This window comes from Lutra lutra, chromosome 5 (genome assembly GCF_902655055.1).
Source record: "Lutra lutra chromosome 5, mLutLut1.2, whole genome shotgun sequence".
Lineage (NCBI taxonomy): Eukaryota > Metazoa > Chordata > Mammalia > Carnivora > Mustelidae > Lutra > Lutra lutra.
The window spans coordinates 65607815-65676785 of NC_062282.1; the positions used below are offsets into that span (position 1 = coordinate 65607815).

At 53.3% G+C, this 68971-nt stretch overlaps 3 protein-coding genes across 4 annotated transcripts; 2 read left to right on the forward strand and 1 right to left on the reverse strand.

Annotated features, from left to right (window-relative positions):
* Positions 1–2247: 2247 nt before the first annotated feature.
* On the reverse strand, positions 2248–11088 carry SNCB (synuclein beta). 2 transcript variants are annotated; one of them, XM_047731680.1, is made up of 6 exons: positions 10792–11088; positions 10020–10149; positions 7201–7242; positions 6861–6979; positions 3267–3356; positions 2248–2896 (listed from the first exon to the last, which is right to left on the reverse strand). In XM_047731680.1, exons 2-6 carry the CDS (start codon positions 10138–10140, stop codon positions 2864–2866), a joined length of 405 nt encoding a protein of 134 aa, XP_047587636.1. In that variant the 5' UTR covers positions 10141–10149; positions 10792–11088; the 3' UTR covers positions 2248–2863. The 2 variants fall into 2 exon arrangements, with proteins under 2 accessions (XP_047587636.1, XP_047587635.1); XM_047731679.1 differs by having other exon boundaries at positions 3267–3359.
* A 7705-nt stretch (positions 11089–18793) lies between these two features.
* Positions 18794–22932, forward strand: EIF4E1B (eukaryotic translation initiation factor 4E family member 1B). Its single transcript, XM_047731302.1, has 7 exons — positions 18794–18815; positions 19866–20055; positions 20393–20488; positions 21229–21292; positions 22075–22188; positions 22339–22478; positions 22818–22932. The coding sequence occupies exons 1-7, from the start codon at positions 18794–18796 to the stop codon at positions 22930–22932; spliced, it is 741 nt and encodes a 246-aa protein (XP_047587258.1).
* A 1703-nt stretch (positions 22933–24635) lies between these two features.
* TSPAN17 (tetraspanin 17) lies at positions 24636–33545 on the forward strand. The gene is made up of 9 exons (XM_047730819.1): positions 24636–24889; positions 27762–27812; positions 27904–28050; positions 28866–29036; positions 29655–29780; positions 30402–30449; positions 31092–31208; positions 31289–31350; positions 31901–33545. The coding sequence occupies exons 1-9, from the start codon at positions 24803–24805 to the stop codon at positions 31935–31937; spliced, it is 846 nt and encodes a 281-aa protein (XP_047586775.1). The 5' UTR covers positions 24636–24802; the 3' UTR covers positions 31938–33545.
* Positions 33546–68971: the final 35426 nt, after the last annotated feature.

Genomic DNA, 68971 nt, shown 5'->3' on the forward strand with positions numbered 1-68971 from the left:
CTGCAACCGCTTCCAAGTTTCCCTATGGTAGGTGTTCTTTGTCTTTCTCAGAGCAAGTCCGTTTTGGAAAATTCCGAAGGAGGTGAGCTTCAGACTCAGAGATGCGGCTGAAATGTGGTCTTTGCCACTTCCCCAACAATGTGACCCAGAGCAGGCAACTTCGCTCCTCTGGCCTCCATTTTCTCCTCCATAAATTGGGGAGTTAGAATAACAAGGAATCCTTGAGGATGGTTTCAAATAAAATTAATGGAGTCAAGTGTTGGATGCTGGGGACCTACTGGGCACTTGAGAAATAATTCATCCTTTCATAAGAGAGGAACCCATGAGCTGTGTCTTCTCACACGTGTACCCAGAGTCAGGAGTGCCCTGTGACACAGGGCTGGCATCTTCCGAGGATGCGTCTGGGCCTGTGCCTGGAATGCATTTAAAGTGACCCTGGCAGATGAGAACATTGGTCTCTGAGCAGGAAACCAGGTGCGTGGCTTGGCACCCAGGAAGGAAGAATAAACCTCCCCACAAGCCAGATGGTGAACCTGGTTTCAGCATCCAAAAATGGAAATCAGGTGCTGGTAGCGGGAGGGGAGGTGGCAAACTCAAATTCTTTACCAGCCAGGTAGTACATAAAAATGAGGAAAGTGGATGAGATGAAGACGAGAGGGAGGGAAAGGGGCTGTCGCTAACTGGAATCAAATGAGAAAAATTTAAACTTTGGGCTAGCACAAACATCCCTACAGGCCAAATTTAACACGAGGGCCACGACTTTGCAATCCCCGCGATGAGTGGGTTTGTAAATAGGGTCTTAATTCAGTCAAAAGGGATCTGAGATCCCGGCACCTGCATGCTGAATCAGAGGATCTGAGCCCACCGGTTTGTTCTCTACACGCACGTCTGCCAGCTGCCTCCTACTTCCGGAAATAATGGCTTGCACACTGCAGGCCAAGGTGACCCGAGTGGACCGGCCTCCTGCAGGGTTCAAGGCCTACCCAGGCCTGGCACCATCTCTCGCTCCCAACGACTCAGGAAAGGACGAAGCGCTAACACCTGGGGGTTGATTAAATGGAGCAAGCTCCTTCCGGCCCTGGGGCTGAAGGGCGAAACAGGGCTAAAGTCGGAAAGGAGGTCGCACCCGGGAAAAAAAGGGTGACGTCTTGCACAGACTTGGTGGGGGCCCTTGCGGCAAAGCAGAGCGGGGCTTCCGCATGAGCGGGGGTGGGGCCTCGTACAAGCCTGGTTAGAGAGCCGCTGCGGCAAATGAGGCCAGAGCGCCGCACCGATGGGGGCGGGGCTTGTCACTAGCGGGGGCGGAGCTTCGGCGTGGGGCGCCTCAAAGCTGAGCAGAGTAGAGCCTTCGCCTTGCGGGAGGCGGGGCCTTTGCGCCTCACCGCGGCGTCTCCGCCCCCTTCTTCCCCACACCTTGGCGGTGTTGGGGGCCCTCTAGTGCCGATCCTTATCTGCTCAGGGCTTCGGACCGGCTTCCCAGCTTTCTGAGGACCCTTGCCCACCTTTGCGGAGGCCTCAAACCTCCGAGCGCTTTTCCGAGAGGGATGGAGCGCCGGTTGCCCGCGCTCTGCCTCCTTCTGGGGCAACTGTCCATTCCCCTTGTCCCTGGACGCGTCTTTCTGCGTTGGTCAGTTGTGCGCAGGGCTGAGCGCCTGTAAACGTTCTGCCTGAGCGTAAAAGGCTCTTTCAGTGCCCGCGCTGCTGGTTTCCGAGGGCTCCTGGGCGGCGCGCATAACTAAGTGCGCGCGCGAGTCCGCACGTGCGGGTCAGCAGGCGTGCATGCGTATCTGCACGTGTGCCCCTGCCAGGGTGCGTACACTCGGGCGGGCGCGCCAGGACCATTGTACGCGCACACATGTCTGCATGTGCATTGTCATCCGCGACCCTGCTTTGCGTGTACAGAGAGGTGAGCCCGTCCACCCTGCGCTGCGGTGGCGAGGGGCTTCCTTTCGCCTTGCACCCCCAGCGGGAGCTTTACAGTCCAGCAGGTGGCGCCCGAGGCCACCTTCACGCCTCCCAGCGAACCGCGATTCCCAGTCTGGGTAGACCCTCTCCCCTGCGTCATCCCGGGCGGGGTGGGGGTGGGGGAGGATAGGAGATGGAGAAACTGAGGCCCGAGGTGGTCAGTCTTGTACCTGGGCTGAAGGTGCCAGGCACCAGAGAGCGCAGTGGAGTAGTCTGGGGCGTGGAAGCCCGCCGGCCGCCCCCACCCACCGCCCAACCCTGCCTTGCCCGAGCGGCGGCGGCTACAGACAGATTGGCTTTATTCGTGGACACGCGGAGCGGGGAGGCACCCGGGCCCGCCCACCCAGGACACGCTCACACGGGGGTTGGGGAACTCTCCATGCCACAATCATGACACACGACGCCCGCGTTCGGACTGGGCTGGCTGAGGGAGGGGGCATGGCACAGCCTGGCTCCTGGTTTGGCTAAAAAAAAAAAGGTTCTTGGGGTCGTTGTGGGAGTGGGGTGGGAGGCTCTGGGGCTGCCCGGGGGACCCTCAGAGAGCCTCTGTTGGGAGTGTGTGGGGGGAGCCGTCGCTTTCTGATCTTCTTTTAAAAATACATAGAACATGCTACATCCGCGCAGACATTGGACGGGGTAGGGTGGGGAGGAGGCAACGTAGGTGGGGCGAAGCTACCAGCCACGGCCGCAGCCCCGGCCCTGTCCAGGCCCCAGGGATCCACGCGGGCGGGTAGGACAGACAGATGGACAGACACCAACACAGGCTCCAAGGGGCCCCCTTGGAGTAAAGGAAGATCTTGTGTTTGGGGGGAAGGGGTAGAAGGACAGCCCTGGTTCTGGGGAAGGGGCAGGGGACAGGGAAGGGATTGTGCTGCTGGTGGGGGGCCGTCCTGGGCCCTTACGCCTCTGGCTCATACTCCTGATACTCCTCCTGCATCAGAGGGATGGGGGTGGAGTGGGGAAGAGCAAAAGAGGAAGGGGTTGGAAACCAAGTGGCCATGTTCTGGCCCCGAGACTCCTCCCCCTCAAGGAGGAACAGTGCATGCCCCTCTCCCTGGGCAGGGGAAGAACCTGGAAGTTGGGGATAGCTGGGACTTCCCTGGGCAGGGGTGCCTGGGCCCCAGTACTTGGCCCCATCTGTCCTCCCTCTCTGCTGCCACCTCCTAGGGCCTGGGTTCTAGAAAAGGGGGTGTGAAGTTTCCTGGCCCAACCCTATCCTCTCAGGGACTTCCCACCCCAGCTGGGAATGGTGGCAATCTTCTGGGATGCCCAAAGCCCCACCCAGCCCTGCCACCACTCACCTGGGGCGGTTCCTCGTAACTCTCGCCTTCTGGCTCCATCAGGGGCTCGATCAGCGGCTCCTCAGCAGCTTCCTGGGCCACTTCCTCTGGCTGTCGGCAGAGAAGGGACAGGGCCATGAGGGCAGCTGGGAGATGCTCCCCCAAATTCCCACCCTGGGAAGCCTTTTTGGCTGATTGGGGGAAGGCTAGGCTTTGTTGGCTGTACAACCAGAAATTTTAATTCAATTGCCTTGGAATCCAATTGCCTTGGAAGTGGACTAAGGCATGAGGGGTGAAATCCCCCTAGATCACCATGAAGCTGGGAGTGGTAAGATGAGGGGCTCTCCATACCCCTCTCCCCAGTGCCTCGTAGCCTACTGCTCTTCCATCATTTGGACTGGATGGGATGGGGAGATAGACAGTATACTCCATCACTGACTTATCCTTACCTGCCTTGTGTTAGGCTCTGCTGAGCATCAGGACCCCAGAGAGAACCCTGGAGGCTCCTCTGGGCTGGAGGGAGATGGAAGCTCTGAGACAGGGCCAGGCAGGAGCTTGGAGCCATTCCCCTGCCACCTTCCACCCATCCCTCCCCCAGGGTCCTGTGTGGCCTGGTTTCTTCAGCTGTTGCTATTTTAAGATAAGCTGGAAGCAACAGCTCATGGTGTTGCTTGGATGTGTGAGCTAAGACTCTCCCTTCCCCCCTGCATCTGCTGCCCTAACGGGTGCAGACCAGCAGGCACACAAGCAGGGAGGCTGCCAGACACATGGCCAGCCACCTGTGTGTGAGCACACGTGTATGCACACATACGAGACAGAGCTGGCTGCACGTGCCCACCCACAATCACCTGGGGTCCATGCACGGCTGCACACGGCCACATGTGGGTGGCACGCTCCTGGACCCCCGGAGGGGGGAACCTGTAGGTAGGAGGTTATACGACCTCCCCATTCCCCACATATAACCACTGTCCCTCCCTATTGGGCAGAGATAAGAATCCTGGGAGCCTGGAGGGCTGGCCTAGAGAAGGCTTGCCTGACCCCCATCCAGGTAGCCTCAGTTCCTTCACGTGGCCAGTGGAGGCGGGCCCCGTGGGCACCCGAGTTTACAGCTACTGCCCTGGCTCATTTTCCCCAGTGTACAGATGGGTATATCAAGGCCTAGGAGGTGGGTAAATTGGAAGTTTGCCCCAGGTCACCCAGTATTAAAAATTCCAGCTGGAACTCATTGCTTGGCAACAACCCACACGTCCAGCAGCAGCAGAACGGAGGTGGGCAGTATGGCCCATCAGGGGTGGATGGCGCACAGCGAGAGGGGAGAAGGGCCGCACCTGCCATGCGCAGCCGAATTGCCGCACAGTTGAGCACAAGCAGCCAGGAGAAGAGCGTGTGCTTTGTGGTAACATGGAAATGGGGTTAAAAATACCCAACTCATCTGTGCTGACAGAAGTCAAGGAGCAATGACCCTTGGTGAGGGAGGCAGCGCCAGGACCAAGGGAAGGTGAATAAGGCACTTAGGGTACACATTTAAGAAGGCCCCCACTCTTAGGGCCATGCATATGAGACCCCAGAGTGGGTGTTCCCCCTCAAATTTTGGGTCCCAGTATCCTCCCTCATCTTACCCTTGTCTTGGTCCCGGGGGTCAGGGACTGGAAGAAGGCCTAAGGCAGGCTTCTGAGGGGCTGATGTCCTGTGTCTTAATATGAGTGCTGGTTACACGTGGGGGCTCGCTCTGTGAAAACTTATTGGGGCTGTGTGCTTTTTGTATGTATGTTGTACTTTAATAAAAAGTTTACTTTAAAAACATCCCAGCCCGGCCACTCACTAGCTCAGGTCAGTCACTTCACCTCTGGAGTCAGCTGCCTTAGATGGGAAATGCGATGGTGCTGTCTGCTCTGTAGGGGGACAGGGAGGGTTGCATGGTAAGGCACCGAAGCAGAATGGGAGGTGGGGACACTCGGAAATGTGCACCCTGGGCTTGTGCGGGTTCCGCATGCCTCATAGCCCCAAAGGGCTGCTGTTTAAATAGTAAGTCCATGATCCTGAGCTCCCTTGTGAGCAGAGGCTTGGGGTGTCAGAAGTGGTGGTAGGAAGGAGGAGGCCTAAGAGTAATGGTTCTGGGCAAAGGCACCTCGAGGCTGAGAGCTCAGGCTCAGATCTGGCTTTCTCTGCACCCCAGCTCCCAGCACGGACCCTGGCCCTGGGGTGGCTACCAGCAACTTCACTGCTGTAAACCTGAGCTTCTCCTCCCAAGTACCTTCTTAGAGAGGCAGGCAAGTCACTTCACCTCTCTGGGCCTTGGCTCCTTCATCTGTAAAATGGACATGCTGTAGTGCCTTCTTCCCAGAGAATATAAAGATTCAGTGAGTTACTCCAGGTACTGAGTCTAGAACCCTGCCTGCCCACATAAGAGATCAGTGAACAGGAGGGATCCTTGGAACAATAATACATGGGGAGTCACACAGCTGATAAAACGCATACACGGGACCTAAGCCAGAACTTCCAAGTCAAGCCCCAGACCAGTGACAGGCAAAAGGGTCAATGTGTAAAGGCCTGTGATGAAGGGTGGTCCTTGGACCCGCAGTACCAGCATCACTCTGGCATCTGTTTGAAATGCAAACTCTCAGGTCCCACCTCAGACCTACTAAATCAGAAATTCTAGGGAGGCGGCAGACAGTCTGTATTTTAACCTGGCCTCCTGCTGATTTGGATGCACACAGAAGTTTTGAGAACCTCTGATAAATACCTAATGTGTGTAAAAGCCCTCTTGCATTCATCTTCTGTCTTATAGGCAAAGAAGCCCGCTCAGAGAGGTGATGGACTCTGCCCAGGGTCATGGAGTCAGTAGTGGAGGTGGCACTTGAATCCAACTCTGGTGTTTCAGAGTTCACAGGTCTTATGCTATAGTGGGTCCCAAGGAAGGTATCTTCCTTCATGCACGTGGGGGTACTATTGTCCTGTCTGCACAAGTATGCAATGGACAACACAGCCCTCCCCCGTGGTCCACACTCGCTCATGCCTGCCTCAGGGCCTTTGCCAATGCTGTTCTACTGCCTGAGATACAATTCTCACAAGGCTCACCTCATCCCTTGGGGGTCAGCTCAAATGTCACCTCAACAGAGAAGCCCTCCCAACTACAGCAGTCCCTTTACACCTCGACTCTCTACCATATCACCTTTGTCTTTTCTTCACAGCACTTAGCCCCGTCTAAAACCATCTCATTCATTGGTTATCTATCTTCTTCCACTATAGCATCTGCTCCCTGAACATAGGAACTTATTCGCCATGGCAACTTCTAGAATAATTCCTCTCTGGCATGGATACTTGTTGAAGACAAGAAAGAACAAACAACCCGTGACATGCGGACGTGGCCCACAGTGGCCCGGGTCACACTCAGAAGCAGGATACATGTATACAGCCAGAACTGGGGGCACAGTCACAGGGACTACCGCACCCCTGCCCACCCTGCGAACTCACGCTGAGCCGAGTCTAGCAGAGCTCCGTAGAACGTGAGGCCAGGTGTGCCTCCAGCTGGCTGAGGCGTGTTTATGGTGTGCCTGGCATGTGTGTGCATACACGCGTGGGTGTGTGCGTGTGCATGGCGAGAGGACAGCTCACCTTCAGGTCAGCGGAGAATTCCTCCTTCTTCACCAGGCCCGTGGCCGCGGCGATGTTGCCGGCCCCGGAGAACACGGCTCCTCCCAGGTGGGACGCCTGCTCCTTGGTTTTCTCAGCCACTGGAGCAGGGAGGCGATTGGGGAAGGGGGTGGGGGCCCAGGGAAAGCAGAAAGAAATGCGTCTCTCTCCCACACGGTGTTCCAGCCGGCCTCCCTCATGGAGCACACTCTCAGGAATCCTTGGGGGTGCCCTCTTCCACCGCCGCCACCCCCCTCCAGATCCCGGCCAGATCCCAGGCCCGAGGTGAGGGAAGGGCGCTGTGCCAGGGCTGGGCTGGTACCTGAAGCCACTCCTTGCACCACCCCCTCTCGGGTCTTGCTTCCTGCAGGGACAAAAAGGAGCACACATCAGGGCTCTGAGCTGAGGGAACAGAGCCTCCGGCAAGCGTGGTGGTTATGGAGTGGGCCGAGGGACCCAGTCGGCAGTGGGCATCCTGGCCCCAGCACAAATCCCGCAGATGCCCCCCCCACCCCATCACAGCACTGAGCCCTCCACACCTACTTCCTGAGGAGTTCTCCCCCCACCGCCGGCCCCTCCTCCACCTGAAAAGATCTCCATGCCTACTGGGGGGATGCTGCCTGGGAGCCAACACTGCTCAAAGCGCATTCCTTTATGTCTCAGCCCAGGGGTGAGCAGGTGAGGGTGGGAGTGGGGGTGTATTTGGAAAGGTTCCTCTGGTGCCCTTGATGCCTGACTGCCCACATCCCACCTATGGACCCTCACACCCACCAGCCCCCACTCCATTTCTTCTAAAGTCTCTTCTAACTGGGGTGTGAGTTCCTTCTTCTGGCCAGGGTGAGGAGCTTCTCAAGTATGTGATGGGTCCGAGGGTGCCTGACACCCATGGCACTGGCTGGGTCTTCTCAGGAGGGTAACTGCTGGGAGAGGCAAGATGGTCTGATCCGAGGTGGGCGGGGAGGGGGCAGGAGGCTTCAGGGTAGTGGGGAGTCTCCTATTCTGGGAATGTAGCAATACAGACAACAGCTGGTAGACCCTGAAATGGGTAATGGGTGTCTGGGAGGGCTGAGGCTAGTGGAAGCAGAGGACAGCATGGGAAGGCAGGAAGGCCCCAGGCTCTGGCCAGCCAGACAGAGACAGTGGGGGGTGGTGGTGTGCTGTATTGCATCCCGTCATTCCTCCCACAAACATTTGTTGGCACCTGCTCTGTGCCAGGTCCTAGGCCAAAGGCTCACCATCAGATGGGGTAAGAGAAGAGCAGATTTGGTGCCCTGGACCTCAAGTAGTGGGGCAAGGACTTCCATCCAGCCTCCAAGGGGTACATGGTAGGGGAGGGGCACTGCCTGGGCCTTGGCAAATGGGGAGCAGGGAGATATGCAGAAAGGAGACTGGGGAGGGTATCTCAGGCACAGGAAACCACCCAGATAGGGCACAGAGAGGTGTCCTTTCCGGGCCTGCACAGAGCCCAGCAGTGCTATCTGTGCGCCTGGAGAGATGGACACATGGACTGAGGCAGGATGGAGAATGGCATTGAGTTACAGGCTGCAGGAAACTGAGGCTTTAATGTGTAGGAACTGGGGGCCATTGGGGGTTCCTGGGCAGGCGGAAGAGCAGCAGGTGCCAAACTAAGGGGAAGGGGGTGCTTCGAGTCTGTTAGCAGGGAGACCGAGCTGGGTGCCAGGGATACATAGGAGCGAAAGGGCGGCCAGATACATAGGAGGAGGGCGGCCAGAGCTGGGGCCTGACAGGTGTAGGCTCAAGCCTCCAACTTATCTCCATCACCTGTGCCCTAGTTCCAGCCACCCTCATCTGCTGGCTACACTACCCTCCACCAGGCCTCCCTGCATTTGGTCTCTCCACAGAGACCCAAGGAAACTTTCTACGATGAAGTCAGATCATGTCAGTCCCTAGCTTACAATCTCTCCTGGCAGGTAGGTCATAATGATCCTTTGGCCTGGGCATCAAGGCCCCCTTGTGAGCTGCCACTCACCGGTTTTTCTGATCTCAACCCCAACCATTGCTGCCTGCCCTCTGCTCTCTGGCCCTGTCCTCATCAGCCCTTTTCTGCTTCCTCCAACTCCCCTCCTCCAGCCAGCTTCTTATTCTTTGGGGTTCAGCTCAAATGCTAGCCTCTATGATTACGCTACTGCAGTGGTCCCCATCCCAGCCGCTGGATGTCAGATCCCACGACTGGAGTGCTCTGTATCACTATCAGGAGAGTCGGCACCTACTAGCGTGTAGTAAGAAGTCGGTATTTTTCAAATTGCCACAATCCCAAATCTGCCACAACCACGGGCAAATTAACCAGCCCTCTTCCGCCCACACAAAGGATCATTCTGCCTACTACACACCGGTAAGCCCTGAATCACCACAGAAATTCGGTAATCAGTCAGTGTGGGGCCTTACATCCCCTTATGCAAATGACCCTGTGGGCTCCTTCTCCTCTCACACTTAGGATGAGAGATTTTAATCACTCAGCCTTTCTCTTCACACAGCTGGAAGCGGCAAGGAGGAGGGACCCAGAGGCAATGATGGAGCTCCTGGCATCAGGAGGCAGGAAGACCCTAACAGCGGCTCTGAGGTGGACCTTGCAGGAGAGGAGGGCTAAGGGGCAGTCCCAATAACACAGGGGCTCTGGAGTTGATAAGTCTTGGCTCCAACTCCAGCTTCAGGTTTCAACAGCTGTGTGACCTTGAGCACTGTAGTTAAACCTCTGGGAACCCCACTTTTCTTGGTCTGTGGAATGGGCGAGGGGCATGACGTGAGGTAATGGATGTTATGGCATTTCCCAGGGTACTCCGCAGAGAGTAAGGGCTAAACACCAGGAACTAGTAATCATGTGAGTAAGAACAAGGCTGTCTGCTTTGACCCATGCATCTGTCCCCGGCCTTTCAGCTGAACCCCACCCTCCCCAACTCTTCCCTCCATTTTCCTCTCCCCATAGGTCTCAACACTGACCCAGGCTTCCTTCTGCTGGCTGCGTCCCCAGTGACCCCTACTGACCCCGCCCCATCTGCTGACTCATATTCTCCCGCCTAGACCCCTCCGTGGACAACTCCCTCCCTCCAATGACCCTGGCCCCACTCCCTCGAAGGACCCCCAAACCCCGCAGAGCCCCGGAAGCCTTGCCCCCTTGCCCACCGACGTAGAGGACGCCCTCCTTGGTCTTCTCCGCGGCCTCGGTGACCCCCTGCTTGGTTTTCTCCGCGGCGGCCACGACGCCCTCCTTGGCCATGGACAGGCCCTTCATGAACACGTCCATCCTGGCGGCCTGGGGAGGGCGAACACACCGGCACGGGTGCGCTGGCCCCGCACCCTCACCCCATTCCTTCCCCTGGGACGCTGGTTAACCCCCCCCTTCGCTCCTGAGACCCCGGCACCCTTCCAGGCCGGGCCCCCTCCTGTCACACCCCCTGCCCAGCGGGAGGCCACAGGGCCGCGACAAGTCCCGGCGTCCTTGAAACCCGGGGACGCGGGAGGAGCCACTGCCTCGGTTATTCGGGGCATTGCAACCTGCAGCCCCGCGCAATCGGGGTGCTGGGCTCGGCGCGAAGTCCGGGGACCTGCCTGTATACACGACAGAGTCACACGACCATACACACAAACATTCTTCACCGACACGCTCACGTGCACATACAGGACACGCAGACGTTCAAACGCGCACGGACACCCTGACACACAGGAACACACGGGCCTGGAAGCACGACCACACGGCCACCCAGCCAGTTGCGGGCACAGGCAGCAGTCACACAAACACCCCAGGGCGCGCACCGACACGCACCTACCGGAACCCTCTCTGCGTTCTCGCGCGGGTTCCCCGTCTCCGCTCCCAGCCGCTTCCCCATCCCGCCCAGTCCCCTCTCCTTCCCCAGCCCCTTCCCGGACCCCGGCGTCCGGAGCGCGGCCGCCTCACCTGGAAGCTGGGCCGGGGCTGGGGATGGAGGAGCGGCTGCGGCTGCGGCGCGCGGACGCAGGGGATCGGCTAGGCCGGGCTGGGGTGGGCTTGGGGCGGATGGGGGTCGGGGCCTCGCCAAGTGCCCAGGTCGGTCGGCAGCAGGCGGGGCGCGGGCCCTGAGCCGGGGCGCAGCGATGCCCGGGCCTTCGGTGCGTCGCCAGCAGCGGATCGCGCCTTGCGCCCTGCGGGACCGCACGCTCCGGCTCCGGTTCCGTCTCCGGCTCCCGCTCCGGCGCTGCGGCAGCTCTGAGCTCAGCGCCCCCTCTGGCGGCCGCACCGCCCCCTCAGCCTGACTGACAGGGGGCGGGGAGGGTGACATCTCCGCGGAGCCCGCTAGCCTCCCGGGGCCGGTCCCCGACGCGCCACTGGGGACCTCTGAGCGTCAGACCCGCATCCAGCCCCCGAGAGCCTAATCGGGTGGGGGAGACAATGCAGAGCGCCAAGAGTAGGGAAGACATACTGTCTGCAGTTGGCTTTGGGGTTCAAATGGGTTTGAATCTCAGGGGTGCTTCTTATTAACTGTGGGACCTTGGGCTACTCAGTCTTCCTATCTGAACGCCAGTTTCTTTTCCGGCAAAATAATAGATGACTCGCTCAACGAATGTTGATTGAACGTTTAGACAGACGCTAGGCAGGGTTGAGGCTGGGGACAGTGGAAAAGGAAACCAAGGTCCCTGCCCTTGGGGAGTTTACAATGATGTGTTTGTGTGTATGCAGAAATGGGAAAACAAACGTGTCAGCACTTAAACCTAACAAGGTTGTTTCAGCTTGTGAGCAATGTTATGAAGATAATGGAATGGTGATGTAACAGAATGACTAGAGGAGGGTGCTTGAGACAGAGTGGCCAGGGAAGGCCAGTGGGAGCAGAGACCCCAAAGAGGCATCCGGGCCAATGTGGGAAAGATCCATAGGGAGGCAGCTGCACATGCAAAGGTCCTGAGACAGAACTGTGCTTAGGAACAGATAAAAGGAAGTACAGCTGGATAGCCAGGCGTGAATGAGGATTAGACAAGACCATTTGTTGGTGTGTGGTTATGGTGGGGATTGTCAAATGGCCATAGAATGCCAGGCACACATAGGTCCTCAGTTGGAGCAATGACAGAATTATGCCCAAGAAATTATGGGATCCCAGAGGAAGAGGACTGCAGCTGATCAGGGGAATCAGGAAAGTCTGAACAGAGGAGGTGACCTCTGTGCTAGGTTTCATGGGAGAAATAAGTTTTTACCTGGAAGACAGGCTGGAATGGCATTTTAGGCTATGGGTATAGCATGGGCAAAGGCACTGTGGCTGGAAATGCAGGGTGGGTAAATGACAGGGGATGAGGTGAGGAGGCAGCCAGACAGTGCAAGGGCCTGGGAGGGAAAGTGTTCATAGGCCACTGATAGAGCTGCAAATTGGTGCATGGTTTTTGGAAGGCAGTCTGCCAGTGTTTACCAAAAACATAAATGCATGCTCCTTTTGAGCCAACAGTTCCCCTTCCAGGAATTCATTCCTTGGATTGGCTCACACAAGCGCACAAAGCCATTTGTACAAGGATGTTCACTACAGCACTGAAAATAATGCAAATGTCCATCTGTAGGGGACTGGCTAGTTAATTGTGGGACATCTGTCCAGTGAAAGGATGAGCAGGACCCATGTGTACTGATATGGGAGTGTATGGAGAAATGGTGTGAAGTGAGAGAGGGAGGTACTAAACTGTAATGTGGGGAACTAGTCAGTTTTGATACATAGACACACACAGTTACATAAGACGCCTTATACACACATATATACATACTTACATCTAGATATGCAAAGATCATGCCAGCAAGGACTTCCAAAATAGGGTTATAGCAGTTGCCCCTGGCAAATGGGGCTGAGAGCACTCAAGGAGGGAAGGTTTTTACATTTTTTCACCTTCCTTCTTATGCTGTTTGGTTATTTTACTTTGAAAAGTATTTTATTTTTATTTTTATTTTTATTTATTTTTAAAGATTTTATTTATTTATTTGACAGAGATCACAAGTAGGCAGAGAGGCAGGCAGAGGGGGGGGAGCAGGCTAAAGGCTAGCATGGGTGATATCTGTCATTATTTTTGGCCTCTCAGCATTGGAACTTTCCCCTTCTTATGTTTGGGGGATCCCGCACATTCTGAGGCAGGGCCCACCTCCCGCTCTGGGAGCCGACAGTGCTTTCCTAGCCTTCCTTGAAGCCCAGACATGTGACCTCAGCCCCAGACACCTTAGCCCCAGCCTTGAACCTGAATTAGCAGGGAAGGAGGGCTCTTAGCTCTGGCGAGGACTGGTGGTGGTGGTGGTGGCAGGTCCTACTAGGGACCATGGACAGCAGTGACACTGCTTCTGGGTGCATCCAGCACCAACAGCGCAACCACGTTGTCCATGACCAGCTGTAGCATCGAGAGAACCTTCTAGAGTCTGCTTGGCAGTGTGATTTGGAGCATTAATCCAGGATGCTCTGTCTTCAAGGGGGACTCTCTGGCCTTCCTGGAGAGTTTCTGAGCTGCCCAGTATTGGATAATAAAATCCTTATCTGCTTAAATTAGCCAGAAACGATTTTTGTGACTCTCGACTAAGAACCCCAGAATGCCAAAATAGATGATGAAGAAACAAAGAGGAGGGAGGGGGGAAGAGAGAAAGACCACACGAAGGGTGTTGTATTTCTGTCATAGGAACTGGGAGGTCACTAAGGATTTTAAGCACCAGGGAGACTGAAATGAGATTTGCATTTTGTGGAACCACATGGAGGTGAACGGTTGGAGGGTCTGGGACACAGCAAGATCATGAGAAAGCTGGGGCAGAATCCATCAGGACTGATGGTGGAGCCTGAACCAGAAAAGCCTCAGTGAGACTGGAACAGGTTTGGAGGGACAGTTGGGTGTTGTTTAGGAGGTAACCTATTATGTGTTGGGGAAGAGGCAGAGGGATGAGTTGAGGGAAGATTCCCAGGTTTCTGGCTAGGACAGCAGGTGAGAGATGCTGTTGCAAAATGAATTAGGCATTGAGGTGGCTCAAGACCTGGGTGGCTCAGTCGGTTAAGTGTTTGCCTTCAGCTCAGGTCATGATCCCAGGGTCCTGGGATCTCAGCCCTGCATCGGGCTCCCTGCTTGGCAGGAAGCCTGCTTCTCCCTCTCCCTCTGCCTGCTGTTCCCCATGCTTGTGTTCTCCTCTGTCAAATAAATAAATAAAATCTGAAAGAAAGAAAGAAAGAAGAAACAACATAGAGGAGATGAGGCAGCTTCCAGGATTGGGTGGGGGTGGTGGTGATGGAGAGCTTGTTTGAGGCCTAATAGAGCTGATTGTGCAGTGCCTGATAGACAAACTGAAGGAGGTATCCAGCAGATGGACATCGAGCTGGAGCTCAGGGCATCACTTGGAGCTGGCTGCAGGTATCTATTTGGGCCACTGTGTACTTGGAATTCTTTAACGTGTGGCTTTCTTAAGCAGAGAGATACCTTGATTTGTAGAAGTTGCCCACATCCATGGTGTGAATTCTCTCTTTGTGATTGATTTCACTGTCAGTGTGATGTCACAGAGCGAGAACTGGGAAGAGATGGGCCACAGTATGGCCTTTTACAGTATTTTCACCATACAGATAAATTTAATAAGAACAATCTTAAAAGCATTGATAATAATAAAATAACTAGGAAGCTATGTTTTGAGCATTTATCATCTGTTTTAAACATAATCTATATAACCGTAAGCTTATATAATTTAATTTTTGATAATGACCTTAACACCTAGCTCACAAACTCCTGAAACTGTAATAATTGCTCTCATGAGCTGGTCTAAGGCAGCCCAGTATCCTACCGGATTTGGAGTCATTAGCATGCAGGTGGTGGCTAGAGCCATGGGGGATGCGGTTGCCCAGGAGAACATGGAGAGTGACAAGGAGAGGGTCCAGAAGAGAATCCTGAGGCACTGCAAACTTCACATGTGGCCAGGGGCAGAGGACCTGGCTAAGAGACTGAGAAGGAACAGCACAGGGAAGAGGAGAAGCTGGAAAGATTGGTAGCCGGGAAACCAAGGGGATGAGAGGACAGCTGGTTAAATGCTACAGAGGGGCCAAAAGCAACGAGGAGTGATGAGCCCTCAGATTCACAGCAAGGGGGCCGTCAGGGACATTAACAGTAGCACAGGGGTTATGGGAGCCCAGGAGGGAAGGGGCACCTCCAGAAAGCCTCCAGGAGAAAGTGATATTCAGGCTGGGTTTTGAAAGATGAGAAGGACCTCACAAGTGATGGTGAACATTCTTGGCAGAAGATTCAACAGGTGAAAAAGTCCAGGGTGCAAACGGAGCAGAAGACAGGGTTACATTGTGAATCAGGCAGGCAGTTCATCTGGCTGCTAATACAGAAGCTTAGGCAAAGCAGGTTTTTATTCCTTCACTTAAAGAAGCCCAGTGGTAGGCAGGCCACAGCTGGTTTGACAACTGCACATTCCTCAGGAATCTAGACTCCTACCTTCCTGTGCCACCATTCTTTTTTTTTTTTTAAGATTTTATTTATTTATTTGACAGAATCACAAGTAGGCAGAGAGGCAGGCAGAGAGAGAGGGAGGAGGAAGAGCCCGATGCGGATGCAGGGCCTGTGCCACCATTCTTAGTACACGAATTCTACCTTCAAGGTCATCTCATGGTCCAAAACAGCTGCGGCAGCTCCAGCCATCATATCTATGCAGAAGGCAGGAGGAGAGGAAGTAGGGTAAAAGGGCAGCTGCCAGTTGTCGGTCTCTTTCCCAAGGAGTTTTCAGAAACTAACAACTTCTGCATGCCTCCAGGCTATGCCTTGCTTTAGGGAGGCTGGAAATGTGTGGCAATCTAACTTGGGCCTATGACGTCCCAGAATCAAAGTATGAGAGGGGGAGCATGGGTACTGAGAAGGCTACTAGCATCGCTGCCGCTATTTCTTTTTGCACCCAGCTTTTTTATTTTGAAAAATTTCAAACCTAGAGAAAATTTGCGAGGAGCACACTACAGCAAATAAAATCTCCAGAAGAGTTGCAATATTAATGTAACGGATATCAAAATATTCTCCAGCTAGATTCACCAGGTGTTAACATCTGCTACATATTTCTTTGACTCTCTATGTACTGTCCTCTCTCTATGTACTGTCTCCAGAAAGAAGGCGGCGTGGCCACTGGGCCGCCACTTTGCAGCACAAGGGATTCTTCACCCTGTGTCACACTGCGGCCCACCTCCTCCCGCTCTCCCCTTTAGGGTACAGGATGGCAGAGCCCAGGCCCCTCTGGGCCTCCTTCTGACCAGGCCCCGATCCTGTGAATTCTCTGGGACCTCTCCTCGGTTCCATTTTCTCTCCCCCAGGAAAATGGGTCTCTCCATTCCTCTCTTCCCTTTCCTCTTCCTAAGAACATACTGAGAATGGTTGCGGGAGCTTGGGGGAGGGAAAGGTGGGAGAATGTGGGGAGGGGTTGGGAGAAAATCCCCAGCCAGCGGAGCAAGCTGGAGGGGCTGGAGCAGCTGGGGCGGCTGGAGCAGCTGGGGCGGCTGGAGCGGCCGGCATTCTCTTAAGAGGATCACGGAGATCCTGGTGATCCCAGCCCTGCCTGGGTTTTTTGAAAATCCAGCTGGGTCTTTGTAACTCTGTGTGTGGTGCCTGACCGCGTGATTAAACATTTATCAACATTCGGGCTGTCCGGAGGCCTCAGGTTGGGGAGGAAGGCCGGCAGGCGGGGTGGGAGCTGAAAACCGAGAGAGGAGTGAATGATGCTCATCGCACGCCTACCACATCGCAGGCCTGGCCTCCATTGTATCATTAATCCCTGAAATCAATCCTGGAAAACAGGCATTTTCAGTCCCCTCTCCTGCTTACAGATGAGGGAGCCAACACCCAAAGAGGGGAAGTCATATAACCCGCCGTTGGCATCTATTCTTTCCAGTCAGTTTCTCCCTGAGTGCCCACCAGGAGCCAGACCCTGTTCTGGTACCAGAGATACAGCAGAAAACAAGACCATGAAGTCCTTGCTCTTCTAACCCCGAAATTCTAGTAGGAAGCAATCGACAGCCCATGAGCGAGTGGCCGGATGAGAGGTTTTAGATGGTGCTGCTCATGTCCAAATCAGTGATCTCCCTCCTCGCTTAGCCCTCCGAGTCCTTGCTAAGAGCTACAGGTACTAGAGAGCACAGCTGTGAATGGTTCTTCTGTTCTAGTAGAGGAAGGCAGATGAGTAAAATAAATAAGGAAAATACATGGTGTGTTAGGAGGGGCTACACTGGGAGGCCCTCTTTGAGAAGGCAACATTGGAGCCCAGCCCAGAAGGACAAGAAGTCAGTCCCGCAAAGAGTTGGAGAGCAAATGGCAAGTGCAAAGGCCCTGAGGCCACAGCCAGTCTGGCCTGTTGGAGGCTCGGTGTGCTTGGAGCACTGTGAGGCTGGATCATGCAGAAACCTGCAGGCCCACAACCTGGACTTTGGGTCACAATCTGGGTGTCCTGGAGGGTTTTAAACAGAGGACTTAAGTGGTCAGATTAATGTTTTAAACGAGCTCTCTGAGGCAAGTGGAGAATGTTTTGTAAGGAGGAGGAAGTAGAAGTAAGGAGAGCGTTAGGAGAGACTTGGGCTGTGGCCCAGGCCAGAGATGGCAGGCTTCCCTAGAGTGGGGGCAGTGGGGAATAAGAGGAATGGGCAGATTCAAGATATTTTCGGAATAGTATGGTAGGATTGGGGTGCAGGAGCCCACTGTGCAGAAGTCCTCCATAGATAGACTCGGGAGGGCTTTGAGTAGGGACCAGGACCCCATAGGTCAGAAGTTTATTCCTAGGGTCTTTCCTTAGTGATCTAACTCCAGAATCTACACGCTGTCCCATGCAGGAAGATGTGGAAGAAGGTGGGAAGGGGCACTGCGGCTGGCAGGGGCGTTCCATGCCAGGCTCTGGGCCAGGACTCTAAGGCAGCTAAGACCAAGCCTGGCACTCAGGGAAGGTCCTTTTTTCTTTTTCCTCCATCGAATATAGATTCATGATCTCTCCCCAACCCTGGCCCTCCTCCAGCACTTCCTCGGTCCAAAATTCTTGGACACTTTTCCATTCAGGAGGTGGGATTATGTCCCCGTCTTTGAATGTGGGCCCTGGGACACTAATAGAATACAGCGGACACAACGCCGTGCCAGGTTTTGGGCCCAGGCCTTAAGAAGCTGGCAGTTCTTGTTTCCCGTCTCTTGGTTGCTGCTTCTGGGAACCTAGCCACCAGGCCGCGAGGAGGCCAAGCAGCCACATGGAGAGGTACATAGAGCTGTCCCAGCCAACACTCCCAGCTGAGGGTCCAGCTGACTGCTGGCATCAACTGTCCCAGGGAGGGACCGGATGATTCTAGCCCCAGCCCGTAAGCCACTCTGACTGACAGCACTTTGGAGCAGAGCTGAGCTGTCCCTAGTGAGCACAACCTGAACTGTAGATTGGTGAGCAAAACAGAGGACTGTTGCTGTTTTAAGCCATTAAGTTTGGGGTGGCTTGTGATGTGGCAACAGGTAGTTGGGACACTGTGGCCCACCTCTCCAGAGCCAATCCATCACCAGAGGCTAAACAGTCTTCCTTCCAAACACTTCTGACATCCGTCATGTTCTCCTCACCTTCCCTGTCACCAGATCTGCCACCTGGACAACTATATTAGCAACCAAATAGATCTCCTCCTCTCGCTACCAGAGTCTGTTTCCTGCAGAGAAGCCCAAAGAACTTGCTGGAAAGCCCATCTGATTACCTCCCCAGCCCATCTGTATCCACTTGAAGTCCTCAGTGGCTCTCCATTTTCCTAAGATCAAGACCTACCAGCCTTTCCTCCTTTGGGCATCAGCCACAACCGGTGTTTCTTTTTTTCCTCCAGTGCCCCATGTTCCCTTTGCCCCTGGGCCTTTGCACATGCTGCTCCCAGTCCCTGAGATGCCCTTTTCCACCCACCTAGTTAACTCTTATTCATTCCTTAGGTATCAGAGCAAACATCACCTCGTCCATGATCTGCCTCCAAGCTAGTGGTTCTCAAAATGGGCTTCTTGACCAGCATCCTCAGGGAGCTTGTTAGAAATGCCATTTTTATCAGATTCTGAGGGCAGGACCCAGCAGCCTGTTTAACAAGGCCTGCAGGTGGTTCTGATCCGTGTACTGGAGAACTGCCACTTGAAAGCCCCCAGTTCAGGTCATGGACTTATCTTTCTCCATCTTCCCTTCCTTCCTTCCCTCCCTTCCTTCCGAGGTCTGAATCTGTGACTACACGGGTGTTTGTGAGAGTCCCTGCTCTCTGGCTCCCCCTGATAGAGCAGAGCAGATAGATAGGGGTCAGTTTTGACCCCTCAGTGCCTCCCCGCACCCAGCCCCATGCCTGGCCGGTACCTGGAGCTTAGGGCATGTGGGTTGGAGACAGATTGACTGTCAGCCTCCAGGTGGTCAAGGGCTTCCCTGGGTGTAGGGGGAGGAGACTAGTCTTTTTATAGATCTCAGACCCTAGAAGTAGCCAAGAGGAGGGTGAGAAATTTGGGGAGCCCTCAGCTCCTGCAGAAAAGAGTGTTGTTGAGAAGGAAGGGGAAGGGTAGCCAGAACCAGAGCTTTTCCTTCTTCCGCCCCACCCCCTCCCTACTGCGCCCATTCTAGGCCCATCCTCCAGGGGATGTGATTGCACAAAGGGCAGATCCCTAATATTGACCCTTACCTTCTGACCCAGCCAGCCCATGGCCATGTGTGTGGTGGCTGGGTTTGTCTGGTCACACCTGTCCCCCTCCCACCTGCCTGCATGCAAAGGTGCTCACTAAATGCTTGCTGATGAGACGCATAGTGCAAGCCCTTTCCCCTCTGAGCGCCAGCCACACTACTCCGGCTCCTCCCCATCCCGTGCTCTGGGGGAGGGGGTGGGGCAGCGCTGGTGGGTTAAAAGCTGGCAGCTGGGGGCCAACTGGGATGAAGCTCAGGTTGCTTTATGGCCGCCATCAGCCCTGTAGGTCCAGCTCCCTGCCCCTCGTGCAGCAAGGGACAGGGCTGGGGGGGACGGGGCTTGCTGCTCACCCTGATTCCTTTCTTCGGTCAGGCCAGAGAGGCTGAGGGTGGAATCCGAAAGTTGGGGGAGAAGGAGGAGAAAAAGGAAGAGAAAGAGGGGGCAGCAGGGCCGGTCTTGATGGCAGAGGGGGCTCTGAATCCCCCCGGGGCCCTGCTGTCCCAGAGGAGGAAGGCCCAGGATGGGGCCCCCCAGGGGGTCAAGTTGGAGTTACACCCGCTGCTGAACAGGTAAGGCAGGTTTTGTGGCCTTGAACTAGACCTTCCTCTCTCAGCCCGGGTTCCTCATCCAAGAAAGGTCAGAGCAGGCATAAGGCTTGGGCCCTATTGGCCCTTTTGGCCTTAACCCAACTGAGAGTCTGTGTTAAATTCCCCCATCCTGCCCAGCCTTTCAGGATAACTAACCCCAGTCACTGTGGCAGGGTTGGGGGGGGTGGGTGTCCTGTGCCCAAATCCCATCTCATCATTTGTCCCTGAAGGAGCATGACTTCCCCACCAGCACAGGTGCTGCTGGTGATGGGCCCAAGAGGGCCGGCTCTCTGCTTCCTCCTGGCCTCCCCTCCCCCAGGTGGGCGCTGTGGTTCTTCAAGAATGACCGCAGCCGTGCCTGGCAGGACAACCTGCATCTGGTCACCAAGTTTGACACTGTGGAGGACTTCTGGGCGTGAGTGTCTGCTCCTGGCTGGGGAGGCCGGAGCCAGGGGACTGTGAGCTGGCGATCCTTCCCAGGCCCCAACCCTCCATGGAGCTCTTTCCTCCCAGCTCTCCCTGGGACCTCTCAGCATTTGCTGAGGGCTGGGGCTTGGTGGGTTCTGCTTGGGGGTGGGAACCCTGGGGCCTGGGACATGGCCCCCCCAAACCTTCTCGGGGCTTCGGGAGAGAGGCTACAAGGTGGGAGAAGCCAGGAGTTGCCCCAGACTCAGCAGCTCCAAGGCTTTGTGGCTCTGGGGAGGTTCTTTTCCCTCTCTGAGCTCGTCTCAGCTACAAAGGAAGGATTAGGCTGCCTGGTTGCTTCTGACCATCTGGTCTGACCGTGAGTGATCAAGGGAAGGAATCTGAAAGGTGTGACACAAAGCCTAGGGGCGGGTGAGAGTCTGGGGCTCAGCTGGGGAGGGGTGCCTGGACCCCCTCTCCCACCCAGCCCTGGGGGCTCTAAAAGCCTCCCCAGGGGGTTGGATGATTAGGGAAGGTTCCAGGGAGAAGGTGGCATTTGAGGGTTTGGGTAAGTAGAGATGGGATTCCAGGCAGGGGGTGGGAGGGTATGAGCAAAGTCTTGGAGGCCTGAAGAGTGGGTGGAAAGTAGTGGAGTCTGGTGAGAAGTTGGGGGTGGGGGACAAGGCAAGTTGGAACCAGGCCATAAAAAGTCTGGACTTTCAGCCTGGGGGGGGGGGGGGTTCTCTCCAGAATGTACAGTCACATCCAGCTGGCCAGTAAGCTCTCTTCCGGCTGTGACTACGCCCTATTCAAGGTAAGCTCTGCCTCCCCCTAACCCACTTGGGGACCCTTCAGGCCCCAAGAGGGCTGATCCTTCTCAGCTTCTGCTGCCTTCCTCTCTCATGGAGGGTTTGGGGATGGGGGTGGCCACAGACAGCCTTCCTCAGCTGAGATGTGACTTCCAGTCCAAGGAAATGCTAAACAGAAGCTTGGACAGTGTGTCAGGCTGGAGCTGTGCCTTGTAGGACCTTAAAGAGTCCGAAAGGGGATGGGGGATAAGGGGGAATTTGGAAGAAGCCCAGGTTTCTGGCCCGGCTCCTTAACTAGGGCCATGCCTCAGAATTGTCCGGGAACACTCCGCATCAATATCCATGCCCTCATCAGTGTTTATCTCTGGAGGTCTTGACCCAGCAGGTGTGTGCGGTGGGACCCTCCCCTCCGTGTTTAAAGACCTCCCCAGATGACTTATGTACATATTATGGTGGCCCCTGAGGCTTCCTTAATACCCCCGCCCCCGGCATTTGAACCCTGGCTTCAAGGAACTCAGTTCAGTAAAGGAGACACACATACATGTATATCTACAAGGTTGTAAAAGGTGACAAGTGTCGAGGATCAGTGGCCTGGGGAGCCCATGGGAGGGTCTGGGGGGCTGAGTGGCTGGTGGTAGAACCTGCTTGTTCACAGGGGTTGGAGGCAAGAGGGACCCTGGCCTATGGAGGCTGATTTAGGGGCCGGAGCAGGGTCTGGGAAGGTGGTTGGGCCCACCTTTCCCTTTGAACAAAGGGAAGCTATTGATTGATTTATCCCACCTCTTAGGATGGCATTGAGCCCATGTGGGAAGACAGCAGGAATAAGAGGGGTGGCCGCTGGCTGGTCAGTCTTGCCAAGCAGCAGCGCCACAGCGAGCTGGACCGCTTGTGGCTGGAGACTGTGAGTGGCCATTGGAGAGAGGAGGGAGGGCTGGGGAGGGTCCCCCACTAGAAGAGGTTGGGCTAATGTGGTGTCAGTGGTCTCCAGGATAGTGGGAGCACTCCCTGTGACTCAGGTAGAGGTCTCACCATCCTCCCTTTTGGGCCCCAGCTGCTGTGCCTGATTGGGGAGAGCTTCGAGGAGCACAGCCGGGAGGTGTGTGGGGCTGTCATTAACATCCGAACCAAGGGGGACAAGATCGCCGTGTGGACGAGGGAGGCAGAGAACCAGGCGGGCGTGCTGCACATTGGGTGAGGGGTAGCTCTGGCGCAGGGTCTGTTCCAGGGGAGAAGGTGAGTGTGTGTGATGGGTGGTGGCTTGGCCTGTGAGGGAGACCTCTGGAACTTTCTGTGTCATCTCCTTCCTTACCCACCTGTTATAGGGGTTTGGAATCCATATTTCAAGCTATTTCTAACCGGACTCTTCTTTTGCATTAGAGTCCTACTGGGGTTTCCACGTAGGTAAGATGCAGAGAGAGTGATGGTGACTGGAACCAGGGTGGGAGCTCTGGGCAGAGGACCCGGGGTCCCAGGTTATCTCCAAGACCTGCTGGTGACTCTGTCTCATTTCCTCTTCTACTCATCATCCAGGCAGGTCTACAAAGAGCGCCTAGGCCTCTCCACGAAGATCGTCATTGGGTATCAGGCCCACGCAGACACAGCCACCAAGAGCAACTCCCTAACTAAGAATAAGTTTGTGGTGTGATGAGACCTTGGCACCCCTCTCCATTCAACTGCCCCTGAGCCTCCCTGCGCTCTCTCTCTCTCTCTCTCTCTCTGTGTGTGTGTGTGTGTGTGTGTGTGTGTGTGTGTGTGTGTGTGTGTAAGTGGTGCTGGGCTACAGTGCTGATGCTGGGCAGGACTTGGGGGTAGACAACTGGGTTTTCCCATGTCCTGGAGTGAATATGAACATTCTTTGAACTCCCATGTCCTGGAGTGAATAGGAGCATGTCCCTAGGCCTGAGTTGGGGCTCAGGCCTAGGGGACAGCTCTGTGGTCAGGGAGCCAGCCTGAGGATGCAGGAAAGGTGGAAGAAAGCCCTCAGTGTTTTTGTTTCATCAGAGGGTGGGTTGGGGTGAGTCACTGGGGGAAGCAGAGCTCAACTGAAGGTGGAAAGATGACAAGAGAATCCTACAGTCCAGCACTTACTTTCGGTACTCCTGGGAAAAGGGCTGGGTGGCCTGAGGGTGACTCTTCTGTTTTTGGGGGGAGAGGGCCCAAGGCCCCAGACACTGAGAGCTGGGGCTCAAGAACAGGGGCTGGGGGCTGGGCTCTCCTCTTTGTAATCACTCTACTTCAAGCCTTTATGCGTTTGCCTTCTCATGAGATTTGTACTGTATGTTGCACCTTCCCTTGACCAGATGTGGGTGGGTCCCTGGAGCAGGGCTATATGGGAGGTCACAAGGGTTGGAGGCTTGGAGGCAGAACCCCACTATCTCACAGAGAGACAAGTGTGTCCTCTTGCCCTGTCCTCAGCTGTGTCCGGGGTGTCTGGGCCTCGTCTGCCTCAGGGCCAGGCTGAAGCCGAGGTGGGTAGACAGACGAGATCCTGGCCCAGGAAAGGAGGACAATGGTGGTTAGGTCCCCTCATGGTTCTGCTTGAGGTGGATTAGCTGAAAGGTGATGAAGTTTAAGCCCTTTTTCTGTTCCTGTTCTAAATAAACACTTTTGAACAAAATTAGAATTATTTTCCAGAGTTCTAAAATGGAGTAATATTTGGGCCCCTGCAAACCGTAATCACCTGTCCGGCCTTAAGGGGGCTCATGTGAGACCCCCGGGGCCCAATCAGGCTCAAGCTAGTACGGGGAGAGGGGGAAGATGGAAAGAGTTAGGGACAGGTTTCCATGTTTGAGGGGTTAGAGACCAGGAGCCGGGTATATATATGCCCCTGGCAATGCCAGAGTGTCAGGGAGCAGCAGGCGTGGCCTTCACAAGACCCAACTGTCCTCTGGCCTGAGTCTGAGCCAGGAGAGGTCGAGATGAATTTCCATTGAGTGAAAAGCGCATCTGATTCGACTGCACTGTAATAAAGCGGACGGCACGTGTTTTTAAAACACCGTATCACCGTCCCCATCTGCTCATTAGAGCAGCAGTTACTCCTCTCTTGGACTGGACTCCGACAGCAAGGCTGGGGACTGGGGTGGTTCTGGTACTGAGCCTTGTAGGGTAGGAGTGACTGGGGGTGATTCGTGCCTGCGACTTGCGGGGCCATCATCACGCTGCAGGTCCGCAGGACGCTGGGGAGCTCTACGCAGCTGCCAGCTTGGAGGCGGGGCTCCGAGTCGGGGGCGGAGCCTGCCCATGGGGGCGGGGCTCGGAGGGGCAGGGCAGGGGCGGAGTCAGGCCTAGTGGCTGCGGGGCTCGGACGAGACTGCACCGGCGGGGAGAGCAGGGCGGGCGGGTCGCCAGGGGCGGTCCCTGCGGGGCGGGCGGGGCCGGATCGGCGCTCTGTGTGGCCGCGGCCATGAAGCCGCAGCCGCCGGGCTAGGCCCCGGGCGGCTCTAGCCCAGGGCGGCCCGTGGAGGGCCGATCCCGGCCCCGGCTCCGGTTCCCGGGCCGGCGGGCGGCTGCTCACCATGCCGAGCAAGCACCAGCACTTCCAGGAACCCGAGGTCGGCTGCTGCGGGAAATACTTCCTGTTTGGCTTCAACATTGTCTTCTGGGTGAGAGCGGGGTGGGTTCCGGGCCCCGTGTTGGGGGTGGGGGGAGAAGGAGGTTCAGTCCCCTACTTGGTGGTGATGGTGGAGGGACCACTCCCTGCCTTAAGGGCTTGGAACCGTCACCCCCCACCTTCTTCCCACTCCCACCTCCACGCCCACTCTCAGGAGAACCCCGGGGAGGCCCGGATTGCTGGAGGCGGGGCCCCTGGCACCGCGGGGGTAGGGTATGGAGGTGGAGTCTCCCTGTATCTTCTCTAGCCCTGGTGGAGAAAGGGGAGGTGTTTCCTTGAAGGTCCCACGGACCTGTCTCCTGCCCAGCTCCTTTGCTACCCTGGAGTGTGGAGTGTGGTTGTGCGCTAAGCTCCGCACCTGGTTTAGTCCACAGGGAGGAGTGTCTCAGTGAAGGGAAGGGCCGGATCCCCTCGTCTAGCCTTAAGCTCCTGCGAGGCGGGTGGGAGGGTGGCGGGTAGGTCAGCCCGCTCCATACTGAGAGCTTGCGGGCTGGGAGGGCCAGTAGCTCTAGTTTACTCTGCTGGGGACAGGAGATCTCCCCTGTTGGGACGTCCGGAGGAACCCTGGAGAAACAGAATTCAACATTCCGCAGCTGACAAAACAGAGCCTTTGGGGCGGTACTGCCCCTGCCAGAAAAGGGAGCTGCTAGTGGAGCCCTCCCAGGGTGGCTCCTGCCCCAGGGCCCTGCCAAGTCATCTTTCCCTTCTCCCGCCCGCATCCCATCTCTATGGCTCCTTGCTGCCTCTACAGTCTCTGTTCCTGCTGCCTTCAGTCAAAATGCCAGGCCCATTCAGTTTTGTTCAGCAAGACTCTGGCCTCCTTACCTGGGAGGGGTGATACTAAAGCCTGCCACTTGGGGTTGTTAGGCAGATTAAATGAATTCTAACTTGTATTCACACGGCTACTTTGTTATTTATTATCTACATTTTATGGATGAGGGAATAGGCACAGACAGGTTAAGTCATTTAACGGAGAGTCACAAGGCTAGTTAAGTGTAGAGCCAAGGTACATACCGGGGGCAGTGGGTGGGGTGAGGCAGAGCATGGAGAAGAGTGAGTCCCCGGATGCCAAGGGGGACAGGTGAGAGAAGCCCAGGATTGTTCCAGGCACACCCACTTTTGCAGGGGAGTGCGGTTGGGGAGCCAGAGCAGGAAAGGCCCCAGGTCTGGGACAGTGTTGGAGTTTCACGTTGAGCACCGTGTAAAGCAGTGAGGGCTTCATTGCTGGTTGATGGGTCTGTTTTGGCTTTTGTATTGGAGGCAGATCTGTCTGCCTTCTTTGGGGGTAGGGGGGACATACAGAGGGCCTGGAAGTTGGGAGACCAGGGAGGAGGGCTGGGGGGAAGCTGGGGGGTGGGGAGTGGGAAGTGAGGAAGTCTCCAGGGGAAGTTATGAGGCTGAATTGACAGGACCAGGCCCCTTAGGGAGGCCATGAGAAGGTTTCAGGTTTGGGTCCAGGTGGCTGGAGGGAGGTGCCAGAGATTTTTGTTTGTTCTAATGGAACCTCGACCCTGGTGTTAACGCTGCTAAGAACCTTTCAGCCATTAATACAGTCCAGACTCCTCCAGCGATCTCTAGTCCCCTCTGGGGTTTGGCCCTGCTGCCCTTCAGTCTGTCCCTTGCACCGCCACACTGGATCTTACCCCTGCGCTTCCAGCAGTCCCTCCACCTGAAATTTTCTTCTCCTTGATACATTTCCTCATCATTCAGAGCTCAGCTAAAATGTCCCCATTTCTCCTAACAAAAGCACACCTCCACGGCCCCCAGTCACTCCTCACCGCATCACTGTTTGCTTTTCTTTAAAGGATCCATTGGTATCTGTAATTCGTTGTTTGCTCACTGTGGATTTTCCCCACTGGAGTGTAAACTCCTTGAGGGCAGAGAGCTCATTTGTCCTGTTTGCTGATGTACTTCCCACACATGGAACCGAGCCTGGGACATGGAGGTGTTTGCCTCAGGCAGGTGTGCCCTAGCACAAGGCCATGCAGTGGGATGAGGCAGGAGCAGTGATGTTTGGTTTCACATCCCAGATCTAGTGTGGGGGGAGGGAAGGAAAGACATTTTTTGAGAAGAGTACTGCAGCGAGAAGAGTCTTCAGAGAGAGGGGAAAGCATTAAAAGTGGGTGGTCATGGTGGAATGGACTGGAATTGGTGGGGGAAGGGGAAGGAGCCTGGGAAAGTGGGTGGGTGGGGAAGGTGTGAAGAGGCAGGGTCATAGCCTTGTGCTGGGACAGAAGGGCCACTCTCCATGTGAGACTGGATATCTGGGGATCTGCTCAGGCTCAAGCATATGGCCTGGACATCCAGGACTCTGCACAGTAAGGAACTGAGGCAGGATGGTGGGTGGTGCTTAGAAGGTCAAGGCAGAACTGTGGCCAAATGTTTTCAAGGTCATAGCCTCTGGCCCAGATGGGCGTCCCTAAGCTGGATCCTGCTCACATCAGGATTCCTTGTCATTCAGGGGTCTTTGCTTGTGAGCGTTGAAAACAGAGCAGAGCAGGGCGGCTGTCACAGAGTTCCCGGCAGCAGGATGGCCAGATTGGGAGGAGGCAGGAAGGAGGCTAGCAGCCCGGAAGCTAGAACAGGCTTGGTGGGAGGAGAGGCTCAGGACATCACTGTTGCTGCTGCTTGGCAGGAGTGTCCCGGCCACCCTCTGCCGCAGTGCTGAGTTCCAGAAAGCGCTAGGGTGAGAACTGAAATGTGTTCTTGGGGAGGTAGAAAGGACCCGGGACCCCATTTATAGTCCAGTCCCCTTACCCCTCCCCTTTCCCAAGACCCTGACTACTAGACAGTGAGGGACTCTCCTGGGGATGGGGAAGGATGCTGACACTCCAATGCTTAGCTCTTCGCTGCTGCTTCTGTAGGTGCTGGGAGCCCTGTTCCTGGCCATCGGCCTCTGGGCCTGGGGTGAGAAGGTAAGGCTGGGTGGAGCCGGGTATGGGGCTGCCCTAGGTTGAGGCGGGGGGACCATCGGCCTGACTACTTGCCTCTGCTCCCCTGGCACAGGGTGTTCTCTCCAACATCTCTGCGCTGACCGATCTGGGAGGCCTCGACCCTGTGTGGCTGTTTGTAGTGGTTGGAGGCATCATGTCGGTGCTGGGCTTTGCCGGCTGCATCGGGGCCCTCCGGGAGAACACTTTCCTGCTCAAGTTTGTGAGTGCACCCCCCACCTAGATCCGCTGGGGATCCCAGCCTCCTCCCACTGACTTCTTCATATAGTTCGTACTTAATAATGGCCAGTTTATTACTGTTGTGTTATTATAACAAAACTCATCAGGATTGTATTATCTGTATTTATAGGATCCTTTCTGTTATGCCTGAAACCCTGTGGCCCAAGCATAAAAGGGTATTTATGGGCTCACCAAGGAAAGGCCAGGGCTATGCTGGGTGCCCACACATTTGGATCCAGGGGCCATCACAGTGTCACTTGGCCTGGTCTCTCTGTTTCTCTAGTGTGTGCTTCCAGTAGGCTCCATTCCCCATGGGACGGAAGGATGCCCACGAATGGGTGGGGGCTCCTACTGGAGGCTGAGGCTCTCTCTTCCCAACCAGTGGGCAGGGCCTTTAATTGCATCTCTTTGGTTCAAATTGGCTGTTTCTGGATCAATCCCTGTGGCGTGGCCGCAGGAGAGGTAGTGCTCTGATTGGTGAGCTTTCGGCGCATGCCCAGTCCTCTATCAGGAATGGGAAAGGAGGTGGAGATGGCTCTGGCTGGGCCTGAGGAGCTAGCTAAAGGTATATGTGGAGGGTGGTTTCTCAAAGAAAACAGGGTGATTACCTGGGGAATCAGAATGGATGGGTAGGTCAGAACCGCGATGTCATTCGCCATCATAAAACAATACTAATAGGAGAGAAGGTGGGGACTCTCTCGGCTGTCTTGGGGTGGTGGTGGGGGGGGAGCTCCGCCGCGTGCCCCCCCCCCCAGGCCCTGCATCTCTGACGCCAACTGTCTGTGCCCCCCACCCCAGTTCTCAGTGTTCCTTGGCCTCATCTTCTTCCTGGAACTGGCAACAGGGATCCTGGCCTTTGTATTCAAGGACTGGATTCGAGACCAGCTCAATTTCTTCATTAACAACAATGTCAAGGCCTATCGGGACGACATTGACCTCCAGAACCTCATTGACTTTGCTCAGGAATATGTGAGTCCTGCGCCAGTGGGCTACACCTGCGGGAGGCGGCTGCTGGGCAGATGTGGGAGAGAGCTAGCTTCCTGTGTTCTGGGGCCATTCCCCTGTCCACGCCCTAGGGGAAAGGGCCAGACCCCTTGTCTGAGGTGAAGCCAGCTTCTGTGATCCTTGTAGGTCCTCAATGTGCCTAGTTCTGCGGGAACACGGTGTTGGGTAACAGAAGCCGGAGGCTCCAACCTGGCAGCTCCTAGGCCAGGGTTTACAACACACTTAAAGGAAGAAATTTGATAGAAAAATACAGATTTCCCCTCCTAAGAAACTCTGGACTGCTCATGTTGGCTGGGGTTACAATCCTGCTGTCCACTTTGCTGGTACAGGGGCTCTCTGTTTGCCATCATCTCTGCCATTCTGTATCTTTATACCCATTGGCCCTCTTCTCTCGTTTATGTTCTTTGGCCTCTGAATGTGTTCGAGTTCGAGACCTCCCCTCTCCACCAAAGCCCCCTGCCTAGTGGCCTCCTGACCTCCTCACAGCCCGGCCCTATGCTGTCTCCAGCAGCCCAGGCTCCCAGCCAGATGGAGCTCCTGGGGTGGGCCTGGCTCACCTGCGGCTCTCCTCTCGCCCCTTAGTGGTCTTGCTGTGGAGCCCGAGGGCCTAATGACTGGAACCTCAATATCTATTTCAACTGCACTGATTTGAACCCGAGCCGAGAGCGCTGCGGGGTGCCCTTCTCCTGCTGTGTCAGGGACCCTGCGGTGAGTGGGGCCTGGTAGGGACGGGCGGGGACATCGCAGTACACCGGCCCCATGTGGGGAAAAATCCCCCACAGGGCTCGCTGGGCTCAGCCCACTCCGGGGGCCTCGGGTGCTGGGGGGAGTCCTCCTAGTGGACATAAAGTAGACTTTGTGTCCGTGAGCAGCAGTGAGCCCTGCTGGGGGAGGGGCTGCACCCTGCAGCCAAACCTGTCTTTTCGATGGTGGCGAGCCAGCTGCTACACCACTGGGCCACCATTCTGGAGTGGCAGGGCGTGGGGATTCTGACCCCTTTATGGCTTTCTTCAGAGCAGAAACTTCTCCCAGGGACATCTCTCCCATCATAGTTCACCTGGAACGCTGGGGGCCAGGACTCTTCCCATTCTTATAATACATGAGCAGACAGGAGTTCTAAACAGGAGGCAGCTCAGGCTGACATTGTTTTGGCACCAGGGAAGAGGTGCGTGGGCCTCAGTGAGCCTCATGTAGCAGTGCTGGGCATGGACAGAGTCCGTGGTTCCATCTCCTTCCCCTGAGAAGCAGGAACCGTTGCAGCGCTGGGTGCCTTGGGCCCCTGTGGGGTACCCCCTCACCAAGTCGCTCATTGGCCTGTTTTTTTCTCAGGAAGATGTCCTCAACACCCAGTGTGGCTATGATGTCCGGCTTAAACTGGTGAGAGGGTTGGGGACAGAATTGGGGGCACTGGGAAGGGAAGTTCAGCCTCTCATAGGCTCCTCTGAAAGGCCTCAGGGATTCTGTGGTTGGAGGCGGGGCTTCTGAGTCCTAGGAACCATCCAGGCACCTTGGGCTTGGTACTGCCAGTCATGGGGACAGTGGACTGGTGGGCACAGACACATCAGTGTTTGCTCATTTCAGTTCTTTGTCAAGCACGCACTGGTGCTCACACCTGGCAGCCCTGGATGCTGGGAATTCCTGCTTAGGAGATAGGCAGACAGAGCCCCTGCTCTCAAGGAGCTCCCACTCCAGTAGAGGGAGAAAGACAGTAAGCTCACGAATAAACACACATGAACAGTAATGTGACATTTTTAACCAAGAGCTTGGAAGAATATAAAGTAAGGGAGGTGATGGGATTGGGGCTGGGTGGTCAGGGAAGGCCTCTTGGAGGAGGGGACATCTGTTTTGAGACCCTGATGACCGGCAGGAGCCTGTCATGCAAAGGCCCTGTGGTAGAGCTCCATCTAGGCAGTAGGTGCTAAGATGTCGGGCCCTGGGGCAGGGATGAGCCTAGCAAGCTAGACTGAGAGGAGGCCTGTGGGAGTGGGTGGGCCAAGCCCCTTGCCTGTTTGTCCCCAGGAGCTGGAGCAGCAGGGCTCCATACACACCAAAGGCTGTGTGGGCCAGTTTGAGAAGTGGCTGCAGGACAACCTGATCGTTGTGGCTGGGGTCTTTATGGGCATCGCTCTCCTCCAGGTACTGCCTCAGCCCAGCATGCCCCCTACACCCCTGCCCTGCCAGCAGACCTTCCTCACTTTGCCCCTTTGTCCCTACAGATCTTTGGTATCTGCCTGGCCCAGAACCTTGTGAGTGACATCAAGGCAGTGAAGGCCAACTGGTGAGGCTACCACACTGGCCATGGCTACCTGTCTGGCCTACCCAGGGACCCCCACTTCCCCTGCCGCCGTACCCATGATGGGCAAGGCTGCAGGTGTTTCTGCTTGGACCCAAACAAGGGCTCCAAGGGTCTTGAGTGTGGGTACGCTGTGCACCCGTGGGGACAGCTGTGTGCCTCTGCTTGCGCTGCCTGTCCTGGAGCTGTGTGCACGGAGGGTGGGTATATCTGTGTGAATGTGCACAGGGAGCACCTTCTCGGCTGCCGTGGGGTGGCGGGCTCTCCAGGGAACTAGGAATGGCACAGCTAAGAGGGTGCTGGCTGGGTGGGGTGGGAGGGGTCTGCCCTGTCCCTGCCCAGGCTGGGACACACTGCTTTGTGCTTGGCTATTAGGCAGGCTTGGTGGGCTATTGCCTGGGACACAGCCTCACTCAGCTTCAGAGCTGTCTTCTCTACTAGCGGGACCTTGACCCTGCCAGAAGCCCCCTTCGGCCTCAATGTGTCAGACTTTAGAATGGGTCCAAGAATTTTTTCTCCCTTGTTTCCCTCTCAGGATCAAACATGATGATGGCTACAAACTACTCAAATAAACAAACCTTGAAAACCACTGGCTTAGGCCCACCATCTCAGAGGTTCCATGGGCCGCAGGGCCTCAGCCGTGCCATCTGCCTGGGGCCCCAGCCCGGACCCACCCTGCCAACATATTTTCTTGGCCTGGGTAGTATATACATTGAGCCAACCTTTAAAACTTGGCATATTTCACGTAAAAGTCCAGATCCCCAGCATCTTGTGAAGAATGGCCATCTGGCCACAGCGGCTCTTCTATGGCTTCGTCTCCTGGGACGTGCGCTTCCTGTTCTCTGAGGGACCCACCTGGCCTGTTCTACTCACCCAAGTGTCCTGCCTGCCTGACCCTGGAGGCTGGGAGCTGGCCTCCTCCACCTCTGCAAGTTTTTCCCCTGCAAATGCTGCATGGCTGCTGTGGGCCAAGCCCAGATCGAAGCCTGGAGGGTGAAGAATTGGGGAGGCTGGAGCCTGCCCCGAAGAGGCCACAGCCTGGGAAGGGTCTGGCCCTCCTGGGGGCTAAGATGGGTGCCAGCGTGCCCAGGAGAATGGCCGAAGGGTGGGATGGAGATCAGGAAGGTTTTGGGCAGGAGGTAGCTGGAAGCCTGAGCTTGTCACCCATGGGGATGGGGAGAGCCCTGTTTGAGGGCCACCGATGGTAGGACTCCTAGCCTCTCTTGGAATTCAGTTCAAAATCTTCCTAGTGGCCTGTAGAGTTGCCTCCTGACCACTAGAGGGCGCACCCGCACAGCATTACCTGGGTCTGGCTTTCCTAGGGCAACCCCACCCAGTACAGCCCTGTGCCTGGTGTGTCCACCCTGCTTACTAGTTCTTTGGGTTTCAGGGAATTTACAAGCTTCTAAAGGAGCAGAGTGGCTCAGATTGGGGAAGCCTGGCTGCTGTTCTCAGATCTGCACAAAGGGGTATGTGTGGAGTGAGTATTTGTGAATCAAAGGAGAGGTTTGGCCTAGTGCCCAGTCTCTTAACTTAGATGCCCTCAGGGCCAGGTGGGTTATAAAAATAAAGTAGGCCTTTGAGTTGTGAGGCCTTTGGGACTTTAATTTTTCCCACTATTCCTGGAGGTGGGACATAGAGTAGAGAGACATTGCTTTGTGCTGAGAAATACTTGCATGATTGAGTCTGAGTCGCTAAGGGCAACTGGCCTTGAGTGACATCAAGGTATGGTGGGGACTGTGGCAAACCACAGATTCCCACCTGAAATTGGTGGCTGTCCTTCAGTTTGAGCTAATGGCTGTACAGAGAGAATGTAGGTAGGTCTAATGGGAAAAGTCTGGGGAAGCCAAGAAGCTAGATTTTTTATGTGAACTATCCCTAGTTTTAAGTTGTTTGCAGCTAATGAGAAAAACCTCTTAAACCCTGCTAGTCAAACAAAAGGTGTGGGGGCCATCTTTGGCACACCCCCCCCACCACCATAGGTCCCTTGGGGACAGTGCCCCATGGGGGCCCTGGCGAGTCCGCGGTTCAGGAATGGGAGCTGCTGCAGGTGGGCGGGGTGTGGGCCAGCACCCATCGTGGCTCCCAGGTGCAGGCTGGGCGGTGTCCGGGGGCCTCCGGGAGACACAGGCTGTGGGTGGGATCTACATGCTACAATAAACGGGGCTCATGATATTGTGCACGTGTCTTGTGGTTTCTGATTGTAAACGCTTCTGCCTTTCACTTCACCTCAAACCTCACAGCACCTCCCGAGGTGGCCAAGTCTTTTCCCAATGAGGAAACCCTCTGAGGGAAGGGGTTCCCTGGAGCACACAGCTGGGAGGGCTGCACCCCGCCCCCATCTGACCCCTCTTGCTGGCTTGCACTGCACCAGTCCTGCCCTTCTGCAGCATCCAGGTGGAACCTGCACACTTGAAGTGTCAGCTCATAAGGGGCAGGAACATGTCTCAGCCCAGATGTCCGACCGCCTGCTTAGGTGTGTGTGTGTGGGGGAAAGGTCAAGCTCCTGGCCCCTGTGCCGTGCTCTTCTGCAGGAGACACAAAAACGGGTAGGGGCAGAAGCATCGGTGTTAGTAATACATGCTCTCAAGAAAGGAAGAGGGATGGCTAGACCGTGACAGTTGGGGTGCCTGGGAGAAGGGGCCCCTTGATGGGGAGGTAGAAGGGCTGCCATCTCTGGGAAGCTCCAGGGGAACAGTGTTCTGTAGGGTTGAGTCCCAGTTGCCTTAGAGACCCTGCTGCTGGCATGGGTTTGGCATGAAGGAACCTGGGGTACCGAAGAGGTGGGAGTAGTGAGAGGGGCAGAGGGAAATGGGGGAACCAGAATATATTTGGAAATGGGAATGATGAGATGGGATGGGTATGACTGGTGGGAGTGATTGTGACCCTGGCTAGGACCCAGGATTCTCCAAAGCTTAGTTCTGCTATAGGATATCCATCTGTCTATCTTTCATTCACCCACTCATCCATCCACCTATGCACCCATCCACCCACCCATCCGTCCACCTATCCACCAATCCAACCATCTAATCCATCCATCCATCCATCCATCCATCCATCCACCCATCCATCCATCCATCCATCCACTCTTCCCCATCCACCATCATCCACTCAGGTACTCCCTGGATGGAGGCTGGAGTTACAGAGGCAGCTCAAACTCACCCTTGTCCTGGAACCCACGGTCTCTTGGCAGAGGCAGTTGGAATAGTTGTAATATGTATATCATAATAAACTCATGGTGATCACTGCTAGGTGGCATTTCATGCTATCCCCAAAGTGGAACCCAGAGCAGTTCTTTATCTTGTGCTAAGGAATCCTTACCCAGAAGGGGATCTCCAGATGTGTAGAAAATACAAGGAAGCTTTATTTATCCTCTCCCAGCCCACCCCTCTAGGTAGGTCGCTAGGCCATGGGGACCGAGGTCACCCTCCCACCCTCTGTCCGGGAGGAGCGTACCCTGGTTATGACAGAGGTGGCCATTGTCTGACAGCCTGGGAGCCTCCCAGAGTCCTGGGCCTGCAGAGTCTAACCAGAGGAGAGCTGCCGGCAGTGTCGACAGCGGCTTAGAGGGAGAGGGTCCTGTGACATCAGGCTACTCCAGATGGGGGAACTGGAAAGGAAAGAGATCCTGGGCTGGTGGGCCCTTGAATCTCTGGATGAGGAGGTCAGACAGGCTCAGGAGGCCAGGTTAGTGTTTCCTCCAGAAGATGGGCAGTGAGGTTAATCAAGGTGGTGCAGACCTTGGAGGGAGCCACTCCCAGTGATCACCAGAGGGCACCAAAGCACAGCCCATGCAGTGTAGCCACCTCCGCTGTGGACAGGGGGCTGCTCTGGGTGTGGCCATCACTGCGGAGGAGGATGGGTGTGGTGGGTGCTGGGGCTGAGCAAGGCCATAGCCATGGTTCCACAGACCTGGGGGCCCACCTTTTTGGAGCCAAATCCAGGCCTTGTCATCCTCTGGCCTCTCTTTAAGGATTCAGAGCCAATGATGCTGCCTGAGTCCACCTTCAGGCCCCCACAGATGGTGGCAAGGGGGTCCAGGCAACAGGCTCCAACACATACACCTTCACTCATTCAACTGGATTTACTGAGCACCTACTATGTGTCAGACACTTGTAGTATAAAGATACATAGGAAGAGGGGCTCCTGGGTGGCTCAGTCGTTAAGGTCATGATCCCAGGGTCCTTTGATCGAGCCCTACTTTGGGCTCCCTGCTTGGCGGGAAGCCTGCTTCTCCCTCTGCCCACTCCCCCTGCTTGTATTCCCTCTCTCACTGTCTCTCTCTCTGTCAAATAAATAAATAAAATCTTAAAAAAAAAGAAAAAAAGATACATAAGGAAAAAAACGAAGTCCCCCACCCCTGTGGCACTCACAGACCAGACGGGGGGTGGGTGTGTGGGGGGGTGTCGGTCGGCGGTCTTTGTCCGCAAAGGGCCAAATAGTAAACATTTTAGGTTTTCAGGCCATACAACCACTCAGCTCTGCTTTATGGCAGGAAGGAGCTCTTGACACAACAAACAGATGGGCGTGGCAGTGTTTTCCTAAGATTTCCTGGACACTGAAATTTGAATTTCATATAATGTCCATTTGTCACAAAATATTATCCCCCTTTTGATGATCAACCGTCAAAAAATATGAACCCCTTGGGGCGCCTGGGTGGCTCAGTGGGTTAAAGCCTCTGCCTTCAGCTCAGGTCATGATCCCAGGGTCCTGGGATCGAGCTCCACATCGGGCTTTCTGCTCCGCGGGAGCCTGCTTCCTCCTCTCTCTCTCTCTGCCCGCCTCTCTGCCTACTTGTGATCTCTGTCTGTCAAATAAATAAATAAAATCTTAAAAAAATATATATGAACCCATTCTTAGCTCCGGAGCTACATGGAAACAGGCAGTGGGCAGGAGTCCTCCTGGGCTAGAGCGGCAGACCAGCCAAGGAAGGAAATCCCGCCCAGTGAGCGTCACAGTGAGTCACTCAGCTGCGGAAGGCTGAGCGCCATGGGAATATCAGAGAGAACAGGGGCCTTGGGAGTGTGTGGGGTGGTCAATGAGTGGTCTTGCTTTCTATGAAAAAGCGACATGAAATAAAGTCTTTAATTTTAATTGTTTTATTTATTTTTTTAAAGATTTATTTATTTTAGAGAGAGAGAAGAGAGGGAGGGGGGCAGAGGGAGAGAGAGATTCTCCCCGAGTACAGAGCCCTATGCAGGGCTTGATCCCACCACCCTGAGATCATGACCTGAGCCGACTCTCAACCGACTGAACTGCCCAGATACCCCTGATTTTAATTTTAAATTATTTTGATAGTACAGGTAAAATAGGAACCCAATTGCCTTAAAAAATGGATGAAACTAAAGTTCCCTAACTCCCATTCTACTCCCCTCTCCTGCCTTCCTCCCCGTCACCGCTGTGAGACATAAAACCTTCCAGACATTTTATATTTTTAAAATTTCACACTCATGGGGCCTCTGGGTGGCTCAGTTGCTTAAGTGTCTGCCTTCAGCTCAGGTCATGATCCCAGGGTCCTGGGATCGAGCCCCCACATCAGGCTCCCTGCTCAGCAGAGAGTCTGCTTCTCTCTCTCTCTCTGCCTACTGCTCCCCCTGCTTGTGCTCTCTCTCTGTCTAATAAATAAAATCTTCAAAAAAAAAAAAATTTTGCACTCATGTTACGTACACATAGAAAATATTGGTGTCAGTGTGTGTGCGTGTGCGTGTGCGTGTGTGTGTGTGTGTGTGTGTGTGTGTGTTTGACGTGCCAGGACACCACTCCTGCCTTGCTGTAGCTTGCTTTTCCAAACCCCACAATGTGTTTTGAAGACCTGGTCATGTCTGTGCATGTTGAGCTGCTTTGTTTCGTGTGACTGCTGGGGTGTTTCCCTGCAGGGACAAGCCATGTTTTACCTCTCTGTCCCTTAACTGATAGGTGGTCGAGAGTCAAGCTGTTCCCACTTGGGCTCCACTCCAAGGCTCTGGTGAGAGGCACAGGCAAGCCCTTGCTCCTGGGGTTTAGACTGGAGCAGCTACCCCTTCACTGGGCAAGAGGATGAGGGCTACGGAGAAGGGTGGCCTCAAGTCAGGGCTGATGGCAGCGTTGGCCCCGGCAGGACCCTTCCTGGGCCTGGGGCCTCATTTCTGCTCCTCAACCCAAGCATTGGCCTGATAGGCAGCATTTACTGCCTCTGGGGGCCTGGAGCTCAGCCCATCAGAGATGTGAGAGCTGCACAATTAGCCCCTTGGCATTGCCAAGGCCATTGCCATGGTGATGCCTACCTGGTCCCCTGTGCAGCTACGCAGACAGATGGGGACATCGGTAACCTGTGTACAGAGGGGCCACCGCTGTGGCCCGAAGTTCTAGTTCTTGGCAGAGGCTTAGAAACCTGGAGGCTTGGACACCTCTGGACACCTGGGTCCTGCTTCCAGGTATGATCCTCTGGAAATTAGCTCTCGGGCCTGCCTCCCAATCAGGCCAGACCGTCCCCAGGCTGCTCCAGCACTCGCCTGCCCCCATCTGGGGGAGTCTCCTGGAATCGTGCCTGGGGAGAGGGGTTTCCGGGCAGAGGGGCCACATGGAATTCCAGGTGGCTTGCCTGCCAGCCAACATTTGCAAAGTATCTGTGTCAGCCAGGCCCTGCTGGGTGCCCCGAGCCTGGCAGCAGTTCCTACGCGGTTTCTGTCCTCAGGGGCCTTGGGGGCTGGTGGGAGACTCAGGCAGATGAGTCCCCAGGCTTGACAAGTGATTTATTTGTTTGAATAGGCGGTGCAGGCATGTGGTTAAAAACCACAAGCTACATGGAAGGATACGCGCAAATCCCTTCTCGCCCCAGTCTCCTGGTCACCTTCTCCTCCCCAGAGCAGTCACTATTGTTAGTCCTGGCCGTGTCCTCCCGGAGATGGTCTGTGCATCCAAAAGCAGATCTCCTCAAGAAACAAAGCAAGCCAGAACCCAGTCCACGCACTGTGCGACTGGCGCCTCCAGCAGAATCTTCTGTCTGCATTTTTCACTGACCAGCATTTCTGGGAGATAATTACATATCAGTATGGAATGGATAGACCCACCCCGTTCTTTTCAACAATAGTAAAGCGATAATAATAGCAGGAACTTGTACTTACTATGTGCCCATGCTCCTTTAAGCACTTTATTTTTTTTTAATAGTTTATTTATTTATTTATTTGACAGAGAGAGAGAGAGAGAAAGATCACAAGTAGGCAGAGAGGCAGGCAGAGAGAGGAGGAAGCAGGATCCCTGCTGAGCAGAGAGCCCGATGGGGGGCTCGATTCCAGGACCCTGGGATCATGACCTGAGCCGAAGGCAGAGGCTTAACCCAGTGAGCCACCCAGGCGCCCTTAAGCACTTTATTTATATTAACTGACCTCCTTCCCCAAACAGCTTGGACACCGGCACTCCACTTATCTCACTGCACAGGCGAGGAGGCCGGGGGAAGGCCCCATGGTGTGATGAGGCCTCCTGGACTTCCATGGCCGCTCCTGATGGACATGTGGGATGTTTCCAGGCAAGGAACACTCTTGTACTTTTATCACTGGTCACTCGTATCTCAGAGGATAAGCACACGGAAGTGAATGGTTGGGTTAAAGGGCGCGCGCATTTTTAATTGAAATAGCTACTGCCCAATTGTCCTCTGAAGCGATCACACCCATTTATGCAGAGCTGCCCCTGCCCCTCCTGCTCCCAGCAGCACGACCAGCTCTGCCTTTGTCCTCTTCTCTCTCTTTGCCAGTCTGTTAGAAGGAAACCATCTCCTCGCGGTTTTCCTTTGCATGACTCTTACAAGAGAGGTCAAGCGTCTTTTCATACAGAACAGCACCATCTGGCAGAGTCAGAATTCAGCAGGGCAAGGTCTAAGGAGGTCTGGGAGCAGGAGGCCGTTGGGGTGAGGGTGGAGGTGGACACCTCTGAGCTGGCCCTTGGAGCATGGGGCACGCAGAGAGGGCACCTTTGGCAGAGGGAAGGGCCTGAGCCAAGGGCCTGATTAGTCCAGACCTGAGGACGGCCCTCTTCTTAGCAGGGTCACCCCTGCTTCCTGAGTTCTTACTCCCCAGCCAGGCTGTTTCCTCTTCTTCCTAACACAGCTTGAGCTGAACCTTGGTTCCTGGGGTCCCTGCCCCACAGGGGGCTCCTTCCAGGGTCCCCAGAGGGAGCCTTCCTCCCGGATGCCTTTAGTGAGGTAGCGCACATTGGCTGCTTCCCCTACCCCCTCCCTCCCACCCTTGCCTCCAGCTGGGCGAGCGTTCATCCTCATTAGCACGGTTCAGTGGCCAGCACTGGTAATTGATCTCCCTCTGGCCCAGTGTGGACAGCGGCTAATGGGGATGAATGGGGCGGGAGGTGCCGCCAAGGGACGCTCACCCGGAGGCCGGCGCAGGAGTGGAGAGGAGGGCAGGAGATGGAGATGCATTGAGCAGGCCCATGACTTAGATGGGGAGCCTGTAGTTGCCTCTGCCCAGCAACCAACGCAGCCATCTGGACCTCAACCCAGGACCTGGGGCAGCATGAGCACACAGGTGGGCAGAAGGGCTCTGGAATTCAGCTGTCTGCTGGGGTAAGGGCAGGGGCCGTCTAGGGGGCAGGACTGGAGTTCTGGGATGGCATCCCAGGAAAGCATCAGGGCCCTAAAGTAGGGCAGGCAATGTCCTCAATTAGTCATGTGTGGGGGAGAGAGAAAGACATTTCAAAGCAGGACCAAGTAGTCATGGGAGCGACCAGCAACAAGGATTCCATTGCATAATCAACTGACAAATATTTATAAAGTGCTTACTGTGTGCCAGGCACTGGGTAGCTAGCAGGCGACCAAAACAATCAAGACCTTCTTCGTGATAGAGAGGAACTAGGAAAACAAACACTGAAGACGGTAATAAACGGTTAGTGGTCAGAAGGCAGGAAACAGGGTTGTGTGTTAGGGTGATGGGATAGAGGTGGCACTTTAGGAAGGAACCTGGGGAGGCCTCTCTGAGGAGGCAACACGTGAGCTGAGACCTGAACAATGAGAAGGAAAAGCAGTTCAGGCAAAGGAAACAGGAAGTGCGAAGGTCCTAAGGTGGAGGTGAACTTGGGGTGTTTGAGGAATAAGAAGGGGCCACTGTGGAGCCTGGCTGGTCAGTCAGAAGAGCATACGACTCTTAGGGGTGGTGAGTTTGAGCCCCACGTGGGAATAGAGATTACATAAAAAAAATTAAAAAATAAAATCTTAAAAATAATAAGAAGAAGGGGATGAAGAAGAGACCACTGTGCTGGAGTGTGGCCCATGAAGAGGAGATGAGCTGAGAAATTGGTGGCAATAAAGCAAGGAGGGTCATGGTCAAGGCCAGAAGCCCCATTACCAGGTCTGTGGGGTCATGGTGGATGGGACCCCTTTCCTGAGATGGTCTTGGCCATACACCAGTCCTGCCTGGGTTGGCTGGGCTGGAAGGTCCTGGGGAAGCCAGGCTTGGGAAGACCCTTGCCACTCCCTTGTCACTGTGCCTGCAGACTTCAGGGGGACAAGGGGGACTCCCAGGGGTGTCTGGGCCAAACTCAGCCTGATTTAGAGGAGACACAGAGACCTTCTTGGCCATCCAGGAGAAGGCGACCAGTGCCTGCTACCTGCACATCACAGTGACATCCTGTATTGTCTAACTTCTGGATGACTTGAGATGAAACTCAAGTAATCCTCCCAGAACCGAACAAATCTACTAATGAACATTAACTTCACAGGATAAAGCTTAAATGGGAGTGGGGGTGACGGGGTGGGTCAGTCGTTAAGGGTCCGCCTTTGCTCAAGTCATGATCCCAAGGTCCTCAAATGGAGCCCCACATCAGGCTCCTTGCTCGGCGGGAAGCCTGCTTCTCCCTCTCCCACTCCCTCTTCTTGTGTTCCTTCTCTCGATGTGTCTCTCTCTGTCAAATAAATAAATAAAATCTTAAAAAAAAAAAAAAAAGGCTTAACACAGAAGCATGTTGGAGTTAGCCTGGCGGGTAAGCAGGAACACTCTAGAATTCTTACAGGGTTTTAGACATAAAACCCATGTATGTGTTTTATGGACAATTTAAGCAATTTCCAAGGGTAATCTTGACTGTTCTCTTGATTTTTGCCGTCTGTGCTGACTTCACTATCAAGTGCCCAAGCGGACATTCCTGCAGGGCTAAGGTGTGTCCTGGACCCACAGCGGGCCAGCATTTGCCAACCAGCAGAGGTGTCTCACATGAAAGGACCAGTCCAGACGAGTCCTCATTCTCTGACGGCTTGTCAGAGAATTCCCTGCATTGATGCTGGTCAGTTTCTTCACATCCTTGAAGGACCTACTCAGATGTTCCTTTGTTTCCCTGGCTGTCCCTGGTCTTCCTCACCTCCTCCTATGGGTTCCTGTCTACTGTTTATTAAAGCTCAGCATAGTAAATCTTTTGGATTACACTTCCCAGTAAAAAGTGATCTAGAAAGAGTATTGGATAAATTTCAACATCAATTTATAACTTGTTTCCTTATTATTATTATTTTTTTTTAGTATATGTGCTGCCGAAGCGAGCACTTGTTTCCTTATTTTTAGGAAAATATCTTATTTAGTTATATGTCAGGGAGAGAGAGAGAGAGAGCACAAGCAGGCAGAGTGGCAGGCTGAGGCAAAGGGAGAAGCAGGCTCCCTGCTGAGCAAGTAGCCTGATGTGGGACTCGATCCCAGGACCCTGGGATCATGACCTGAGCTGAAGGCAGAGGCTTTAACCAACTGAGCCACCCAGGCACCCCAGTGTCAACTCTTGATCTCAGCTTAGGTTTTGATCTCAGGGGCCCAGAGTTCAAGCCCCGCATTGGGCTCCACTCTGGGGGTGGAGCCCACTTAGAAAAAATTGAATTAAATTTAAAAAATCACAATTTCTTAACAACTAGAAATTTTAAAAAATTTCTTTATCCCAATAAAGGGCATCTATCAGACATACAGAGCAAACTTCATACTTAATGTTGAAATATTTAGCAGGAATAAGGCAAAGATGCTGTTAGTATTACCATTCAGTATTATAGTGGAATCCTAACCAATGCACTAACACAAGAAAATAAATAAGTATAAAGATTAGAAAGGAAGAGAGAAGGGCTGGGACCATCTCCATCATATTGTTTCCAATTAAGTGGATGCTTAATAAATGTTTGTTAAATTGAAGAAAAATTCAGTGTGTTCTTAAAGATGTTTCTTGAAAAAGTCAGGGACAGAGCTGATCCTCCATTACCAAAAGTCTAAGAAAATTCACTGATGCTCAGGTGGTTTCATGATCATGTCCAGCTAAAAAGATAGAAGCCAGAACTGAATGACAGAACTCTTGGCATGCAGGAAAGGACTTAGTTTTCCAAAATGATTGGTGTTGGTCTCAAAATAGGGACAAGATGTTTAGGTCACTGGAATTTCTGTAGCAAGAGAAGAAGATGGTACCTGGATTCTGCATCAGGAGTGGGGAGCTGGGGCAACAAAGCCAGACAATTACTTCTAGATAAGATCTTTCTGCTTTTTCTCCTGGGGCAGTTACGCAGTTATCCTGCCTTTTTTCCAATGGGTTTTAGAATATTGAGTTTAATTCCAATTTCCCATCCATTCCCTGCCAGGTCCTGGTTCTTGATGTATTTATGATATTAGCCCAGGAAAAGGAGCTCTGGCTCAAAGCAAACTGGCTGTTAGGCATATGGCCCCTGTCTCTTGTCCCATATTCTGGATTTTCTTTTGAGAAGATTCTTCCCCTACCCTCGGTCCATATTCTTCATGGTAAGTGAGAACAGGATGCAGGCCTGATTAGTCAGCACACTCCACCCCTCAGTAGTAAATTGGGCAAAGGATGCTTGCTTCCCCATCTTTGCTGGGACAGAGAAGTTCCCTCTCCTTGGAGTTCTGGAGCTGCTAGGGACCACCTTCCCACCCATGGTCCCAGAGTGAAACTGACCCAGAGAAACAGACTCAGGAGAGGGGTGGCCAACCTTGGCCCAGTGACCACACTTAAGTCCTAGATCTAGCCATGCCTGATGCAGAGCTTTCTTTCCAAGACAGGAGCAAAAAACACCTCTCCCCACTTTATCTAAGCTGGTTTGAACTGGGTTTCTGACATGTGCAACCAAAAGTGATCTGATGGACAAAGTGGGAATGAGAAAGTCTGCGTGGGAGAAACCAAAGGTCTGGGTCATACACGCCATCTCATGGGGAGGGCAAGACACAAACAGCTTCCAAATGGAGCCCACGTTGGCACTTCCTGCTTCTTCCTTCATCCTTTGCTGACCCTTCCAAGGAGGCTGGCCCCGAGATCCCAAAAGGAAAGGCAGAATGATCAGACATCATGCTAAGTCATTTCTGTAAATTCAACTTATTGAGGTATAATTTATGAACAATAAAACTTATCCATTTCAAGTGTATGTTCTAGTGAGTTTTACAGATTTATCCCCCTGTGTGACTCCCGCCCCCGACAATCAAGATAGAGAACATCACCCAGAAGGTGCCTTGTGGTCCTTCCTTGTCAGTCTCTGTGCCTCCCTGCACCAGACAACCACTGATTTGCTTTCTGTCACTGTGGGTCTGATTTTTTTCTTTAGAGTTTTACATACAGTCAATCCTCAGTATTCACAGATTCTGTATTTGTAAACATGTTTACTCACTAAAATTTATTTGTAACCCCCAAATTAAGACTCATGGTGCTTTCATGGTGATTCACAGACATGTACAGAGTGGTGAAAATTTTAATTTGCGGGGTGCCTGGGTGGGTCAGTCGTTTAAGCGTCTGCCTTCAGTTCAGGTCATGATCCCCAGGCCCTGGGATCGAGTCCCACTTTGGGTTCCCTGCTCAGCAGGGAGCCTGCTTCTCCCTCTGCCTGTCCCGCCCCCCCCCACCCGCCCGCTTGTGCACTGCGCTCTCTCTCTCTCTGACAAATAACTAAATTAAAACATATTTTATTTTGCTTGAAGCACATGTCCCCCGCTGAGGTTAAAGAAGGTGACACTCCGTTTTCTTCTTCCAGCTCTCATACTGTAAACAAGTGTCCTTTGTCACGTTCATTGAGTACCCTGTCTTTGAGATTTTTGTGCTCTTTGTTGGTGGTTTTACTGTTTAAAATAACCCCCAAGGGTAGGGCTCCAGGGCTGCCTAGTGTTCTGAGGTGTCAAGAAGACCGTGACGCACCCTGTGGAGAAACTACGTGTGTTAGGTAAGCTTCATTCATATGAGTTTAAGTGTTGCCAGCTGTGGGTTCAACGTTAATGAATCAATAATATACATTACACGAAGTGTCTTTCTGGATACAGAACCTCACATACAACACGGTTATGTATTGATTGGCTGATGGAGGCTTGCAGGAAGCGAACCCTGAATGCCCCTCGGAGCGGTAGGTCCGAATTCACAAACGCAGTGTCCGCGGCCACTTCTCAGAACATGGTGACCGCGAACAGCAAGAACCCGCTGTGCACGGAATCCTGCAGATGTGGCCTTTTGAGTTTGACTCTGCCACGAGGCCTTCATTATACTTTCGAGAGCCATCCACGTTTTGGGGTGTATCAGTGGTTTGTTTCTTTGAGTGCTGAGTCGTATTTCATCACAGGGACATGTGTTTCTTTATTCATTCGCCAATTGACGGAGCATTTGGATGGTGTCCAGTATCTGGCAATTGTGAATAAGGCTGCCACGAACTTTCATGTTCAGTCTTTGTGTGGATATATGTTTTCATTTCCATTCCAAGTTATTTTCATATAAACAAATCAATTTCATGTTTGTTTAATCCTTACAGTGGTCCCAAGGAGTGGCCTCATCTTACACATGGGGAGGTAAGGACTCAGAGTCGCAATGGCCTGCTGAAGGTCACACGGCTCCTAGCTCCTGCCTCAGCCGCACTGCCTCTTGCCTGGTGGAGGTCTGAGGGTCCCTCGTCTGGGTCAGCCCCACGTTGTGGTGGGAGACTTCGGCTCTGTCACCGTCTTTTCACAGCCCTCTGTTCCCCAGCCGCAGAATGTTCTGTTTCAGTTCTCTCCAAGGAGCCCTTGGCTTTCTGAGCCCCTGCTCTTAAGCCTGTGAAAGCCTGAGCAATGCGGCCAGGCCCAAAGCAGCCCCTGGGAGTCTGAGCCAGCCTGGAACCAGGAGTCACAATCTGTTTGGCCTCACTTGGTAGCTCGCGGGGCTTCAGCTGCTCCGAGTCCACTCCCCATGCAGCAGGTGATGGTGCTGACTTGTGTCTGTTAGATTGCTATCGGGGCAGCCAGCCAGAGGAGGACCGCATGCCTACGCCTGTCCTCGGCTTTTGAGGCCTGACACAAGGACTGAGAAGGAGCCAGAGCAGGCTCTGAGCAGCCCTTGCTCCTGGTCCTTCCCAGGCCTCCATGTTCTGCCTGCTGTCAGTCTAGTGAACTGCTGCTAGTCAGACTTCCATGCATTCCGGGAACTACCTGCTGCGTGCGGTGAGTTAACCCTACAGACCGAATTTGCTAGTCTCCTCCCCCTTTAGGGAACTGAGTCTCAGTTCTGGCTTATCTCTTCCTAGGGATGTTCCTTGGCTTGAGGAAGAGGGAGAATCTGGTATATGGGAGCAACTGGTACAGAGGGAGGAGTCCCAGGCAAGGAGAGAGAAAGCTTGGGTTTGGGTCCTGACTTGTTTCTGGCCCTCTAGGGCTTCTCTTCCTCATCTCCAAATGGGTACCGTTACTGCTGTTTCAGTCATTGTCATCCACGCCTCCCGTGGGCAGGCGCTGTTCCTGGTGCTGCTGGAGCCTCCTCAGCCAGGCCTCTGCTCTGATGGGGCAAGGGGCGGACAGTGAGATGTCACTTGAGCAAGATAAGAGGGTAAGTCCTGGGGCCCTGCAGGCCAGTTCGGGGCATTGTCTGACCTTGGCAGTCCTGGGTTCAGTGACTGACCTGGCTACCTTAAACAAGGGGAATTTATTTGAAGGGTAGGGCCAAAATCATGGCCCTGCTAGGAATCTGAGTCATGAGAATTTCAAGTCTCTTTAGGGTGTGGCCATCAGGATGTTAAATTCTGTCAGAGTCTCCCATTCACAGAGTGGGGTCTGCTTGGCCTCACCCACCCATGTTAGCACACACCAGGGTACACGGTCTCAGGACTGACAGCTGCCAGCACTGTCCGTGGCAGGGAAGTGGGGAGTCCTCGGGTACTGCTCCCCGCAGCATGGGGGAAATGCAGGAAGGCCAAAGCCACAGGGGTTCCCTGGTTGTCAGGCCAGGACGCAAGGGAGGCCCTAAAAATGCACTGGAAACGGAACTGCGGGCACTTACAGTCTGTGGTACTGCAGAGCTCAAAAGGGGAGGTGGCCTGACCTGCGCCCCACACCTATGGAGTGGGCTTCCCCACGAAGGGCTTCTCACCAGTTCCTTCGATGGCGAGGCATCTGAACCAAGGAGGGGCTCCATGTGCATTTGGTAGATGCCGGCGGAGTGAATGAAGACTCCGCACACATGATTAGGCTGTGAGGCACTGCCAAGCCAGTCCCGTGTGGTCCCCGCCTTCTGGAATTCAGAGCCAAGCCACGGAGACAGACATGCCCTGGACTAGAGACAGAACAAGACACAAGTGACAGCCCCATCACTGAGGCGTGTGGCTAGTGCCTCGGGAATGCCTGGGGTGGGTGGTCAATCTAGACAGGCCGTCAGGGACTTTCAGGGCAGGTCTGGACTGAGAAAGTTGGGAAGCAGAGCATTCCTGGCGGTACCTTGGTTTCTTATTCTGGGGCCCTGGCTCTGCCCTGTGGAGCTTGGAGAGAGCTGGGGGCTGGGCAGACAGGTGCAGAGCTGTCCAGTGGGTGAGCTGGTGGTGGGGCAGGGGTAGGAGTAAGGAGAGCCCTGGGCTGAGGGAGAGTAAGGAGCCAGGACTACCAGCCTTAGCAGGCTGCAGAGGACACCCCAAGGTTACCTTGGCCTGTGGCTCCTCAGTTACAGCGGCTGCCAGCGATGACAACAGTGAACCAGCAGCCTCTCCGAGTTTTATTATCATTCAAATGAGGACGTGGAGAGGTATTTCATTTGATTGGTAGAATAATAGGAGCCATTTATCTACCTTCTCTCAACCTTTCATATCTGTTTCACTATTTTATGGGATCGCATACATCATAGTAAAGGCAAAAATGTATTTTTTTCCCCTGACTTGGGGCTGGGTGGGGGGGCAGCAGGGATGGGAAGGAGGCTCTCAGAGTGGCTGGCAGGAGCTGAAGGAAATGAAATCGAAAAAGACTATTATTGGTGACAGACAGTTACATCTGAAAGGGAGTAAGAAACTCCCCAGTGCGGGCGCGGATGAGGAGTTTTAAATGGAAGATCTAACAGCCTCCAGCTCTGGGTCCAGAGAGAGGGTTGGGACTGGAGGAAGGCCTGAGGGGTGGGGAGACAAGGTGGGGAGAGTGGGGGAGGGGGTGGGCGGGGAGCCAAGAACAAGGCTGACACAAGGGGCATATGGCCCAGCTGTTGGAATTCTTTGTCCTTCTTCAGTTATGATAAATTACACATGTCATACAAGGATCCGTTCTTCTTTTGAAAAAATTAGAACATTCCAGATAAAGTCCCCTGTGACTACCAGCACTAATCCCACCCCTTCTCCCCCTTTCCCAGAGGGAATGACTATGATTTTTTTTTCCCGCTTGATTTTACAATACATAAATGTACCTTAAAAGAGTTAGTACTCTTGGGGCGCCTGGGTGGCTCAGTGGGCTGAAGCCTCTGCCTTCAGCTCAGGTCATGATCCCAGAGTCCTGGGATCGAGCCCCACGTCAGGCTCTCTGCTTAGCGGGGAGCCTGCTTCCTCCTCTCTCTCTCTCTGCCTGCCTCTGTGCCTACTTGTGATCTCTGTCTGTCAAATAAATAAATCTTTAAAAAAAAAAAAAGAAAAAGAAAAAAGAGTTAGTACTCTTTTGTGGATTTTTTTTTTCCTTTTTAAAATGGCATCATACAGTATCATCAGTTTCTCGTTTTTTTGCACCAACGTGTTTTCAGCTCTGTGTGCATAGATCTGCGTGGCTCTCGATCCTTCCTGGAACAGCATGTGGTCTTCCCTTCCACAGCTAGTCCGAGGTTTATACACCCAGTGGCCCCTTGATGAATACTTAGGTGGCTCCCAGCTTTTCACAATCAGAAACCATTCTGAAAAGGATCCCTGTCTTCTTCCCAGGCAGCTGGGCCAGTTTCTGGAAGGCAGGTGAGCACTGGACTCCCTGGCAGTGCAATCCTACTATCTGCATTCTTTATTTCAACCCATTTTCTGCCCTGAAATGGAATGTAAGACTTGGTTATCTCCCCTGGCGGGGGGAGGGGCATGCATTTACAGCTGGACGGAATACTGTCCCATTGCTGCCCAAAGTGTCTCTGCTGTGCTATGGGGCTCCAGCCACTTGTCCCTAGCAGCCCGCCTGCGGCAGTCATTTCCCAGGTGAATGTGACTGAAAGCACACAGAGCTTCATGCTCTGGTTCCTGCCCATGTCTTGGGCAGGAAATGGATGGCAGAGAAGGGAGCAGCCAAGACCTGGATGGACAGGGCATCAGAGTGGAAGAGAGGATACTTGACCCCAGAGCTCCAGGGTCTGGGCTCCAGCATCTGTGGGTCCTTTCCAACAAGGTGAGGGAGGCAAAAGGCCAATAGGCATGATGCTGGACAGAATGATGGGGACACAGACAAGGGCTGGAGGGTGGGTAACAGCAGGAATCAGAGGGTACCATGTGGCTGGCCAGCAGGGCCAAGGAGGGGGTTTAAGGCAAAGTCCAAGTCTGTGGATGGTATCAACGCAGAGTAGGGGATGGAGAACAACAACCTGGAGGGGTCCTCACTGGGCATCTTGTTGCCTTGATGGACCTGCCCCCGAGGCAGGGACCTCCTCCCCTGCAGCCAGCCCCCACCCCCACGTGTAGCTCTCAGCACAAGTTGTCCCCAGAGATGGCCTCATCTCTCCTAATTGCTTCATCTCACCCAGCCTTCATCTTCCCTAGTGTGGGCTGGGGATGTCCGCAATGACCTCTTTATGCAATCACTGGCAGGGCTGGGGAGGAGTAGCCCCTAGGGCAGCTGATGATCTGGCCACAGGGAGCCTCTGAGCTTTGTTTCCTGGTTGGGTGAGGTCCTCTGGTACCCTATGCCCTCACGGGGTGTGGTGACAATAGACAGGAGGTGAGAGGTGGCTTGCAGCAAGGTCCTTAGCGCAGGAAGCTTTCCAGTCCCAGAGCACTAGGGGGACAACTGGACCTCCCAGTTGTGACAAAGGGAGACCACCACCCACACTTACAAGCAGGGACCAGACAGGGATACAGACACCTCTTTGCTGCCAACGCTCAAGAGAGAGGACAGCCAAGACATGTCTTGGGTGAGTGCCAGTAGGGAAGACATTGACCTATAACCCACCTGCGACCCCCTCCACCCGCCATGTTGAGACACCACCCACATTTGCTGAAATCCAGGAACAAGGAGATGGGGGAGAAGGAGATCTGAATCAACAGAATTTAAACCCTAATAACTGAGATAACCAAGTCTTACATTCCACTGCAGGGCAGAAAATGGGTTGAAATAAAGAATGCAGATAGTAGGAAGATATCGTCGTGGCTTTGGCACACTTGGGTCAGTGGCCTGAATAGACATACAAACCACAGCTTAACAGGGGACAGTGACTGGGGACTCCCACAGGGGGTCATGGAGACAGCATGGTGAGGCTGTGCGGTGTGGAGGAATAGCATCTTGGAAGTGAAGTCCATGGAGTGGTCAAGGGGCTGCCAGCTGGGCCAGCGAGGCCACGAGCCTGCTGCGAACAATGCATCTGGCACCGTTCAAGGGGGCAGGGGATTCTATGCTTTACTATAGATTGTCCCCTGTCATCAAGATCTAGTCTTTGAAAGAGGTAAATCAAACCAGTCTTCCTTGCCTCTCTTGCTCCTGACTTCCCATCACATGGAATGAAGGGCAGGCCCCCCTGTGCCTTGCGGGGTTCACTGTCCCTGCTCACACCAGGCTGCTATGCACTGGGCCCCATTTCACTATTCTGCAAGCCCATGCCCATCTCTGGCCCGGTGCACCTGCTGTCCTCTCTGCCTGAAATGCCTTCTCCTCTGACCTTCCCCTTTAGCTCCTTCTCCTCATCGGAGACTCAGCCCAGGGTCTCCTTCTCAGAGAGGCCTTCCTGGGTCCCCTCCAGGGTAATCGCGATCACAGGACCCTGTGCAGATGGTTCAGGCCACAGTTCCCAGCATCTGACATCAGCTCATGCAGTCGCTCTCACTTTCACACCGACAGTCTCCTCCACGTCCAATATCAGCAGGCAGGGTTGGGACCTCAGATGCACCCCCAGCCCCCGGACTGAGCCCGGAGCAGAACAGACACTCAGGAGGGTCCCTGCCCGCATACCAAATGCCTCTTGAGACCTCGGTGCCAAGGATGGGAAGAGTCTCCAGGGTTACAAACTCAGGTAGGCAAAGATGGTTCTGTAATACTGAACTCAATTTCTATCTTAGCCCCTATTTTGGTCAACTCCGTGTAAATATAGTCAGTTCAGGTGTTCTTGATTAATTCTGGGTCTCCTTCTTCAGTTTCAAGTCTCCACCTTCTCATTAAAGTAGAGGAGGGGCCCACAAAGGGTCAAGGCCTTGAATGAGGGCCAAGTTCACCCTGCATCTGTGCCACTGTCCTTGCTGTGTCTTCATTCCCAGAGTTCTCCGTTGAGATCCCCAGTTCCTCCTAGTCCAGGGTCTTTCCTCTGCCACGTGCTCCACCCTGGCCACTGGGGTCCCCCAGTCACGTTCCAGGGCCACTCTGGTGGCCATCTCACTCCAAGACCAATATTGTGGCTCCCTGGGGCACACGGGAACCTTCTGAGCTACCGTAAACCTGTCTGTCCTCACCCTTCTTAAAGGAGTTTCTTATGTCTTGCTGGCTGGGGGACAGGTAGAGGGGCCTTGCTGCTCTCCAGGCCTTGCCTCAAAAGTGAGGCACACAGGGGCGCCTGGGTGGCTCAGTCAATTAAGCGTCTGCCTTTGGCTTGGGTCATGATCCCAGGACCCTGTCTGGGATCGAGCCCCATGTCAGGCTCCTGTTCAGTGGGGAGGTTGCTTCTCTTTCTCGCTCTGCCTGCCACTCCCCCTGCTTGTGCTCTCTCTCTCTCTCTCTGTCAAATAAAAATAATGTGAGGCACACAGGGCCAGACTAACTCTCCCCACCTCTCCCAGTCCCCTCACTCCAGGGTCCTCCCAACCTGGGTGGGGCAGGCTTCTTCTAGTGTGGTGGACCAGAACATTCTGACCTGTTGCTTGTGCCGTGTTAACCTTAGACATTGGGCACCCTGGGGTCCTCAGCACAGGGGGGACACGGGGAGGAAGGGAGAGTAAAGGGTGCAAGGAAGAAAGCTGCCAAGCTCTACTCACACTCATCAGGGTGGATCAGGATGGGGACGAAGCTGAGGGGTCTCAGGTGCCAAGCGCCTGTGAGCGAGGCTCGTCCTGATGGGGTGTGCTGAGGTGAGGGCGTGACAGGGGGCTTCATCTTGCTTTATGCAATGGCAGGAGCAAGCTAGATTTCTAGTGTGGACAGATGGAGGCTGCCATGCAGCTCTGCTACAGGCCTAAGCTCAGGGGATGGGGTGGCGGAGAGACCCACCCCTCGCCATCCCTGCAGCCCGCCCCCCCGTCTGCCTGCTCCTTTTCACTTGGCTGACTCCTCATTAGATTTCCATCGCAGCCTCCAGCCCCCAGCCCCCACCTCCCCCACTGCATGGCTTAATTTCCCTCTCTCTGCTGCAATTTATTATTTAAGTCTGCAGAGCGACCGGGCTGGAGGATCCTGCGGCAGAGAAAGGGGACTGCTTGGCCTGGCTTGGCCGGGCCTCCTGCGCCCTGGAGGGGGCTGGCTCCAGGACCTGGGGACCCAGGTGGCAGTAGCTAGGGAAGGCGTCTGAGCCCAACTGCAGCTCAGTCTCTCTGGTCAGGCATCACTCAGCCAGACACTGCCCCTCCCTTCCCTATGCAGGAGATGGGCTCTGGAAGGTTTCACACCCAGCCCGAGCGCCAGGCAGGCAGGTGGGCAGGCAGGTTTGTGTGGCTCCCAGGGAGAGTAGATCTAAAGAAAAAAAAAACAGGAGATTTCATATAAATATGTGGATTCCTAGCTTCTCCTGAAAAGCCAGTTGTCTACTCTGAGCTCCCTTCCACAAGGCGTACTTGGGCTGCAGCCCCATGTGGAGGGTGGGCCGTCCCTGGCCCCAGCCAGGCCGAGCCTGCTTCTTCGCTCACGTAGGGGTCTTCTGGACCCCCAGGGATGTCTGGATTCAAGACCCCACTCCAAGTGTGGCACAGCAGGAGCCAGAAAAAGCTCTCTCCCTCCCTCTTGGCTGTTCCGTGGGTTTCCGGAGGGCAAGGATTCTCTCTTCCTCTTTCTGTATCTCTGTACATTACTCATTGTAATGCCAAGCCCAGAGCCTGGCATATAAAGGTGCTGAATAAATACATTTTCAATGAGCAGCTGCATAACTGAGTGAGTGAATGGTGACACCCTCCCTGGGTTATGAGGCTGAACAGGATTTTGCCATTTGAAAAGGTGAGTCTGACTTGCAGGCCGAGGAAGCAGAGGGACAGAGGCTGGGGGCACCAGAGGAGTCCAGGGCACTTGGAGGTGGTAGGGGTGAGGCTGGGAGGTCACCCAGCTTGGATTTATTATCCAATCATCTGAGATTAAAAACTCCCACAGAGTCTGGGGATCCACTCCAGACTCACTGAGTCAGACTCTTTAAGAGTGGGTGGGGGGATCTTTTTCCTTAAAATGTCTCCTTGGTGGGGGACAGGGAGCCCCAACAGGCCTGGGTTCCTGACTGTGTGGCTGGGAGGTGGTCTGTGGCCGTATCCGCCCCTGCCTGTCCCCTCCCCAGCTGAGTCAGGGTGCTTTCTCAAGAGCCACCTGTACCCCTCCCGAGTGATGGTCAGACCCCGTGTGTAAATCTCAGCCACTCACCACATTTTAAGTAAGTTTTAGAAGGAAGGAGAAGTATGAAATGACTGTGTTTGTTTTGCCCAAGTGAAATCCATTTATTAAGTGCAGCACTTGTTCAAGAAAAAAACAACAGCTATCGACAAAATATAAGAAAATAAATTAAAGCAGCAGTTCTTTAAAAGGAACCTGTCCAATAATTTGATTTTTTTCCCCCCTTCTTCCCTCAAAGGCCAGAACGACACAATCAATCTTGTCGTTCCATAGTCTGTCTCGTTATAGCTTTTTCTTAAGTGGAGGGGAAATAAAGGGAAAAAATGGAAAGAAAATAAGGAGCCCTCTGTAGCACCGTCCCCTCCCACCCAGGGATGGGTCCTGATTGGTCCCTCGGCTTCCCCTGCCCCAGGTTTGCTGTCGCGCTGGTGGTCCAGCCCTGGCCTCCGCCCCACCCCAGCCTGTGCCCAGTCAGCTCAGGGCTTCTGGTGCCAAACCTCATGACCCACAGACCCGCTAGGGACACTGTCCTGTCTCCTAGCCTACAATTTCTCATCCTGACAGCTTCATCCAAATAACCGACATCTCTCATGAGAAAAGCATGGAGCAAAACATGGGGGCACTGAGGGTAGATGCACTTTGTACACAGGTGAGCTCATTTTGTAGGCCGCTCTTTGCTTCCAACACATGAAGGAACTCGGATGGAGGGGGTTCTCACAGCCCCCTTTGTTACAAGACCCCCTTCCCCGAGTGCTGTCCCTGCTGTGGCTGCCATCAGCTGTATACACTGGGGCCTGCCCCACAGCTGGTGGCACTCTGACCACCCCAACCTTGGGGACAGGGAAAGCTTGTTGGGAATCAAAGCAGCCTTGGGGCACCTGGGTGGCTCAGTCAGTTAAGCATCCGGCTCTTGATCTCAGCTCAGGTCTTGATCTCAGGGTCGTGAGTTCAAGGCCCACGTTGGGCTCCATGCTGGGCATGGAGGCTACTTTAAAAAAAGGAAAGAAGAGAAAAGAAAAAAGCAGCTTTAAAGTCAGTGTCCTTGGCCAAATCGCAGCACCCCTATGAGTTTCTCCACTGGGAAAGCGAGGTCAGTAACACCCAGAGGTTGTTCTGAGGATTGAATGGGCAGTGACATGTAATAATAATAAAACTTAGAATTGGGCACTAGCTCGGTGTCTGATCCGGAGTTATAGTCCTTTCCTGATATTATTGGGTGAAATCTTCAGTTCATAGGGTTATGACCTTATTTCACAGGTGAGAAAAATCGAGGTACAGAGAGGTTAGGTTTCCTGCCTGTGGTCTTTTAACTCGCAAGAGGAAAGGAGATTTTTTGAAGGGGAGGGTTTCCCTGAACCCACGTCCCCCTTGCTTATTAGTCCCCATTTCCTCATGGAAAGTTCCCCGGGTGTGGTCTTCATGGGAGGGCAGGGATGACACCCACCTCCCACCGTGGGAGCCCCGAGGGCAGCTTGTCCTACACTGTGGTGCCAGGAGCAGACTCAACTGTGAGGCTCGACCCAGCCTGCAGTCCCTGATGTTCCTAGACCTGATCCCTCAGCTCCTGGATTCCGGGACCTCCAAATGGACCTTCCCTTTCTGCATAACATGGGCAGAGTCCCTCTCTGCAGTTTGTAACCCCAGGACTCTGCCCACAACAAAATAAGTGGTAATAATAACATCAAGAGTAGCTATCATTTCTTGGCCACTTACTATGTTCTGGGTCCTGAGGTGAAGGGCTTTATACATATTATTGGGTCTGATCTTTGCCACACTCTTATGGCAAGACAACTTGAGGATCAGATACATTTGGATTTTTGCCCAGCATCACACAGCTAGAAAGGGATAGCTGCCTAAGCATAACCCTTTGAACACAAAATTCTGTTCCTGTGCCTGATGTAAGAGGTGCTTCCTGCATGGTGGCTTTGGCACTGTGTGTGTAAATATGCATCATGTACTTTAAAAAATATCCGGGAGGTTCCGGGTCTAGGTAAGACACTCCACCCTGTCTCTCCCATTGAATACACCTGGAGAGAATGCACATGAGCTATTTGAACTCTCTGAAAAGACCAGATACCAAAGTAACACCAAATTGGTGGTAAGTTTACTACTTCCTTCCACTCTACTATGCCCTGGGTTGAATGGTTGATGCAATGCGGCCCAAAATCTTGAAGGGGGTATTAGCATCGACAGAGAGAGTTACAGGAAAAACCTTCCAATTCTGGCTTGAAGACCAAGGAAGGGGTCTTCCATGGTTGAGAAAGAAAACATAAGTCTCCTGTTTGACTTTTTTTTTTTTTAAGATTTTATTTATTTATTTGAGAGAGAGAGAGTGGAGAGAGAGTATGAGAGGGGGGTCAGAGGGAGAAGCAGTCTCCTCGTTGAGCAGGGAGCCCAGTGTGGGGCACGATTCCTGGACTCTAAGATCATGACCTGAGCTGAACCAACAAGGCTTAACCAACTGAGCCACCCAGTAATCTTTACCCCAGCAACCAAACAATGTGGTGGCAGGAGTCACAGTAAGAGTATGAGCTACTTGGGCCCAACATGAGCAGTTACAGGAAGGGCACAATAGATGGAAGTAAATAATGCTCCCACCTTCTGCCCTGAGCACTAGAAAAGGGGCACCTCCATGAACTGGAAAGTCCAGAGGAGCTTCCAGAGAAGATAGCTCAAAGCTCAACAGTAAGAAACCAAACAACTTATTTAAAAACCAAGCAAAAGATTTGAAAACAGGTACTTGACCCAAGAGAATATGGCCAACAGGTGCAAGAGAAAATGTCCATGATCATTAACCATTAGGCCAAAAAGTTACAACTGCATAACTAGCTGAATGGAAAAAATAAATAAATAAAAAATACTGACAAAACCAAGTGCTGGCTAGGATGTGGAGAAACTAGAACTCTCACACATTCTCCGTGGAAAGGCAAAATGGTACAGTTCCTCCAGAAAAGTTTTGCAGTTTCTTATCAAGTTAAATATATACTTACCATCTGACCCAACAATTATACTCCTAGGTATTCAGTCTAAAGAAATGAAAACTTATGTTTGCATGGTTCACAAATGTTCATAGCATCTCTATTGGTAATTGCCAAGAACCGGAAACAATCCAAATGTCTTCCAGTAGGTGAATGGATAAACTGCAGCGCATCCATTCAATGGAATACAACTCAGTGATAAAAAGGAACGAACCATTGATACAGTCATCAGCTTGAATGACTGTCAAAAGCATTATGCTGAGGGAAAGAAGCCAGTCTCAAAAGGTTATGTAACGTGTGTTTCCATTAATGGGAGGTTCTCAAAATCACAGAGCTATAGCATTGGAGAACAGGTCAGTGGTTGCCAAGGCTGAGGGGCGTGGGAAATGTGTGATGAGAAAGGATAGCATGCCGGAGTCTTGTGGGGGTGCCAGACATCTTCCATATACTGATTGTGGTGGTTCCATGAATCTCTACATGTGTTAAAATTCGTAGACTACACACACACACACAATGTTAAACAAAATGAAAATGCTCTGAGGGAAGAAGCTCCCAAGGAGTTTGTCCCTGCTGGGTCTCCAGTAAGTAGTGCGTGTACAAAGTTGAATCAGGTAAGGTTTACATTTTTGAGGGTTTTACAACCAAAGCCAGTAACAAAGTGACAGAAGAACGTGCGTCCCCACCAAAAAATACCCCTGTGTTAGTTGCCCACTGCTGTTGCAATAAATGGCCACAAAACAACACACTTTGGTTATCCTACAGCTCTGGAGGACAGAAGTCCAAATTGAGTCTCACAAGGCTAAAATCAAGTGCCAGTGGGGCTGCATTCCTTCTGGAGGCTCCAGGGTAGAATCCGTTTCTTTACCTTTGCCTGATTCTAGAAGCTAGGGTCCGCCATCCTCCCTTCTCCCTCCTCAAAGCTACATTGGGCTGAGCTGCTTTCACGGCTGCTGTCTCTCTGGTTCTCTCTCTTCTGCCTCCCTCTTCCATTTGGAAGGACCCAGTTATTGAGCCCACTGTATAATCCAGGATAATCTCCCAACTCAAGGACAGTTGATTAGCAAAATGTTATAACCCTGACTATGAGGAATGAGCCCAAACTTCTTGAGTCAAGGCCACAGTCCTTCACAGGACTACCCTCACTTCAAACATTAGGCAGAAGTTCAGGCCATCTTCATTTCTGACCAGCTGGCTACCAATTCAGGAGTTCTAACTTCTGCCTTAGGTTCTATAATTTGCTAGAAGGACTCAGAAAACTCAGGAAAGCAAAAAGCTACAACTCAGAAACAAAGGGAGAGACCCGGGGGATAAGGCCTGGCGGGGGGTGGGGGGCAAATATGAAGCTTCTATGTCCTAGCCCTGTGCCATCAGGATGTGTTATCCTTCCAGCTCATCAGCTTGTGACAATATTGTCAACCAGGAAGTTCCATGGAACTCCGGTGTCAGTTTTTATCAGGGTTTCATTGTGTAGGCATGACTGATTAAGTTGGTTGAATCACTGGCCCTGTGGTTGAACTCAATGTCCAGCCTCCCTCCTCCGAGGAGGGCGGGCTAGTAACAGGTGGCTCAAAGTTTCAACTCTCTAATCACATGGCTGCTCTTTCTGGCATGATCAGCCCTCATCCCAATGGCTTTGTTAGCATAAATCTTCAGGTGTGGTCTGAGGGGCCACCATGAACAACAAAGACAATCCTATCACTCCAGAAATACCAAGGATTTAAGGGTCACCTCCCAGGAAGCAGGGACAGAAGCCAGCCAAATCTTCGTGATACACAACCTTAATTCTACCTGCAACATTAATTTCCCTTTGTCATGTAACCTAACATATTCTTAGGTTCTGGGGCTAGGACATAAAATCTTTGGGGGGCATTGTTTCATCTGTCACAGCCTCCCGGTTGTTCTTTAACATGTCACCCTGTTTTGTTTTCTCATCACATCCATCTGTCTATATAATGGTCTTATTTATTTTGTTTATCGTCTCCCCTTTGTTACAAGGACAGGTCCTAGCATGTGAGTAAGCAAGAAAGGGGAAGAGTTACAGGAGGTGACACTCGAGCTGGTCTTTGAAGGATGAGCAGAGTGGTGAAAGTTGGCAGGGGCTCTGAACAATGTGTGCAAAGGGACAGGGGAGGGAAGACCGTGTGCATTTGGGGAGCCCTGAGTAGATTGTTGTGGCTAGAGCACTGTGTGCCATTGGGGGGGGGAAGACGTTGGGATAAAGAAAAGCCAGTGTGGGCAGGACTGTTTGGGGCGGGAGAGGGGGGATGACCTTCCTGATGACATTTATGGTCTGTTTAGTGCCTTTGCCCTCTTTCTCAGATGCCAAGAGGGAAGTGCCAGGATGTGACAAGTAGGGCATGGACCCTGGCCCAGACATGTTGACTCAAATCTCAACTCTGCCATCTATGGCCACGGCTGTGAGCAAGTCTGCTCACTTCTCTGTAGTTGCTGAGGTTGGCTCACTCAACACTCACATCCAACCCACCTCTCCTCTGCCTTCCTTTATCTTGGAGCGCAGAGAGCTCTGTTACCCAATATCTCTTGCAGCAAGTGACACAGATCCAGCCAATGAGCTGGAAGTAGAATCCTGGTGAGGGGTGTTTTAGAAACGGGAAAGACCTGGTAAAGAGGGAGACATACTCAGCTAGACCAGAATTTTGCCTGCTCCTTCCTGCCTTGAATGCCAAATTACATCAGGAGCAGCAGCAGCCACTTTGTGATCATGAGGGGCAAGCTGAGAGTAACAGCCTAAGAAAAAGTGGGAAGAAAGATGGAAAATTCCTCATTCTATGAAGTCATCATTGAGCAATTGGACCAATGTTAGCAATCACCTCTTTTTTTTTTTTTAAGATTTTGTTTATTTACTTGACAGAGAGAGATCACAAGTAGACGGAGAGGCAGGCAGAGAGAGAGAGAGAGAGAGGGAAGCAGGCTCCCTGCTGAGCAGAGAGCCCGATGCGGGACTCGATCCCAGGACCCTGAGATCATGACCTGAACCGAAGGCAGCGGCCCAACCCACTGAGCCACCCAGGCGCCCCAGCAATCACCTCTTGATATTAGTTGGATATCCTGTTACTTCCAGTTAAATATGGTCCTAATTAATACACTCCCCAAATCTCAGTTTCCTTTACTATTAACTAGCTAATAATAGTTATCAATATCCATTATACTCATGTTGCATGCCAGGAACTCCTCTAGATGCTAGTGGCAAAGCAGTGAACGAGAAGTAAATAAGACCCCAGTTCTTTTAGCATTTACATTTTGGTGGGAGAGACAGACAATGAACCCATAGACAAGAGCGTATCTGAGAATGAGAAGTGCTATGAAGAAAAGAAGATGGTGCGACAGTGAGAGGCTAGCGTGGACATGACATGGGGTCTTCATGATGGGACTCTGTGAGGTAGTGATATTTCAGCTGAGATCTGAATGTGAAGATAATGACAGGATAAAGTGTCGGGAACAGGATTCCAGACAGAGGGAATAGCAAGAGCAAAGGCCTTGAGGCAGGGCTAAGCTTGGTAAGTGGGCAGACCAGGAAAAGACCAGATGGCTAGGTGGCAGTGAGGAGCGGAGAAGATGGAGGTGGGACCAGAGAGGTAGGTGAGGGTCAGATGACGTATGTCTTGATAAGCAGAGCGGATTTATTATGAATGCAAAAGGGAAGCCACTGGAGGGCTTTCACAGGAGTGTGGGACAATGACTTGAGTATCTAGCACACCATAGGTGTTTAATAAACAGCTACAGGGTAGATGGTGCATCCACTTGGTGGTATTCCTTCCCTTCTCAGGTTCAATTAGTCCCCTCCCCTGTTCTGGCTGCCTCCTGCCTCCACCTCCTGAGCTGGACCCCTCCCATCTGCTTTTGGAGTTTTCCTGGCCCTGCGGCATCCTCCCCCGGGGCCATTTGCTCCCTCCAGAGCGGGTGAGCATAATTGCCGCTTTCCACAATGACATAAAAATCTAAGAGGCACAATCAATACAGCGCACACACACATCATCGTCTTTCATTGCAAACGATAAAAGCGTAAACAGCAGGGGTGGTAGCAGCTCTGGAGGCGGCAGTGGGGGCAGGGCGGGCTGCCACTGCCTCCCTGCCCATTATTCCCTTTCTTGGGCACCTTCTCCACTCTGGGGGGTGACGCCCCTCATGAAAACCCATTGGAGAAATGGTTTCTCCCTCTTTTCCTTCCAGATGCAGCAACCTCAGTCTCTTTAACCTGACTTCAGAAATCCAATTTGTCTTCCCTTTCCCTATTTTTAATGCTTTTTTTTTTTTTTTTTTTTTTAATGCTTCCCTGAATCTTCTATGTCTCCGAAGTACAGAGCAGAGAGTGCCTTCCTGGAGGCAGAAGGACTTGCCAGGGTCTTGCCTGTCAGGAGCCCATGAAGTGACCTCGGTGCGGAGACCGACCCTCAATATCCAGCTTCTTTTGCTGTATCCAGCCTACTCTCCACAGCTTGTCCTGGAACGTGCACAGAAACCATTACCTCCCCAGCTCACACAGACTGCTGGCAATGACTTCTTCAAACTAGTTACTTAATGAACGTCATCCAATTCCGACTCAGCCTTGCCATACTCTCATTTGCGAAAGCTAATCTGCTTTACGATTCTAACCTCTGGCTAGAAACTGCTCCCAATTTCATGTCATCCATAAACTTGATGAACGAGTAGCTTGCTTCTCTGCAGTCATTCATTTATTTCTCCAATCAGCATTTAGTGAGCGCCTACTGGATGCCGGGCCCTGGCTACAGTGTTAAAGGGAAGGCAGGTCCTGTCATTGAGGTGACATGGAAACGGGTCCATTCAGCGTGGTACTGCTCAACTTGGCCAGGGGACAGAGGGCTGACTCCATCACAGGAAGGGTGGTTAAGGTGGCCTTGAGATGCTGGAAGGAAATTTGCCAACTCGAGAAGAAATGGTGTTGCCATTAGACCAGAATGTGCTCAGGCAGCTAGTTAAGGGTAGTGATGGGGGAAGAAGTGTATTGATATCCATAAATCCAAGGGGTGACAAGCTTCAGGCTTAAATCCAGCTAGGACCAGGACACCTGCCTTGGCTCTGCCCATTTCTGCTTCTTCCTGATGCGCCACATGCCAGCAGATGGCTACTGTTGGGTTCAAACCCCGGCAAAAGAAATCTTCTCTTCTCTCAACAGAAAAGTAAATCTCCTGGGGTCTCCTTGGTCTTACTGGGGCACTTGCTCCTTCCTGATCAATCAGAGTGGCAGAGGGAATACAGGCACTCTGATTGGCCAGGACTGAGTCACATGGTGGCTGTGGCCCTAGGGTTGAATCCCACTCCCCTGGGACTGAAAGGCAGATAGGGATTCCCTGAGTAAAGCTGGGTTACGTCAGCACTGAAATGTCTAAATGGGTGCTGGGCTGTGGGAACACAGATGGCCCACAGGTGGGCCATGGCACTCCGTCTTCCCAGGTAGGGGAAGAGGGCTCATGTGGGTCCTTTCTGATTGGCGGGTAGAGGGAAGCACTCACCAGCTCTGAGATGAAGTCGGGCATCTGATGCCTCCTGCTACCATATTCTCCTGCCTGCTGGCCTGTTCAGTGTACTTAGGTACACCTTGGAGACATCAGGGGTTGGGTTCCAGACACTGCAATGAAGAGAATATTGAAATAAAGTGAGTCAAATGAATGTTTTTGTTTCCCAGTGCCTATAAAATTTATGTTTACTCTATATAGTAGTCTATTAGGTGTGCGATACCATTATGTCTAAAGAAATGTACAAACCTTAATTTAAAAAAATACTTTATTGCTAAAAAATGCTAACTATCATCTGAGCTTCCAGGGAGTCACCATCGCTGATCACAGATCACCACAACAAATACGATGATGACAAAGTTTGAAATATTGCAAGAATTACCAAAATGTGGCACAGAGACACAAAGTGAGCAAATGCTTTTGGAAAAATGGCACTGATAGACTTGCTCGACACAGCGTTGCCACAAACATTTAATTCATAAAAAACCACGATATTAGCAAAGCACAATAAAACAAAGCACAATAAAGTGAAGCATGCCTGCATTCTGTTTTTCCAGACGTTGGATTTAAGCCAGGCAGCAAGGAATTTCAAGCCAGTTCTCCTGTCCTCAGCCTTCTCATTCTTCAAGCTCTTTCCTGCCCTTCTCAGAAACCAAACCTCCAGCCATTTCCAGAAACCCCATCAGGCTGGCCACTGGCACCTTCTAGCTGGAACTCAGTGTTGGAGGGTCAGCTGAGCCAGGCCTTGCCTGGTTTACTGGGCTGCTCATTGGTGGATCTTGAACTATACTGATCCTATCTGAGCACTGTAGTCTTCCCTTGGAACTTATGATAAAGCAGTGGGCTGTAGTGGACCAGCCTGGGCTTTGGGGACAGCGATATAGGCTCTTGTCTATAGGGATGGGGATTAGTTCAGCTGTGAGTGACAGACACCACCCCAAAGAGAAAACCAGGCCTGAAAAACAAGATTTTTCCCTCAATCAAGAGTCTAGATGCTGGAAGAGAGGTTTCTCAAAGTCAACATCGATCATTCTTTCTTGCTGCTCAGCTGCCTTCTCCAAGTGTCTTCTACAACATGAGCCAAGATGCTGTTTGGTTCTAGCTCTCAGGAGGAGCAAGGGACAAACAGGTGCACATTGTCCCTTTAAGGACTCTCCCCAGAACCGCACACCACTCTTGTGTTTACAGTGTCATGATCGGAATTTAGTCACGTGGGCAAAATGGCCGCAAGGGAGGCTGAAAAGAAAGTCTTGATTCGAGGCAGCCATGGGCCCAGCTGAAGATCACAGTGTGGGGAGAGTGGATATTGGGGGGTAGCTAGCAATCTACAGTCAGACTCCCTAAACTCTAAGGAGTCCTCCTAAGTCCTAAATCCTCCTAATCTATAGATTGGATGGTATCCATATCCATGACTTCACAAGTCACCCCGGGAGAGGAAACTTGTATTTCCCACGTTATGATGAGGAAGTTGAGGCAGAGAGACTGAAAGATTTGCACAGCATGCCCTCTGATCTCCTCTCCTGCCTTTGTTAACCTGTCTTTGTTCCTGTCCCGGCCCCAGTACCTAGCTCTCATTGTCAAGGAGCAGGGTCTTTTCTGTCCAATTCATGGGTTTGGGTCCCCAGCAACCTGGGTCCCACATGGGTTTGCAGTAGCTGGGGAACCCCAGAGGAGGCCGACAGCATGGCCCAAACCCGCAGCCCTGTCTCCGTACGAGGCTTACACGTCTTCCCCTGGCCGCGCCCATTTGTTATTGATGCTGGGGTTAGTTTTAACAAAAGTGAGCTCTGCTACTCTGGTTCCTGAAAAATTTGAAAACCTTTCTGTTTGCACAGCCCGTCTGTAAACGAGGACTCAGCCACGTCCTTCAGCTCTCTCAAGGGTTTCTCGACGCTTTTCAAGTGAAAAATAATGTGAATAATGCCTTCTGAGAAACTCGGGGAGAGCGGCGGCAAGAGCCCTAGGTGCTACTAAATGATAATTGTTCTGGGCCCTGGGAGGGGGTTCTGGGCCCGACCAGGGAGCTGTTTCCACAGATCATCCAGTCTGGGGTTGGGGGAGGGTGCTGCAGTCTGGAATGATACCTGCTCACTCTGGGGCAGGAGGACTTGGGGGCAGGGCCAGGAGACCCCAGCAGTGCCCAAACTCAGAAAGCAAGAATGTGGGCTCCAGCAGGTGGGTGGTCAGTGACAGGTGGCACCATGAAAGGTCCAGGGCAACAAGGATTCATGCATCAACCTTCGGTTTAGAGGCTACCTCCAGCCCGGGGACAGGGGGCAATGGCACACATGGGTCAGGATCCAGTCCTAGGCTGGGAGAGGGAAGAGGCAGGTTTGCAAGTGGAAGATTCCCCTATAGAGAACACAGGGTAGCTCCAGGTGCCAGCATCCCCCACATGTGTGCTCTGCTCAGATGGCCCCAGCTGGCCTCTGTGATTCACTGTCGCAGCTCCCCACCCCCGACACACAACCCAATCCTGTCTCCATACAGTAAGCAGAAGGCTGCCACCTTGGGTCAGCTAATTCCCCTCCACCTTACAAACCTGCAATAGATTCACATTGACCCTGACCCTATGCCCTTCAGGAGCCATCCCTCTGCACTTTACCTCCTCCTCTTTCTCCTGCTTCACCTCCCTCCTGCCACATTGCCTCTCTCAGCTCCTCAAACCTACCACATGAGCCGCCTCTGCCTTTGCACTTGCTGTTTCCTCTGCCTGGAATCTTCCTCTGGTAGCTCTTAGTACAGACAAGCCTTGGAGAGAACTCTCAGCCCCTGCCCTCTTTGCACCCTTCCTCAACATTGCTACTATCCAGTTTTATCTTGATCCCTGTATTTAAGACCACCTCAAATGCTACCTCAAATGCTAGTTGACTTGTTGATTTCCTGTCTCTGCAATGAAATAGCCCCAGGGCCCGGGAGACCTACACCTTGTTTCCTGGTCTCTCTGCAGTGCCTGCCGCAGAGCAGGTCTCAGTGCATTGAGGAGGGAAGTAGCCTGAGTTTGGCGCCCCTGGGAAGTGAACCCTGGGATGAGGTTTTGAGTGCAGGTAGCATCTTTGAAAGATGATGGGGAATGGGGAGGCAGCCAATAAGAGGAGTGTTCTCCAGCAGGTTACCACTGTGAACAACTAGAGCACAATCCTGGAACCCTGGCAGCCAGTATAGACAGCTTGCCTTGGAGTTCTCCTACCCAAAGGGAGAAGGATATGGGGTATTTATAAAGCATCTCCTGTCAGTTGTTGGTTGAGGGCTATTCTTGGGACATTTTCTTTCCTGGCACTTTGGGGCCTGAACACAGGGAAGAGTGGCCCTGCTGAGGCCAGAGAAAGGCCTCAGGAAAGCACTAGTCTGAGCAGAGCAAGAGGTCTGGGCATCAGGCACAATCCAAACCTAGTTACTCACATGGGGGTCCAAGATCAGGGCCTGACTGAGTTGGGTAATCATGTTCAGCCTTTGCTTTCCCTGAGTTGGGATGCCTTTGGCTGCAGGCAGCCATGCAAAATCAAAATGAATAAGGACCTTTCTTATCTCCCATGGCAGGAGGTCTAGAGGAGTGCTGCCTCCAGCCACAAGAATCAGAGACCCAGGGACATCACCAGGGACCTCACTGGCCTCTTTCTCTGCCTCTGCTCAGCCCAACTTCAGTCTGGCAGCCCTCGGGTCACAATGTGGCTGCTAAGGTTCCAGGATTCATGTCCAGATGCCACAATGCTTAGAGACAGAGAGAAGAGAGCATCTCTCCCTGTGATGATTCTCTTCTAGGATCAGATACGTCAGACCTCCCTTCATATGTCATTGACTATAACTGGACCACACTCCCTCTCCCTCCCACTCTGGGACGTGGGTCATGGGAACACTAAGAGTCAGGTGAGAAGGAAATGGACACTGGGCATGGGCCTAGTGGTGTCTGGCAAGGACACGTTCTATTCCCTGGCTGAGGAGACGGTGATAGAGGGGCAAGAGCACAAGCCTTGGGAGGGAAGATGTGCGCTGGTCCCTGCCTGGGCTTGACAGCGGCAGTCTTGAAAGGAGTGTCCTAGTATTTGTTCTGCAAAGAGACCCCATGTCCTGGCAGATGGCATCCTGTCCTCCTCAGGGTTCTGGCTCTTCCAGCAGCCTCTGAGGCAAGCCTGGGGCAGGTGGAGTTTGGAGAAGCTGGGAAGAGGGGCATCTCTGCTCCCCTCCATGGGTTTGCAATTTCTTCAGCAGCTAATTACTTAGGATGGATGATTCTGATTCAGATGGAAGCCCCCTCCTCCATGTGCCTTCCTCCAGCTGGGATGGAACAGGTGGTGGAGAGAGCAGAGGGCCCCAGCGTCACTGCTGGCGGGGCCATTCATCACTGGGGGTGTTTATACCTCACCTGGGGCCAGAGCCCTGTGGAACAGGTGGTGCCCTGAGAGGGAGGGGGAGCTGATGGGGAATTAACTCTTTTCTCACTGCCTCCCGAAGGGGGCCTGGCCTTGTGGCCACAGGGGGTGGCTGAAAATGTCGGGGAATCCTTCACCCAAGGAAACCGAATGAGGGAATAAAATGCAGGAGACATTTCAACTTTTCCAGTAGTTGGAAGATTCAGAGATTAAGAAGATTAACCCAAGAAGAAGTCTTAAGAAGAGTGGCTCTAGCGTTTGGCTGGAAGTAAGGGTTGGGTAGGGTAAATAGCCCTGATTAGGAGCATTTACGGATTGCCATGGTGTAACTACTCTCACCAGGCCTGAGTTCCAGCTGCCCATTGTTTAATAACCAGCTCACAAATCTTGAATATTTAACAATTTGTTCCCAGGCGCCGGGAGGAGCCAGCCCCAGAATGCCCTGTGTCTGAGGCTGTTCATGTATAGCATTGAATTTGTTTCTTCATTGGTCCATAAGAAATCACGAAGCACCCTTCGTCCCAGTGCCTGCTTCCATGAGCACACAGATGTAGGACAAAACCCTCTCAGTGGACTGGAGTGACTGTGACAGCAACCTAACAGGGTGGGCTCAAGGCTTCTGTGTGTTATCCCTTTAGGGTCTAGACTGTGAGTCTAGGAAGGGCCATTGAAGTTGCCTCTGCCCTAATTGGGCAGTTCCTAGTGACCTTGGGTAGTTCAGTCCCTCTCTGCCTGCCATGAACAAAGAGGAGGGTAGACGCTCATGGCTTTTTCTGCTCTGTTATTCTGCAATTCGCTTGTACCCTGTTTCATATGCTCCTTTTCTATTCCTCGCCTGCCAAAGCCCCCACTCCGGCAGACCCCCGCCTGGGCATTGCCAATACCCTGAGGCATCCCTTGGGACCAGCTCTGTCTTATTTCTAGAGGTCAGAGTGACAGCGGAGTTGAGGCACGGGGACTCTGGCTCTCCCAAGTGCCAGCGTGTGGTGCACCTGGGAAATGACAGCCTGGCTCCTGGGCCATCTTTTCCCCAGCAGCAAACCTTCCAGATTCCAGGAGCAGGCGGCGTCAAGGGATAGCCTTCATGCCCAGGGTCACATCTTACCTGGGTGTCTTCCTATCTGGGCACAGGAGCTCAAATTCCTGCCCTCGCCAAAACCTGGTGTTGAATTAAGAAATCGTGGAGGACTTTGTGAGCCATAAAGGGCTCTGCAAATATTTGTAAACACAAGGGTTTGGGTTATTCTGTGCACCTGGCTGATCCAACCACTTCCCAAATTCCCACCTGGGGATCCCACAGGGACCTGCTGGGGCCTCACCTCTTGTTGCCCTTGGCCACCTTTTATCATCTCTCTGCAGGGTGGGCAGAATGGGGTGACACCCCCACAGACAGCTTCACCGTGCAGACCCGGTCTTCTGTTATTTTCTCTTGCACCTGAATCTTTAAATTATCCGTGTCTCTTGGCAAGCCACGGCTGTGGCGGGAAGCTGTTAATAATAGATACAAGTGACTGTCTCCTAACGAATTGCTGAAGACGGTAATTAGCATTTTAATTTAGGCATTTTCTTCGCACTCACCTCTGGAGACCTGGGTTCGAATCTGAAATTGGGGTCACCAGTGGAGGTTCGCCCGTGTTCTCCCCCTAAGTCCCCACGGGTGTTCGTCTTTGTCGCGCAGGTCGCCGCAGCCGAGGGCCGAGTGTGGCCTGAGGGGGGCACTGTCTGTCTAGGCTGCAGAGCGGCGCGCGGCGGAGCACCGACCTGCCGCGGGCTGGGTGGGAGGGCCAGGGAGGGAGTGGGAGGCGCAGACACTGCCCCGCCCGGGGTGCCGGGCAGGGCCGGGGCGGGAAGGGAAGGGAGTAAAGGCCCCGGAAAGGAAGGAGCTTTGGATGTCTGGGGAGAGCAGAGAGCCGGCATCAGGGAGGGGTTGAGCTGGGAGGGAGGAGGGCTGCGTGGATCCCCCTCTGTGCCTCTCCCAGGCCAACGCTGTCGCTCTTTGCCTTTCACAAGCACTAATTTTCTTGATTTTTCTTCAAGCCCCAGGAGCCTGTGATGGCTGGAGTGTTAGGATAAATGACTTAATGGACTTGTCTTTTTTCTTCCTCTCGTTCACAAAACACGATTTTAAAGCAACAATAACACGGAGAGTTTTCTCTTTTCTCAGTGACTAGGGGTTGGGGACAATGCTTTGGGGTCCAGAGACAGCCAGACTCATCCGGGTTTATTGTGAGTGTGTGTGGCATGGGACACACCCACAGCCCCTTTCCCAGATTCCCCCACCTCCACCCGCTTTGGGTAGGGAGAGTAGGCAGATGTACAGGGCTCCTTCTGGGGGCAATCCCATTTATCTCCTACTGCTTCCCAGCCCCGCTTCCGGCATTCAGGGTTGCTCAAAAATAGCCACACACATTGAAAAATTACCTACATTTTTCCCTTCGTGCAAAAGCATCTTTGATGTATGAGGCAGCAACTTTAGACTCCCAGAGCTTTGGGGCAGACTTGAGGCTGCATCAAGAAGGTGAACAGGTCTGGATGTGGAGGGTGATTTTGGAGGGCTGGAGGCCCAGGGTGGTGGAGTGAGGTGCCAGGGGGAATGGCCTGCTCTGAATGCTCTAAGCAGAGATGACCAAATCCCATGATTCTCTTGGGCTCAGTGTTTCTAGCTGGTGTGATATGGGGGTGACAGTAAGTAGAGAACCTCAGTTCTCTGGTTTCCTCTCTGATATCATCTTTCACTTAGGAATCTTTGGGTTGCAAATGATGGAGAACAGAACCTAAACTGGCTTAAACAAAAATGAGAACGCGTTTGCTTTTTTAAGTGAAAAGTCAAGTCGTAGGTCAAGTTTCAGGTAATGCTTGATCCATCTGAATGACAT

Coding starts and splice junctions, on each gene's coding strand:
- TSPAN17 (XM_047730819.1), top strand. CDS start 24,803: ATGCCGAGCAAGCACCAGCACTTCCAGGAACCCGAGGTCGGCTGCTGC. Junction 31,209..31,288: donor TGGGCATCGCTCTCCTCCAG/GTACTGCCTCAG, acceptor TTGTCCCTACAG/ATCTTTGGTATCTGCCTGGC. Junction 31,351..31,900: donor AAGGCAGTGAAGGCCAACTG/GTGAGGCTACCA, acceptor TTTCCCTCTCAG/GATCAAACATGATGATGGCT.
- EIF4E1B (XM_047731302.1), top strand. CDS start 18,794: ATGATCTGCCTCCAAGCTAGTG. Junction 20,489..21,228: donor ACTGTGGAGGACTTCTGGGC/GTGAGTGTCTGC, acceptor GGTTCTCTCCAG/AATGTACAGTCACATCCAGC. Junction 22,189..22,338: donor ACCGCTTGTGGCTGGAGACT/GTGAGTGGCCAT, acceptor TTTGGGCCCCAG/CTGCTGTGCCTGATTGGGGA.
- SNCB (XM_047731679.1), bottom strand. CDS start 10,140: ATGGACGTGTTCATGAAGGGCCTGTCCATGGCCAAGGAGGGCGTCGTG. Junction 7,243..10,019: donor GGAGGGCGTCCTCTACGTCG/GTGGGCAAGGGG, acceptor TTGTCCCTGCAG/GAAGCAAGACCCGAGAGGGG. Junction 6,980..7,200: donor GGTGCAAGGAGTGGCTTCAG/GTACCAGCCCAG, acceptor TCCCTGCTCCAG/TGGCTGAGAAAACCAAGGAG.